Source organism: Lactuca virosa, chromosome 5 (assembly GCF_052849685.1).
Source record: "Lactuca virosa cultivar CGN04683 chromosome 5, Lactuca_virosa_CGN04683_v6, whole genome shotgun sequence".
Taxonomy (NCBI): Eukaryota; Viridiplantae; Streptophyta; class Magnoliopsida; order Asterales; family Asteraceae; genus Lactuca; species Lactuca virosa.
In genome coordinates this window covers 433,688,450-433,760,223 of record NC_136430.1, presented here as the reverse complement: position 1 = coordinate 433,760,223, position 71,774 = coordinate 433,688,450, and the positions used below count along the sequence as shown (strand labels likewise).

Below are 71,774 nucleotides of genomic sequence, written 5' to 3'. Positions count from 1 at the left end.
CATTTATTAAAAGAGATAGCTTTTTTTTTTATAATTTTTTGTTTCCGTGTTTTAGTAGCGATGAATCTGATTTGTTGCAAAATGGGCCTAGTTAAAAGATGTTCGGATTATAATGAGTAATTCTTTTTTCGGGTTAAAACCTTGCAACTTTGCAGACACAATTTGTCCACTTAGGTAATGCATTGAATATTGCTTAGGAATACTACAAATATTAAATAACTAGTTGTGAGTCTGTGTGTTACACGGGTTGATTAAAATAAAACATAGTTTTCAATAGGATTATCTAAACATTAAACATTTTTAAAATAAAAATTTGAAATAAATACAATTGAAATGATAAATATGTAAGTACTTCAATTAAGTAATAAAAGAAAATTGTTGTTATATGCAGGTAATATACTTGTATCATTCAATAGCATTCATCCTTGATTTGCAATTAAATAAAATTAAACATGGTTTTTGATTTAGTATTACAATTTAACGTTGTAATTGATTAATGTAGTAATTACTTATCTATTGATTTTTGTTTTTAATTTCGATCATGATGACGGTCAATTGATATATAACTATTGTTTGTAATAAATGCAATGTAAATTTTTTTATTAACCGACTAAAAACATTTATTTGGAAAAAAAATTGAATTATAATAAAAAAATATTTTCTATAATTTTTATATAATTTAACTTGTTCTTAATTTACAATATTTAATCCTTTTAAACTATTTTGAAAGATAGTATTTGAATATAATTTTTAAGTTATTTAATAATTTGATTTATATTTTGGATTTAACATAATATTTAAAATAACAAATAAGTATATTGTAATAATCAATTTAAAAATCTATCAATAATAAGATAATACTTTTCACTTAATAATTTAATTATATTAAATTGGAAATTGAATATGGAAAATTTAAATTTAGAAAGAAAATAAGTCAATTATAGATTTTTTAAATTAAAATCCATTTATTACATCAAGAAAGATAAGTCTACTTGACCTATAAATACAATGAGAATTAATAAAATGGAAAAAAAAAACCACAAAATGACATGGAAAAATTTAATTGGAAAACTCACAAAATGACATATAGCAAAATCAATGAGAGCATGACATTTGACAAAATAGATTTTCATTTATTAGTATAGAAGGAAATTAAATATTCTCATACATTTTCTTCCTACCTATCTTTCTACCTACTCATGTTAAATGGTGACGTGTGGATTAAAATATTGTTAATTTCACTAAAATATTATACTCCGTATTTTATAAATAGAACAATCGAGAATGTTATGAGCATTTGAAAACATAGAATTTTTTTGACTTGTTCTACTCATTTGACTTGTTTTATTTTTAGCTAATTTATTGTATTTAAGCCAACAAATGTACTATAACAACTGTAACATCCCAAAAATACAACCCAAAATTTTTCGTTGAAAACTTTACTAAACCATAATATCAAATATTAAAAGATAAAACCATGGATCATGCGTCTCAAAATGTCATAATAAGTTTATCAAATCAACTGATGTCAAAACATATCAAACTATCCGAATAAAACTCCCAGGACAAACTGAAGCTGTGGTATGTGCCATGCCATCATCCCGAGCTCTTCCCCTTACTAGCGGAAGTACATGAAACCAAACACTGAAACTGTAAGCACAAAGCTTAGTGAGCTCCCCCAAACTACACATACCATACAATAACATATAAAGCAACTATTGGGCCTTGCCCACTGCATCGGACCGAAGTCCGGGACTAACCAGGGCCTTGCCCTCTGTATCGGACCGAAGGCCGAAAACTGCATCGGACCGAAGTCCGGAACTAACCAGGGCCTTGCCCTCTGCATCGGACCAAAGTCCGGAAACTGCATCGGACCGAAGTCCGGAACTAACCAGGGCCTTGCCCTCTGCATCGGACCGAAGTCCGGAACTGACTGAACATAGCATAGCATAATCATAACTACTGCATCAGACCGATGTCCGGAACTACTGCTAACTAAACGGGCCGGCATTGTGGCCGTAGACCCGTTCCTACTGGAAGGAAACTCACCTCGTAACGCTGGCTGCTGAGGTGCTAAATCTGAGACTGTTTGACTGCTGCTCCGGAACTCCCCGACTACAAATCCCATAAACACTAAATCAAATACTAATAACTAATCTCAGGGTAAAATGACTATTTTACCCCTGGTCAAAGTCAACTTCCTGGTTGACTCTACTCGTCGAGTCCTACTATGAACTCGCCGAGTTCCCGGACTCACACTTCTCTAACTCGCGACTCGACTCGCCGAGTCCTTCTGCTTCCAGATCCTTGTTCTAACTCACTGAGTCCTCTTCCACTCGCTGATTCAACTCACAATTCCAAAATCGGAGAAATCGGGAGGATTTGCGCTCCGACTCGCCGAGTCCAAGAACAACTCGTCGACTCCTATGCATGTCCTCACTAAACAGTTGATTCTAATCGATTTCAGTGCATCCAATTCGTAGATCTGAGCTTCTAGGGCCGATATAACACATAAAGTTGCCAACTTTACGTGCATGCATAGAGGTATGAAGCTAAAACACCAAAATAAGCTAGAAATGGGAACCTAGGGTTTGGAACAAGACCTTGCTTTGCATAAAGGTAGCTACTTTGAGCTCCCGGGGCTCAATGATGTCCAGATCTATAGCTCACTACCCTAAAGGAGCTCCAATCTCGAGTTTGGACCTTGAAATGTCCCAAAAATGGCAAAACAAGCATATATGAAGATCTACTAGGAAAATGAACAAGGTAGAGGCTTTATTACCAGATGAAGTAGCAAATGGAAGCTAGCTTCTGGATCTCCTTCTTCTCCTTTGCACCTTCACTCCTTCCTTCTCTTCTACACTTCCAAGAATACACCAAAACACTCAAAATCAAGAAGGAATCAATCAAACTCACCAATGGAGGCTAGGGTTTTGAGTTCTGGACTATAGGGGCCGCAAATGAACCCTAGGGAAGAGAATGAGATGCTTAAATAGGGTACCAAGTCCCGGAATTAGGGTTTACCGACCCAGATCAGACTCGCCGAGTCCACTAGCCGACTCGTCGAGTCGGTCACTTAATATTCCACACGGAGCCCGCTCCGACTCGCCGAGTTCTTCCTTGGACTCGACGAGTTGACTCTTTCGACTTAGGGCTTTCTTTCCTTTATTGGTCTTTCTGATTCTGGGTGTTACAACAACATCCAAACAACTAGGACCATTGTGAAATGTTATTGTTGAATGAGGCATCTACATGTGTTGTATTGGTCATAATTACCGATTAAAAAAAGATGAAAGTTGCAGAAATAAAAATAGTTTTTATGGACTTGTGTCAGAACTTTTTTTTGGATATAATAGTAAATGTGATAATTCGAAATGAGTCCGAAGTGACTTATGTTAACCTTGTTTGTGTTTTTTACATTTAACTATATTACTAGTGTTAACTTTCACAGGATGAAAAATTGGAACTACAGTTAGGAAAACACGACAGAAAGAGATATGTAAAGCACTGGAATGAAAAGTTGCATTCACTTCACTTGTAAAAACTGGAAAGTACATGACTTTTATTTGAAAATAAACCAGAAAAATAGGAACTAACTTCTACTAATTCTACCAGCTTTATTCAACGTGCATAAGCATAAAACTAGGACACTACTAACAACTTGAAACACGCAAATTCTCTGTAACGGTCACAAGTTGATGATGTGGCATTGCTTAGTCAACAAACTCCCTCTCAATGCCACAATTCTTCATTCCAACCTGTGAGATAAACCTCAATAGCTTGGGTTTTGGCAACCCTTTTGTAAGCATATCTGCCACTTGATTATCCGTATTGACATGTACCAGATCAATTTCGCCCATTAACACTTTCTCTCGAATGTAATGGTAGTGGATTTCAATATGTTTCGAACGAGCATGAAATGCTGGGTTACCTGCTAATTGGATTGCTGGCATATTATCACATCTTAGCACCACCTGATCTCCACAATTCTGTCTCAAATCACTTAAAACACTCTTTAGCCATGTGCACTCTTGTGCAGCCATTGCAGCGGAACGATACTCAGCCTCAGTTGTCGACAATGACACTGTAAGCTGCAATTTACTGCACCATGACACCAGTCCACTTCCAAGCAAGAAAACATACCCGGTTGTTGATCGACGAGTGGTAAGATCTCCATCATAATCTGCATCACAGTATCCAGAAAGCATGAACGGTGACTCCCTCTTGAATCTGACTCCCAACCCAATTGTCCCCTTAACATATCGAAGGACTTGTCGAATAGCATGTAGATGTGGTCGTCTGGGTTGCTGCATGAATCGGCTTAAGACTCCAACACAGTACGCTAGGTTCGGTCGAGTCAACGTGAGGTAGATTAGGCTTCCCACCATTTTTCGATACATTGTGGCATCATCCAATTTGTATCCTTCAAACTGATGCAGCCTAACATTTGGATCCATTGGTGTATGAGCTGGTTTTGCATCAAGCATACCGAACCTTTGCAAAAGATCCTCTGTGTATTTCTTTTGGTGCAATAAGAACCCATTATCTTCATAACTCAATTCCAGCCCTAAGAACCGTTTTAGCTTCCCCAAATCTTTCATCCGAAACCGTGTACATAGATTCTCTTTCAGTTGGTACACTTCTTCTCTGTAGTCACCTGTGATGATTAAATCATCTACATATACTAACACCACCGCTACTTGTGAACCATGCGCTTTAACAAATGTAACGCCCGTAGATCCGGGCTAGTCAATTTAGAGATAATAGGGGTCGAAAACGACTTTTCGACAAAAGATTATTTAGAATAAATAATCTTAACCAAGCTTTAGAATATGTCTCAAGGTTTCCGTACATATAAAGAACGCCGAAATCCGAGTTATAACGAAGAAGTTATGACCCGTCGAAGTTTTACGGCAGAACCGGCACGGCACCGGGAGACGTAAATAGTAAATTTACGATAGAGCGACTTTTATCCTTAGCGATCTAAACGAAAGTCGTAGAATACATTAAACCGAGAGCGTCCATAAAAAGAACGCCCAAATCTGACTTCGTATGAGGAAGTTATGATTTTTCGAAGTTTCGGCTTAGCAGTGTACAACCCGAAATTTGAATATAAGATCGAGCGGTTTTTAGCCAACACAACCTAAACGAGAATCGAAGATCTCGTTAATAGTAGCATAACGATAAAAAGACAGACGAAAACGGACGTTGGATGAAGAAGTTACGAATTTTTTTAACGGACCAATCCTGACCCGGCCTGTTAAAAATATAACTTTTAAAATAAAGTCAAAATTAGCCGACGGAGTCTAAACTAAAGTTGTAGAGTATGTTCCCGCCTTCGCGTGGATATAAAGAATGTCAAAAACGGAGCTCGTTTGCGAAAGATACGAATTTTTAAAGTTTGTAGTCGAAATTGCGAAGTCTGATAAGAACTTCATGACGTGGCAGCATCTGGGCCGTCCGATGTTGGTTCAGGAGTCGCTTCGGATCACGCCACGTAGCCCTCGCTATTACGCCCCGCGTACGAGGTCCGGTACGCCCCGCGTACCTTCGGTCTTATCCGGGTCCTGTCCGAGTGCGAGCCAGCTGGAACACGCCTGGCAACCCTATCCGAGACTACGCCTAGCGTAGCTGCTGGACGCGCAACGTGGTCCGAGGCTGCTGAGGCTATAAATAGCATGCGAGCCATTCCGAGTTTTTCACACCTTTCTTCACTCTCTCTCTCTAAGATCTTTCTCTCTCTAGAGTTCCAAACCCCCCCTAAAGTCTAGGTGAACCCCTAGCACCCGAAGGAAGCCCCGAGGCTCCCGGAGTCCCGAGAAAAAAAGGGTCTTTCGGTTTCGAAACGCTGCTCCGAACAAAGCCCGGTTTTCTTTAAAATTCGCTGTAAGTGAGCTACGCCTATGAAAATTTTAATATAGCTTTTAAATAATTATAGTAATGTTATTAGGTCCTTAAAATATTTATTTTTACCCTTTTGCATATTTCTGGTTCATTAAAGCCCTTACGTTTGGCGGCATAAATGTTCCACTTTACCAGGTAAACCTCCAAAACGGTAAAATTAAAAAAAAAAAGTTGCAAACCTCCGGCTTTAATGAATCTAAAATACGCAAAAGGGTAAATTTGTATATTGCTGCCAAACTTGAGGGCTTTTATGTCATTTGCCCAAAAAGAAATGAAAATTTGAATTCAAAGGTAGACTTCCCCAAAGGCCAAAGCCATGCGCAAAACTTGGTCGTAATATTTGAATGTGAAAAGAACAAGTTGAAGAATGAGTAGCTGTTGAATTTTAGAACAAACTCAACCAACTTGGTTTTTATGTTGAATAGAAGGAAATACTGGGACCCGCAATCAATGGGACGATCAATGTTCTAACAGCAGCAAAGGAAGTGGGAGTGAAACGTGTGGTTGTGACATCATCTGTTTCAGCCATTGTACCCAGTCCTAAATGGCCACCTCATCTCCCAAAGACTGAGGATTGCTGGGCTGATGAGGAATATTGCAAGCAAAACCAGGTCAGTCACACACTCTTTTCTTTTTCCATTTATATTTTATCATAAAACATTCATTGATTCTATTAAACTTTTTGCCATGTCATCATGTCATATCAGTTATGGTACCCGCTTTCTAAAACCCTAGCAGAAAAAGCTGCATGGGATTTTGCTAAGGAGAAAGGATTAGATGTAGTTGTGGTCAACCCTGGAACAGTGATGGGTCCCATTCTTCCTCCAACACTTAATGCAAGCATGCTGATGATTCTTCGCCTTATCCAAGGTAACATAGGACAAACATAAAACATTGTAATGTGTTTGTGTTATATATATAATTTTGAATTAAAGATGAGGTCGTTTTGTTCAGGATGTACAGAAACATATGAGAATTTCTTCATGGGTTCTGTTCATGTAAAAGATGTGGCCTTGGCTCATATATTGGTGTATGAAAACAAATCAGCAACTGGAAGGCATTTATGTGTTGAAGCCATTTCCCATTATGGTGATTTTGCAGCCATGGTTGCACAATTATACCCTCAGTATAATATCCCCAGGTACTGATCATTATAAGAATAATAACTTTAAAATAGGGTTAATGTCATAAAATAACAACATGCTTTCACATTTTTTTGTAAAGGTTTTCAAAAGACACCCAACCGGGGTTATTGAGATCAAAGACTGGATCGAAAAAGCTTATGGAGTTGGGCCTTGAGTTCATTCCTATGGAGCAGATTATCAGGGACAGTGTTGAGAGTTTGAAAACCAAAGGCTTTATAACTTGAATGGGATTTTTAATTATGATAACTTTTGAATAATTGTAGTTGTAAGTCATATAACATAGCTACTTTTATCCCTTTTGTCTTAATGATGTTTTGATGTAATATATGCCAAAATAATTCTACTTCGCTCTTATTATTATTATTTTTTATAATTTTTAGTTTCCGTGTTTTATTAGCGATGAATATGATTTGTTGCAAAATGGGCCTAGTTAAAAGATGTTCGGATTACAATGAGTAATTCTAGGTTCGGATTAAAATTTTGCAACTTTGCAGACACAATTTGTCCAATTAGGTAATGCATTGAATATGGCTTACGAATAATACAAATATTAAATAAAGAGAAATTAAATATTCTCTTACATTTTTTTCCTATCTTTCTATCTATCCATGTTAAATACATGGTGACATGTGGATTAAATGTATTAATTTCATTAAATGTAACACATGTAGGTATTATGTGGATTAAATGTATTAATTTCATTAAATGTAACACATGTAGGTATTTAACATGGGTAGAAGAATGAGTATGAACAATTGAGAATGTTATGTGCATTTGAATACATAGAAATTTTTTGACTTTTTATTTTTAGCTAATTTCTTGTATTTGTTATAAATAGAACAATTGAGAATGTTATAAGCATTTGAATACTATAACAACATCCAAACAACTAGGGACGATTGTGAAAAGTTATTGTTGAATGAGGCATGCACATGTGCCGTATGGGTCATAATTGCTGATTAAAAAGTATGAGTCATAATTGCTGATTAAAAAAAATGGAAGTTGCAGAAATAAAAATAGTTTTTATGGACTTGTGTTAGAACTCTTTTTGGATATAATAGTAAATGTGATAATTAGAAATGAGTCGGAAGTGGAAGTGACTTATGTTAACCTTGTTACATTTATTTGTTTTTTACTTTCAACTATATTACCGGTATCAGCTTTTTTAGTATATTCACTCTCCCATTCACCATTGCAAGCGTGTATTTTATCGGCCATTAGTCGTATATGAAAACAGTATTTCTACCCTTGGATGAAGGTACAACTATCTACATACATATACAAACCTTGTCCGTGAGATTTTGATTATTATTTTTCTTGTTATATTGATGAATGAGCTCATAGATTGCATCTACCGACCTTTATGCACATTGAATAACATCATCTCCTTGGTTTTTCTATTACCATTTCTTCTCTCTAATTATGTATAAGTTTTATTGTCCATTTATATGATTATATGAAGAGAAAATTGTAAATTTAGCCAAAAACGCTAATTACTTTGTAGATAACAGCCAAAAAAAACTGAAGTTGCAAATATAGCCACCAAAATCGCAGATGAGAATGGTCCAACTGCGATTTGCCCATCCCATCTGCGAATGTACAAGTGGCTAAAACACAGACGTGTTTTAGCCACTTGTACATTCGCAGATGGGGTTTTTGTTTTTGTTTTTTTTTTGTGTATATATAAGGAAGAATCAGGCTAAAATCGCAGATGGACAGTGTCCATCTGCGATTTCCTCTCCGTTTGATCTGCGATATTATGGTATTTTTTTCATTTATTATTATTATTATTATTATTATTATTATTATTAAATTTTGACTATGAAATCAATGGGTTTGACTACGAAATAACCTTATTATATATAAACTTTTGTAGAAAATTATCAGTTTACTTGTTATTTCTTTAGGAAATTTCTTAAAAATATATTTATTTTGAGTTTTTAATATAAAATATATGTTTTTTCAAATATTTTATTTTTCTACAAGGTTTCTATTTATTATTGTCTAATTTTTTAGTTTTTATAGTCACTCTATCGATATACTTTTTGTAGGGAATTTTTTTTTCTCTACTTATGCTTATATTTCAATTTTAAACTTATATTAAAAACTATATTTTGTATAAACATATGGATCAAAACTATACGCACACAATCTACAATAAAAAATAAAACAACAAATCATTCAAATACAATTAATCATAGACAATTTTTTTTTACACTAACTTAACAAAACATATAAAAAAAATGAAAAAAAAAGTTTATATATAACAAGTAAACTGATAATTTTCTACAAAAGTTTATATATAATTTTCTACAAGACAAACCATATATTCATCTTTTTTAGAGAGGTTTTTAAGAAATTTCCTAAAGAAATAACAAGTAAACTGATAATTTTCTACAAAAGTTTATATATAATAAGGTTATTTCGTATTCAAACCCATTGATTTAATAGTCAAAATTTAAAAAAAAAATGAAAAAAATACCATAAAATCGCAGATCAAACGGAGAGGAAATCGCAGATGGACACTGTCCATCTGCGATTTTAGCCTGATTCATCCTTATATATACAAAAAAAAAAAAAAAAAAAAAAAACAAAAACCCCATCTGCGAATGTACAAGTGGCTAAAGCACATCTGTGCTTTAGGCACTTGTACATTCGCATATGGAATGGTAAATTCGCAGATGGACCATTCCCATCTGCGAAATCAGTGGCTATTTTTGTAATTGTTATTTTTTTTGGCTAAATTTGCAAGGTAATTAGTTTTTTAGGCTATTTTTGTAATTTTCTCTTATATGAACTCATTTTCGGTGTTGGAAACTGGATCACATATTCATATTAACACAAAAGGTGTTTTAGAGCAATTACTTTCTTTTTCTTGATTCTATAGAGTTTAGACTAAAGCTAAGCTAACTTAATAAGAAAAGGTTGTTGGTTAAGAGATTAATAGTCTAATAAGAAAGAGATTTAGATAATAATTTACGTTGCTAATTGCTATAACCGGTATATATAATGTAGGGGTGAGCATTTGGACCGGTGGACCGGACCGGACCGTTTTTTTGGACCCCCGGGCCGGTTCTCGGTTCTAGGAATCCATCCCGGTCCGGTCCGATTTTTTTCCCGGTCCGGTCCGGTTTTTACCGGGTTTAGAACCGGTTGGACCCGATTTAAAAAAAAATTGTAATCTGTGAAAATTTTTAAACAACCATAACTCATTCGTTTTAAATCAGATTGACACGCGGTTTTTTCCAACGTTTAACTTACAGTTTGTAGATGAATTTAGACTATAGTTTTGTTGATTTTGGTATAGTATTCAATGAGTTACAGACTTTCAAAGTTAAGCTATCAAAGCTGAAAATTTTCAGCTTTTCAGCAACATTTTTAAAATTTTGTAATCTGTGAAAATTTTTAAACAACCATAACTCATTCATTTTAAGTCGGATTGACACGCGGTTTTTTCCAACGTTTAATTTACAGTTTGTAGATGAATTTAGACTATAATTTTGTTGATTTTGGTATTATATTCAATGAGTTATAGTCTTTCAAAGTTGAGCTATCAAAGCTGAAAATTTTCAGCTTTTCAGCAAGTTTTTTAAAATTTTGTAATCTGTGAAATTTTTAAACAACCATAACTCATTCGTTTTAAGTCGGATTGACCTGAGGTTTTTTCAAACATTTAGTTTACAGTTTGTAGATAAATTTAGACTATAATTTTGTTGATTGTGATATTATATTCAGTGAGTTACAATCCTTCAAAGTTGAGCTATCAAAGCTGAAATATTTCTACTTTTTAACTATCATTTTATACTATAATTCTGAATTTTATGTATCTTTAATAGATAAATCATATGAAAGGGATCTTGGTGAACTTGATTTATATGTTAGTTGATTTTATTTGGAAAATTAATTTTACAACTTATAATATTATAACATCAAGGTAGATTAGTTATGCATGAAACAGAAACATAATCATTTTTACAAGTTGTATCGTATCAAACCTAAAAACTTATTTTAACGACTTGTACTCTATGCAATTAAAGTTGTACCGGTCCAAACGGGTCCAAGAACCTCAAAACCCGGACCTGGACCCGGACCCGGACACGGACATGGACACGACTCATCCGGTCCGGTCCCTGGTCCACAATATTCTCCATAACCGGTCCGGTCCAAGCGCCGGTCCGGTCCGGTCCAAATGCTCACCCCTAATATAATGGCCTAATAGAAAATTTGAAAATATAATGTAGGAAAAGAAAAAAAGTAGAAGTATAATATTATAACAATGAAAATAGCAATTCTAATATAAAATAAACAAAAATATAAATTAATACTATTTGCATCTAACACATAAATGTATTGCAATTTAAATATCTTTATTTCTTAAATATTAAACCAAAAAATGATAGGTTGAGTAAGGATATATTTGTTCAAATAAGAACCGCAAGCTCCGCACGTTGACATTTACTGGCGTTCTCAACCGTTGCACTCTAAAGCGAAAGATATAAATCCACCGGAATTGCCCCCTACACTTTATATATTGTCCATTGCTACTACATAATTCGTGAATTTCACTCTCTTTGTTCTCATCTAACGGATAAGGTCGGTTGGGCACCTACACCTTTTGTATTACTCTTACATTTTATAGATAATTTACTATATATTTTATATCAGTGATATAATAATCTATTTTTTTAATAAACTGGTATTTTAAGAATAATTCTACAAAACGAAGGACTAAAGTTGTAAAACGTATAAAGTAGCCAAAATATCGGTATTCCCTGAATCTTTTATAACCACCACTCTCCTGACTATTTCTTGAAGCCATTGAAACCGAAGCTCAACAAAATTTCAACCATGGAAGCTCGCCTTCTGTTCATCTTCATCATCTGTTTGTTCTCAGTCAATACTTGTTCATCATCATCTGATTTTGTAGAGATCTTCCCTATAAAAGAAGCGGAGAAAGTTCAAGTAACAGTCTACTACGAATCGCTCTGTCCATACTGCGAGAATTTCATCGTTAATTATTTGATCGATGTGTTTACTGAAGGAATCGACGCCATAGCCGATGTGAAACTCTTTCCTTATGGTAACGCTAAAGTCAATGCCAACGGCAACATCACTTGCCAGGTTTTCCACTTACTAATTCCAGATCTCGTTTACTTGTATCGTTTTCCTTTCATCATCATCTTCAATTCATCATAGATTTCATAAATCATAATCATCATCGTTATCTAAGTAATTTCGATTTCTGTAGTTTCGGTTAAGAATATGATTACATGTTATTGAATAGCTAAATTCATTTTGGTATGTGTATTTCTTACAGCATGGTGAGCAAGAATGTGTGTTTAACACTATAGAAGCATGTGCAATCAATGCTTGGCCCGATGTGGTAAGTTTTTAGCTCTCTGTTTCCATCTTATTTTTAATTTTCCTTTGTCATGTAGTATAATTTTACAGCATTTCTATGATGATTTGAATCTCCTCCGGTTCAGATTTATACTGGTTTTGTGCCCTAATCCAAACATTAAGATCTATGCTCTCTTACACTACCTCATCTTGTGTTGTTATACATCAGTATTATTTCCAAATTGTAATTGAGGCTTAAGATCATTCATGAAAATAATCACTAACTTATGGATAAAACCGAGAAAATCTGTTCAGTTACTGTTCCATTTTAGCTTGTAGTTGAATTATATTCCAAAACGTTTTTTCTTTTTCTTTCTAATACGTGTAATCAATCTAAATATGCAGCATGATCACTTCCCTTTCGTCTTTTGTGTGGAAAGATACCTATACCATGACAAAGCAGATCAATGGGAATCATGCTTTGAAGAACTAAGTTTGGATCCAAAACCAGTGAAGGACTGCTACAACAGTGGATATGGGAACCAGGTAACAAAAAAAAAAAAAAAAAATTTTTTTTTTTTCTTGATTCACATTAATCCAGATCTTTTTTACCCTAAACATAAATTCGATCACTAAAAGTTACAATCCAACTAATTTTAATCAAATCTACATCTTCCAGCTTGAACTACAATACGCAGTGGATACAAACTCTCTTCAACCACCAAAAAAATACGTCCCATGGGTCGTTGTTGATGGACAACCACTTTACGATGTTAGTTAATTTCTTCAACTCTCTTCTCAAAATTCAATCTCTAATAATGCTTATTAATTATTAATTAACATCTTTTTTAATTTCTTGTTTCAAGGATTACATTTACATTATAAACAACATATGTAGAGCATACAAAGGCCCGAGTTTGCCAAAAGCTTGTCTTAGGTGTCTTGCATCATTTGAAAACCGCATGATCAGTGCCCCTCATGATAAACTCATCCCTCTTCATCCAGTTACATACCCAGAATCTGCAAATCCTTTATTTTCAAAGATCAGATCTTCACTCATGTCCTGGATGTTCAACGAAAACAAAGCAGTGTAATTATTACTAATTAAAGAAAGACTGCAGGGAGAAAATATGTAAATGCATAAGGTATGTTTATAAGTTATAAAACTAAATAGCTTTTGGAAAATGGAATTTGCATTTCAAAACAAATGATATTTGTAGTTTGTTTTCTTTAACGAGTGTATGCCCCCGTTAGAGTAATGAAGTGCAAATATCGCTTTTTGAAGGGGCAAATTTGTACTATGCACTTTATTTGGTAAGTTTAATGTACTTTATGTACTGAATATTGTACTGTATGTAGTGGACAAAAACTCTATTATGTATTTTGGAATTGGTTCAATTACTATTTTTGCATGTATTGAAATTAAAGTAAGTTAACAAAGGCGTTTGATAAAACACTACAAAAAAGTTACATTCACAAAAAAAGATTTGAACTTTCCAAATTTCTAACTTTGAGGAATTAAAACATGCAACAAAATTCATAAAAAGTTAAACCACGTGAAATAAGTTTAGAACTAAAACCATAAATCTAACTATATAACCTAACATGTTATTTGATATGTCAATATCATTTCTCTATTGTAAAGTATAATCATTCCATGTGTCGCATTAACTTAAAAAAGAGCAACCATGAAAAGTACCTAAATATTAATTACATTATTTGTTTCATTAAGAAATAAATCAATTTAGAATGTTTCTTTTTACTAAATAAAACCTTAATAAAAAAGATGAAAGCTAAATATTATTTTATTAATGATTTTATTTAAACTTTTTATTATATAAATAATATTCATGACCTTAGGTACTCAGGATCCGAAAGATCTTACGCTCTTACTAACAATCTTGCGATTTGATGTTACCTTGAATCAATTTTTTTATATGACCCAGATTCTCTTTTTATGAAACATTGAACGTGCTTCGTGAATTATCTTTTTATTGTATTTGTTATGGTTCTTGTGCACATTTTTAATATGTGCATATTGTGTGTCAAAATTTATTTTATTTGTGTTAGGCTTCTAGTTTTTTTCAACAAAGAAAAAACCCGACATTTATAAACATATCGACAGAATTGTCAACAAAATTAGAAGCACGCATCAATTATCAATTATATTGAATATTTTAAAAGTTGCCTAGCCTCGCAAGTAATCTCTTGTCTAGAAACAAAATCAAGAATATACATCACTTGTTTTTAATTTGAAAAAAGCATCTTTTGCCGTCATTGATCGATTATGATGATCTTATTTACCTACGCTAAAAAAAACTTTTTCCATCTTATTTACTTCTGCTAAAAAAGTGATAATTATTGATAATCTTCATTTGTTTAACCACTTGTTGGTTTGTTCTAAATAAAATATTTTTATTAATCATAGCGAGGCCAAATTTGATTTGAAACACTCGATCTATTTGTTTCATTACGTTTTAGAAATCATGTCTCATATTCCAATCGACCAAGAAACATAGGTTTGGGATGGTCCCCACTCCCCAGGTTGAAAAGACTTGTATCGATTAGGAGAAGAGCACGCCAGACTTGTATCGACGGAAAAACTGGTTAAAATACATTGGAATTTACGATTTTAGCCGTACAATTAAGTTATTAAAATATATTGAAATTTATGATTATATTTATGTTTCTTTGCCATTTTCCATATATAAGCACATTGACAGTTCCTAGAATGTTGAAACCTGTCCTGGAATGGGTTACGTCGAGTCTTATTATTTTGAAACTGTTTTCAGAATTGTCGGTACCGGTTTTGGTTTCAGGTATCTGATTTCTAAATTTAAATTATTTTATTATTATAAAATAAATTGATTGACAATTATAAACAGCAAAATAAAGAATGAACCAGAGAAATAATTAATAACACATCTTAAAAATAAAAAATTATAATTTGTAAATGTTGACAATTACAAAAAATAAAAATAAGTCATTAAAATTTTAAATAAAAAATATCCACAGTTAATACCAAAAAGATTTTTGTAATTGATTTTAAAAATCAATAAGATTATAAAACTTAAGATAACTTTAAAACTATTTATTGTATATATAACCTTGCTAATATGATACGTTGTATTTGGTAAAGATATGCTCGATCAAGATATTTTGGAGGCCTTGTACGAAAATCAAAGTGATGCCCTATAATAATTTTTTGTAAAATATTATTAAGTAAATTTGTTACCACTAATTCAGAATTCAAAGTTGCTAACAAATATCTCGTAGATTCACTACCACAACACCATGTCTTTACTCATTAGATGTTCCAATTTCTAGGATCATAGATGTTCACTGAAATATATATGTTTCAACACCATTACCAATGAAGATGGCTATGCCTTCATCTATACAAGGCATATCATCTGGCACTTGTCGTTCAATTTCTTCTTCTATAGGTTCTTCCACAACATCATGAATTTCTTCTCTAGGTTCTTCCACAACATCATGAACTTCTTCTCTAGGCTTTTCCACAGCTTCATGAACGTCATCCATGTTTGTAACGACCCGAATTTTCCCACTTTGCCATTGAGGTTAGTTACATTATATTTTCTTATTAAGTTACTTTTGTCATTGTTAAAGCTAACTTTTAGGGGTTAAAGTGTAATAAAAGGTTACTTGATCATGTACATGGGTCATATAGCCATTTTCTCACACTTTGAGGGCCTAATATGAAAACTACCAAGTAATTAAACACTACTAAACCCTAAATTCGGTAATCATCATCCATTTGCGGCCAAAAACCCTACTCTTAGCCTCTATCTTAATTGAGAGAGTCTCCAAATGTTCTTGCCTTTGGTGGTGGGTTGGAGTGAAGATTTTTGAGAAAAAAGAAGATTGTTGGAGTGTTTTGGTCGAATTTCTTCTAGTAATCTTCTTGGGATCATTTCTGGATTTTCCAGGAGGTAAGAACATCTCTCATTAGTTCATCTTGATGTCCTTCAAACCACACACAAGAGGAAACCTTGGATGATGCAAAATCCTTGGTTTAAGTGTGTTAGTTGGTCCTATTCATGTCCTAGTCGTTCTAGACACTTAGATATGGTCTTGAAAAGTTAAGATCATCCCAAATGAGGCATTGATCGAACTCTAACCGGACTGGAGAGGGCAACTCATTGATTTTCTCTTTTGTAACTGCCAACGACCGCACGACGTGGGCAGCTAGTTGCCACGCCGTGAAGACGAGAGTTGATCGGCTTGGATCGTGACTGATGTTGGGACCACGATAGGGCACCCTCCTTGCCACGACACGGATTCTGTCTAAACATAACTCTTTTCATTTTATGTTTTGTTTTTTATTAGCTCCTTGTTCATTATTTTAGGGGTGTTATTTTGCTTGTTAGAAGGTGTCTTTCCTTAGTTCATAACCTCTCACAACTTGGAGTAGAGGTGAGTCAATTCTTGTGGTTGTTTAGGCACAAGTATAGGAAAATTGTATGCTTATATACTAATTGATTTTGTGTGATGCTATAATATGAAAATATGATATGTATGCAATCTGAAATTGTAATGTCCTATTTTCATAACCAAAAATTTTCATTTTATTTAAATAAATCTTCCCAATTATAAATCCGTTATGGAGAAAACCGTTTATTCCAAATACATTTATAAACATCATAGTAATATTAAAGCGCGAAATCTTCATTGTTGTTGATGAATGTGTACAGTCATGCCTTCACCTTCCCATGACGACCAATGATACCTGAAACAATAAACATCTGGGTAAGCACAATTCTTAGTGAGCTTCCCCCATACGATAAACATACAAGTATGCATAATGGCCGCTCTTCGGGCATTCAGCCTGACGTGACCGCCTAACAGGCCTTCAGTCTATCCAGGTCGGAATACCAGGGTTTGTTGGCCTACCGCCTCAACCCAACCGCTCCTCCCGAGCCTCCGTGCCTTCGACTTACAGTCGGCCCGCACCGGGTATCTTGGACTACAACACAAATTAGGACCGTCTCAACCCACCACTAGCATATGTTGATATATAAACAATCTAGGATCAAGTAGACACATAATATATGCGAACATCAATCATACAACCCACTACCGCCTACTAGTCCTCTCACAACATACATTCCTACTACCGGCTAACTTCCATGAAATACGTAACCATAAGTAACTAGCGGTAAGATAGCCACCCGAATAGATGATCTTACTCTAGAGCCACAACCAAACAAGAAATATACAAGAAAGCCTAGATCAAGAGTTCTCAGTCTATCCTACATGACCACGGACAGTCCCTAGGGCACTCCACCAGATGATAACCAGCAAGTACAGATAACATACAGATATAATAGATCACTACAGCATAGCAACATACCAAATACCAAAATATAGATCTATCAGGTCACTACAACTTAGCAACATACTAAATACCAAAAATCCAAGGGATGGACAACCGTATATACTCAGACGTGAGATAGACACCCGAACAGGTGATCCTACTCTAGAGCCACAACCAAACAAGGAACATGCAAGAAAGCGTAGATCATGTGTCACACCCCCGAACCAGACGGCGGAAACGTCTGAGGGCTCGTGTGACTTAAATTGAAATAGCATCACAATGAATATACATGAAACATAACATAAACATCACCATGCATTAATACATTACAACTGACCTTGATCACATCAAGTACATTGTTTACATTACAACATCACGTAACATAAATTGTTTAACGACTGACATTGCACAAAAGAAATTTTCAGAAACACGCTTGATGATTCTTCATTCTAACGGTTACCTGAGAATACAAGTTATTTTGAAAACGGTCAACATATATAATGTTGGTGAGTTCATAAGCATGTTTGATATAAAAATAGTTTGTATTGTTTGGCCCTAACAAGCTCCTTGAGAGGTCTTTGGCTTAGATGGGTTCTAAGAAGCAAGATCATGAATTTTGCATGAGTTAAGAGGAGATTTTTGAAGTTATCAAGAAGCTAAGCCATTGATTTAAGAAACAACTTACCAAAGATGATGATTTTGATGGAAGAACCTTCTTGAAAATGCCCAAGATCTCGAAATTTTTTTTTGAGAGAAAGGATGAGTTGTTGTTGTGAGTGTCACATCCCCATTTTCACGGCCAGAAAAAAACGATTTTTGTTTATGCTTGTTTGAAAATCAGAGTAACATTTTAAATAAAAGTGTTGCGGAATTTGTCCCAAAACAAAATATGATAAAGATTTATCAAAAGCATTTCCAAAGAAATGTATTTCATTCAAAGACTCGGGATGTCATGTTCGATACAGATCAAAAGCATAAACAGTACAACATAAGCCTTACTACATTATTTCGTATTTACAGGCCTATAATCCCTTATCTCTCATCCAAACATCTATGCTCATACGCCACTACCTGTAATACAAGAAACTGAGTGAGTCAAGCTTGGGAGCCTGGTGAGCACATAGGGTTTTCAACCCACAATAAATAAATTTATTATTTTCATCAACCAAACAACCCGATTACCCCTTCCCGTTATCCTCACTTTACGTCCCTAAAACATCTAACACAAGGGATCTAGTCTAAGGACTTTCATCGGGGTGACAACACATGCTTTGGGGGTTCCTCAGCAATTCATGTCAAATAAGACAACCATGTGGGGGATGGAGTACTGCTGGTGAGCACACATTTCAAATAAACACCTACAGGTTGCGAGCCTGCTAGCGTTCCACTGGACTGTCTAGAATAGTCTGTGGTCGTCATCTATACTCCGCTAGATGACTGGATCATCAATAACATCTATAACGAGGCCTCTCATTTTTTTTTCACACAACAACTATTACATCTACCCATGTTTTACCCAACACATTTTGTAGTTATAAAATACATATACAGTTTATATCATTTAAAACATGTATAAAATCGTTCATCTAGCATAGATAGCAAGTATACAGATAATATGCACAAGTAGCACGTAATTTATATAAAATACTTCATATCTATGTGTAAGATGAAAGTAACTATGCACTCACCTTAACGTTCGATAGACGATTAGTGTTCTGGAATGGATGCGAGAAGGTCGAGTAGTATTTCTGTGAATACGAATCTCCGAGAAAATTTAGTTTCCTAAGGAAATATTAATATAATTAATATTTGGAGGGTAGTTTGGTAATTAACCAAGGTATAGGGTCCGTTATGTTAATTAAATAACTTAGTTGGACTAAATTATAAACATAATTTCCAAATGAGGGACCAATATGGAACATATACATCATAGTTTAGAGTTTAGGATCTGATTTGTAAGAGGTTTCCAAGGAAGGACCATTTGTGAATAAATAAATGAAGGTTTAAATAAATTAGGACCAAAAATGTTAAGAATTTCAAAATAGGGTATGGAGAATTAATTTGGAAACAAAGTTTGGCCAAGATATGTGCATTAAATTTGATGAGGAGGCATCACCCCCCTGATCACGTCAAAATTGGACGCAAAATCACACACATGCACAAATGGATTTGTGGAGCTCAAACCGTTCGTCGAAATGGAAAACACAAAGAATGAAAAATGTTAAGCACTGACTTGGGAGTACCTAGGAACAAACGGGGTGGCTGGAGGTGGTGTATCGCGGCGGCAGCAGCTATTTTTCTGGTGAGGCAGCAAGGTGGCCAACGTTGGCTGCCTTGCTTTTCTTCTTCGTTTCTCTTGCTGATTACGATGAGGGAAAGGTAGAGAGATGAAGTGAGATTTTTTTGGTGTGTCAATTAAGGATGAGAAGCTCCTTATTTATAGTAAGCATGCATACTCACAAGCTTAGAATGGCCATGCTTCACCTCCATACTTGGTACCTTTGGGTAAGAGTGCACACAACTAGGAAGGGTGAGAAGAAAGAAAGAATAAAGAAAAACGTGGGAAAAAGATGGAAATGAGCTGGACATGTTGTTCTATAAGCCTAGTGGGTCCCACAAAGTAGTTTAATTACTTAACTTGTCCAAAACGCTCATAGATTGATGAATCGAGATCCCGACATCGGATTGCGTTTTCAAAAATTTCTTATGAAAGAGGGTAATTCAAGGATTCCAAAAACCCGAACGGATTAATTTTTGGAGTTACGGAACTCCGGGAAATCACACTTAAAGTTTTGCGTCTAAACGACACGCGGTGTCCGTTTTCGCAACTTTTGTAAATATTTTCGTTAAAAATATTTCGAGTATGAAATCAAATACTAGACCATATCCTGAGTCCAAAAACGCTCTCGGAAATCCCGTCGGCAAATCATAAGTACCTCAAAGGATCGATTCGGTTTTACGTGATTAAAAAAAAGCAGTGTTTTACTGTCTGATTTTCTTAAAACTGTCGTATCTTTTGCATACGAACTCCGTTTTCGACGTTCTATATATTCACGCGTAGGTGGGAACGTACTCTACAACTTTATGTAAATATATCAGGCTTATCTCACACTTTAATTTTGACGCTTATTTTTATTCTTTATTAATTATATCTTTATAATTAAATAATAAGCATATAAATTCACATAATTCACAAAATACTCAAATATTTCATCTTTATTACATCAAAAGAGTTACAATAGTTGACCTAGACTATTACATCGTCTAAAGATGCTTAGCCCCGAAACCCGGGCGTTACAATGAGTGTTTGAGGGAGAAATTTTTGAATGAGTGTGTGTGTTTTCTATCTTCTCGGCCGAAGATAAGAAGAGAGGGGGGAAAGAGAGAGGGTGAGGTGATGTGCATGGATACCCTCCATGCAATAGTGAGGTGTCTCATGCACATAATTCACTTCATTTCCTTTTTTTTTTATTTGCATATATATATATATGTATGTATATATGAATGTGTGTATATATATGTATATGGGCCGATTTTGTTGGGATTTAAAAGGGAAGAATGGGTTTTCTTGGGCCATTCATAGCTTTGTTCGAATTTCATAGGCCCATAAATACTTTTCGGCCCATTGGACTTCTTTGGATGGTTCATGGCCCAATTGTACAAAAGAATGGGTTTATGGTCCATGAAAGCTAATTGAATCAATTATGGCCCAATAAGGCCCATTAAGGTAAACCAATTCATTTTGGATCCATTATGGCCCAAAATGTTAAGTTTCATGAAAGTGGGTCCAATTAGAGCCCATTTAAGGGTTCTAAGCCCAAAATAGTCAAATTGGAAACTTATTGGTCCATTAGGCCCAATAAGGAAATCCTAGTCCATAATGGACTTAAACCGGGATTTTCAGGGTTTCCAAACTTTCGTTGACCATTTGAAGTGTTTGTATAGAGTTTTTGATGTAATTTTGTTGTCATTGAATAAACATCATGCATGCTTCCAGATTTTGTTTACGATTTTGTCCTTGTTAATATTTACAAAAGCATAGAATTTCCTGGTTGTGACATCATCCCCCCGTTAGAGGGAATTTCGTCCCCAAATTCTTTTTGAAGCTAGATTTGAGAATGCGAGAATAAGTGAGGGTACTTTTGCTTCATCTGGTCCTCGCGTTCCCATGTGAATTCCGGTCCATGCTTTGCGTTCCATCGAACTTTCACAATCGGAATGCGACTTTGCTTAGTACGCTTCACTTCCCTGTCCATGATTTCAACTGGTTCCTCGATGAACAGGAGATTCTCGTTGATTTCGATTTCTTCCAATGGGATGACAAGAGTTTCATCGGATAAGCACTTTTCCAGATTGGAAACATGGAACACGGGGTGTACGCTGCTGAGCTCGGCAGGTAGCTGCAGCCTATTGGCCACTGGACCGATTCGGGCTAGAATCTCGAATGGGCCAATGTATCGTGGGTTTAATTTCCCCCGTTTCCCAAAACGAATCACCCCTTTCCAGGGAGAGACCTTTAATAACACCTGATCCTCGACTTGAAATTCCAGGGGCTTTCGCTGTTTATCAGCATAGCTCTTCTGTCGGTCTCGTGATGCTTGAATTCGAGCTCTGATTTGAACTATCTTTTCTATTGTTTCACGTATGATTTCTGGCCCTGTTAAAGCGTTGTTTGGTGTCTGTCCTCTTGCTTGCTGAGTGTCACCTACCTCAGCCCAGCACAACGGTGATCTACATTTACGCCCATATAATGCTTCAAAAGGAGCAACTTTGATGCTTGTGTGATAACTATTATTGTACGAAAACTCAATTAAAGGTAAGTGGGTATCCTACGACCTTCCAAAGTCTATCACACATGCTCGAAGCATATCTTCAAGCGTTTGAATGGTTCACTCACTTTGACCATCCGTCTGCGGGTGGTAAGCAGTGCTCATGTCGAGTTGTGTTCCCATAGCCTTTTGAAGTGATTGCCAAAAGCGTGAAGTGAATCTACTATCTCGATCCGAGATGATAGATATTGGCACTCCATGAAGTCTCACTACCTCCTTGATGTATATCCTGGTTAATCTTTCCATTTTATAGGACTCTTTTATTGGTAGAAAATGGGCAGATTTGGTTAACCTATCGTCGATCACCCAGATAGTGCCCAATCCGACTCTTGTAATAATAAGCCTCGTCTTATTGACTTCGAGAGTTTTATCCAATTCATGCAATGCTTCCTTCACGATATTCTCCGGCTTCGATGCCTCCTAAGCCGGTCGTAAGTGTTGACAGTGTTTGTTCTTGTTTCGCGAGCATACGCGTATGTTATCAATGAAAATAATAAAAGTTTGACAAGGGATGGTTGGGAAAACTCGGTTCCTGGGGTCCATGAATGCCGTGGGGGCATTCGTTAGACCGAAAGGCATCATAACGAATTCAAAATAGACGTATCGAGTTCGGAAAACTGTTATTGGAATGTCCTCTTCTCGGATTCGGAGCTAATGATAACCGGATCTTAGATTTATTTGGAGAAGTAATTAGCTCCTTGGAGCTGGTCAAATAGGTCATTAATCCGAGGGAGTAGGTAGCGATTCTTGATAGTGAGCTTATTCAGCTCTCTATAGTCGATGCACATCCTGAAGGATCCGTCTTTCTTCTTAATGAAAAGAATCGGAGCTCCCCATGGCGAGAAGTTGGGTCTGATGAATCCTTTGCTCAAGAGTTTGCTTAATTGGCTTGACAATTCTTGCATCTCCGCAGGAGCCAACCTATAGGGTGAATTGGCAATTGATGTGGTTCCCGGTATGAGGTCGATTCGAAATTCGACCTGTCTCTCTGGGGTATTCCCGGAAGTTCTTCGGGAAATACATCCGGAAAATCGCATGCTACTGGAATACCTTGCATGCTTACTTCTTCCTTGGTCTTGTCCGCAACATGAGCGAGGAAAACGTAGTTCTTCTGATGCAGGCACTTCTGTGCCTTGATGCACGAGATAGGACGAGGATTGGCGCCAGGTTTATCACCATAGATTATTAGAGTTTCGTGATTAGGGAGGTGAAGGAAAACGACCTTCTCGCGACACATAGTATCAGCATGGTGGGGGCTTAACCCAACCATGCCGATTATCACATCAAAACCCCTAATATTTAATAGTATCAAATCTATTTGAAATGAATGGTTGTCTAGTGTTAAGGTGTACCCTACATAAGTATCTTTGGTTGATTCGGTTTTTCCCATTAGCCATCTCCACCATGAAGGCTTCGTTTAGCTTCTGGGATTGTTGTTTTAGTATGTGTTCAAATTTGTTACTAACGAAGCTTCGCTCAGCTCCACTATCGAGTAAGATGCGAGGGGAAAGAGTTGTTAAGTGGGAACGTACCAGTAACAACCGTTGGGTCTTGAATTTTCATGCCTTGACCCATAGCCAGAACCCTTCCCGCTCCTCCATTTCCTTGGTTATAAATGTTGGGGCAGTTCCGGCGGAAATGTCCGGTTCTCCCATACCCATAGCACGTGTGGCTAACCCCAGCATTGCGGTTGATGTTGTTGTTGTTGCTTGGCTGTTGGTTCTGTTGTGGTCGAGATCTGCAGTACCGGGTGGTGTGTCCTTTCTTGTTACATCTTATTACAATACGACTTTAGATAGGCTCTCTGATGATGGAGATTGCACTTGTTGCATTTCGGAAGGCTCCCAGCATATAGTCTTGCTGGTGTCGATGTAGCAGGTGTCATGGCCATAGGGACAACGACAACGCTTCGTTTCTTTGAGGATTCTTGGGTTGGCTGCCCTTTTCTCTTACCCCCAGACTTTCGCTTCCTGCTCTTAGGTTTGGGGTTTGGAGTGCCTTGATAAGCTGTCATTCGTTGATTTTCGGGGTTGTTACTTCGGCTGGAGTGGTCGACACCATTTCCACCCTTGTTGGTGTTGTTAGCATTGAGTTGTGCCATAGCAGCGGTTACGGCAGCTGTTACTGCAGCTTGGAATGTAGCAAAATCGTAGAGTTGGCACGAATATTAAGTTTATCCACATAGTATATAGGTTGTTTTGGTTATGAGATGAATTCGTGTGATAACATAACATATTTCACTAATAATATCCGCTTTAATATATGAAAATTTTCCCGAAAGGGCATACATAATGGTTCAAAGTTTGGCAGCATAACGACTCTATGAGTAGTGTGATCACTTAAACATAGAGTCGGCAGTATATAACGTAGTGCGCATAAAAGAAACATAACACTAGTAGAGGGGTTTACTGATCCGGAGTGCGTCGAGATGTGTCGGTGGTGGGGCTGATGACGAGGGTGCGCCCTGAAGACGCGCCACCTGTCGTTCTGTGGCTCGTAGTCGATCCTCCCAAATTGCTTGACGTACATGAAAGTTATGGATTACTTCCTGAGTTTCTCGTTCCGCTCTTGCCACTGCGGCTCGCATCTGATTTAGTTGCTCGGCTGTGTCCTGGGCTAGGTCGCCAGTGTTCCGTAACCGCCTCACCATGACAGGAAGTGCCCGGTCGGCTGGCCCTCCGTCTCTCAGATCATAGAATTCCCTGGCCATCCCATATGGGGGTCGCTGCCCCTGCTGCCTGCTCCATCTCCAAATATCAACACCCCATGGAGGCGTGGGGCCATTTGGGCCCATCCGGTACGCGGGCACCCTAATCAGGTAAGGTGGGTTGATGACTTCGGACTCCGCGTCCGAATCACCATCGTCATCCTCACTGGGTTCTTCTTCCTCCAACTCTTCCACTGGCTTGGTAGGTCCACCCTCGACTTCCATTTCAAGCTCTTCCGTAGGCTCCTCCTCGGATCTTCTTCGGGTTCTTCAGGTTTGAGCCATCCTGCATTCCCTTGTATGGGGAAGTAGGGGTCCCCGGGAAGATGAAATACTGCCCTAGCGTCTGAAGGAAAGTGCATAAGTAATTTACACATAGACTATTCCTTTAGTATTTTAATTTGTTTGGGTTGGATCTTATATGCTTTCTCTTCTTGGGCATAAAATTTGAGTTTTTGTTTCATCGATCATCTCAATCACACTCGGGCACCTGACAATCACACTTTAGGTGAATGTAGTTGATCAGGCTACATTTACCCCCAATACGACTTCATAATTGTCCGAGCACAATCGAAAATGTTCGAATCCTCCAAAGACTTTTAAATGTTGTTATATTGTTGTTTTTAAGTATGAAATTTTATTTTTGTTCAGAGTTATTTATTCCCTTTATGTTTATAGTTGCATATCATGTATGGTTAGATATGCTAGTTCACTATAAACAAAGCTCTGATACCAACCTGTCACACCCCCGAACCAGACGGCGAAAACGTCCGAGGGCTCGTGTGACTTAAATTGAAATATCATCACAATGAATATACATGAAACATAACATAAACATCACCATGCATTAATACATTACAACTGACCTTGTTCACATCAAGTACATTGTTTACATTACAACATCACGAAACATAAATTGTTTATCGACTGACATTGCACAAAAGAAATTTTCAGAAACACGCTTGATGATTCTTCATTCTAACGGTTACCTGAGAATACAAGTTATTTTGAAAACAGTCAACATATATAATGTTGGTGAGTTCATAAGCATGTTTGATATAAAAATAGTTTGTATTGTTTGTAAAACCCAGAAAATCCGATATTTTCTGTAACAAAACTGTTTACGAAAAAAAATGTGATGATCCCATAAGTGCATATGTATGTGATTTCAAAACATGTAAAAGTGAATGCCTTTCATAATTGTTCCTTGAATTGTAGTTGTTGTATGTAGAAGTGAATAATGTCGTTCCCCGGAAAACCCGATGTTTTCCAATTTAAATAGTATGATAGTTTTGTATTATTGTATAAATCACTTTGCATCGTCACAGTGTATGAATATGATTTCCCATGAATACTTAGATGGTAATGGATCTCTATGTGAGTCGTTATAACCATGCATAATAGTGACTAATTCGCCTGTCTTGGCATTTTTCCAGACGCCGGTTTTGATCAAGATTTTGTCACCCTAGACTAGTCGAGTCTAACTGTAGCGAACAGCTCAGGTGTGCGGGAGTCACCCCCGTATAGATCTATACACAAACTCTCGCTCTCCCTCCAGGAGACTCTGATTATAACTACAGGCTACGGCCGACACTTATTGGTGCCACCCGTTATTTCTCACTAAATCCCAATGAAATTGAATAACATTGTTTTACAACCCGATTGATGTTTACGTGAATATGAAGTAAGCCTAATAGACACGAAAGAGGACAACGGTGGTCCACTAATCATGTATGTTATTATAGGCTGTCGAGTATGCTACGGACACGTTATAGCCCATTGAGCATATGACAAAAGTTTAGGGCCATATTAGCAATGCAAATGGGCCACTAAGGCCCAATAGCATGTTTAAGCTGATGAAGGCCCATTGGACATGTAATTGGGTCACCAAGGCCCAATAAACATGTTTTGATTATATTGGGCCCAATAATCGTATAATTGGGTCACGAACGCCCAATAAGCACGAATAGGAAATATTGGGCCCAACCATTGAATCGTTTATCTGTTTGTCGTTATAAGTTGTAGTATGGGATTTGGTTTACACTTAGTGTTTACTTTCGATGTTAAAATACACAATGCTGGTTTATAACGATATTCTTAGTTTTTATAAAAATACCATTTTAAAACCTTCATGTTTGTAAAAATTTATATCTTTGATCAAATTGTTTAGAAATTTTACATATTTGGCCCAAAATGTTTATTTGACTATTTCAGTCCCTTTTTCATACAAAATTTACATTTTCAGCCCTTAATGGTGCAAAATGACACTTTTAGTCATTTTTGATAAAAAATGACATTTTAGTCCATTAGATTATTTAACTTGACATTTTCGGCCCAAATAAAATCTTAAATTATAATTTCAGCCCAAAATACTACTTTTGACATTTTCTGCCCTTATTTGCTAAAAATTTACATTTTTGGCCCATTTGCCGTAAGATTTACACTTTTGGCCCAAAATCTAAAAACTTTGCATTATTAGTCAAATTTAGCAAAAAATGTCATTTTCAACCCCTGAATTTAATTTATTCATGTTTATGATTTATACTTTGATAAATTTACAATTTCAGCCCCAAGTTTCATCCTTTTCGCAAATTTGGGCCCAAAAACCGTTGGGGCCCAACTATAAGCCCAATAAGCAAAAATTTATGTTTTTGGTCCCTTGAGAAACATTATTTCCATAAAAATCATATTTTATATAGATATATACCATATTATCCTTGTAAAAAAACCGAAAATGTCATCTTTTAACCAAATCTTTGTTTTTTTGCAAAAATGACACTTATGAAAATCTTTGGCCTTGTTTTTCACTTCTTGAACATAAAGACTCCTAGAATCTTTGAAGTATGTTGTTTATTATGTTTTTGTTTATGTATCCTTCACACTTTAGCCATAGATCTCGAGATATAACATATAATATCACATTTTCACAACACAAACCAAAGAAATCACATATAACATGCAAACACACATAGATCAACACGCAACACTTGTATTCTCCCCCGAAAAACAAGTAAAACCGAAAACAAGGGGGTATGAACTCACCTTTGCTTGTTGTTCTCGGTTTTGAAGAATAATGGAAGAAGATGGTGTTGTTTTTGGCCCTAACAAGCTCCTTGAGAGGTCTTTGGCTTAGATGGGTTCTAAGAAGCAAGATCACGAATTTTGCATGAGTTAAGAGGAGATTTTTGAAGTTATCAAGAAGCTAAGCCATTGATTTAAGAAACAACTTACCAAAGATGATGATTTTGATGGAAGAACCTTCTTGAAAATGCCCAAGATCTCGAAATTTTTTTTTGAGAGAAAGGATGAGTTGTTGTTGTGAGTGTCACATCCCCATTTTCACGGCCAGAAAAAAACGATTTTTGTTTATGCTTGTTTGAAAATCAGAGTAACATTTTAAATAAAAGTGTTGCGGAATTTGTCCCAAAACAAAATATGATAAAGATTTATCAAAAGCATTTCCAAAGAAATGTATTTCATTCAAAGACTCGGGATGTCATGTTCGATACAGATCAAAAGCATAAACAGTACAACATAAGCCTTACTACATTATTTCGTATTTACAGGCCTATAATCCCTTATCTCTCATCCAAACATCTATGCTCATACGCCACTACCTGTAATACAAGAAACTGAGTGGGTCAAGCTTGGGAGCCTGGTGAGCACATAGGGTTTTCAACCCACAATAAATAAATTTATTATTTTCATCAACCAAACAACCCGATTACCCCTTCCCGTTATCCTCACTTTACGTCCCTAAAACATCTAACACAAGGGATCTAGTCTAAGGACTTTCATCGGGGTGACAACACATGCTTTGGGGGTTCCTCAGCAATTCATGTCAAATAAGGCAACCATGTGGGGGATGGAGTACTGCTGGTGAGCACACATTTCAAATAAACACCTACAGGTTGCGAGCCTGCTAGCGTTCCACTGGACTGTCTAGAATAGTCTGTGGTCGTCATCTATACTCCGCTAGATGACTGGATCATCAATAACATCTATAACGAGGCCTCTCATTTTTTTTTTCACACAACAACTATTACATCTACCCATGTTTTACCCAACACATTTTGTAGTTATAAAATACATATACAGTTTATATCATTTAAAACATGTATAAAATCGTTCATCTAGCATAGATAGCAAGTATACAGATAATATGCACACGTAGCACGTAATTTATATAAAATACTTCATATCTATGTGTAAGATGAAAGTAACTATGCACTCACCTTAACGTTCGATAGACGATTAGTGTTCTGGAATGGATGCGAGAAGGTCGAGTAGTATTTCTGTGAATACGAATCTCCGAGAAAATTTAGTTTCCTAAGGAAATATTAATATAATTAATATTTGGAGGGTAGTTTGGTAATTAACCAAGGTATAGGGTCCGTTATGTTAATTAAATAACTTAGTTGGACTAAATTATAAATATAATTTCCAAATGAGGGACCAATATGGAACATATACATCATAGTTTAGAGTTTAGGATCTGATTTGTAAGAGGTTTCCAAGGAAGGACCATTTGTGAATAAATAAATGAAGGTTTAAATAAATTAGGACCAAAAATGTTAAGAATTTCAAAATAGGGTATGGAGAATTAATTTGGAAACAAAGTTTGGCCAAGATATGTGCATTAAATTTGATCAGGAGGCATCACCCCCTGATCACGTCAAAATTGGACGCAAAAACACACACATGCAAAAATGTCATCTTTTAACCAAATCTTTGTTTTTTTGCAAAAATGACACTTATGAAAATCTTTGGCCTTGTTTTTCACTTCTTGAACATAAAGACTCCTAGAATCTTTGAAGTATGTTGTTTATTATGTTTTTGTTTATGTATCCTTCACACTTTAGCTATAGATCTCGAGATATAACATATAATATCACATTTTCACAACACCAACCAAAGAAATCACATATAACATGCAAACACACATAGATCAACACGCAACACTTGTATTCTCCCCCGAAAAACAAGTAAAACCGAAAACAAGGGGGTATGAACTCACCTTTGCTTGTTGTTCTCGGTTTTGAAGAATAATGGAAGAAGATGGTGTTGTTTTTGGCCCTAACAAGCTCCTTGAGAGGTCTTTGGCTTAGATGGGTTCTAAGAAGCAAGATCACGAATTTTGCATGAGTTAAGAGGAGATTTTTGAAGTTATCAAGAAGCTAAGTGTAACAACGTAAAATTTCAAAACAATTTTTCATTTTTCAAACATAACATTTCTCATTTAAATCATCTCAAATCACAAGTGTATCAATTGTTATCACGGTAAAACATGTCCTAGAATCTCAAATACATAATCCTCTATCAGTGTGTACAGATCATGCCGGTGCCTTCCCGCGATCCTCGCTAGTACCTGAAACACATATTACATAACACGGTAAGCATAAATGCTTAGTGAGTTCCCCAAAATACTACATACAACACATAAGCCACTCGAGGCTGTAGCTCTACGAGACCTTCCGGTCAATGTGTCTCAGGGGCCTTCCGGTCCCACAATCTGCGTAGACCTTCCGGTCCTACTCTGTCAACCTTCCCGTCCATACCATATTGACCTTCCGGTCCATACACTGCTGACCTTCCGGTCCATACCATACTGACCTTCCGGTCCATACCATTCTTACTCAATACATACATAACACATACACATCACATAGAACATATATCACATACTCGTCATAGCACATAAGACCTTCCGGTCACACATAATTACCACTCTAGGTAAGGTATAGTGAGAAAACTCACCTCGTATGATGTCTAGTAAACTCTCGTGCTCGATATCCCCGATCTAGCCTCCGCCTAATCACACAAAGTAATTTATCTCTAATTAACAACGATTCTCACATGCTAGACTAATCCCTTCCTATAATTTCCCAGAAGGGAAAAAGACCATTTTACCCTTCCAATGGTCCAATGTCCAAATGTTGACCAAACCCTAAAAGTCAACCTCAGTCAACGGTCCAACTTTGACCAGACTCGTCGAGTGCACTCAGGTGACTCGGCGAGTCCATGCGTGTCCTCAGAATCCTCCTAAGGCCTCACTCGACTCGTCGAGTTAACCTTTCTCTGAACGGGCTACCAATGATCACGAATCGTGGTGCAACACGATCCGACTCGTCGAGTCCGCTCATGGACTCGGCGAGTTTCTTCCATGGCAATACTCATTTGACCTTCTGAGGTCAGATCTGTTTCTCTAACTTATAGATCTGGCTTTCTAACACCCAAAAATCACGTAAAGGTCTGAACTTGGTGTCCATGCATGGTATATCTTGCATAATATACCATAAAAACCCCATAAATGCTTCCTAGCTTCAAACCCTAAGGTTTTACTCTACTAAAGCTTCATATTCACGGCTCTCTGGACCTAGAAGAGTCCAGATCTAAAACTCAAACTAGCAAGAGGGGTTTGAGGCATTCAAAACCCCAAAGATGAAGCAATTCAAGCCCTAACCCCCAAAAAGGAATCTGCATGATAGGGAAGGAAAGGGTTCGATTTTGTACCTCAGAAAGAAGCTCCTTGCTTGGATGACTCAGAACAATGACCTTCCTTGGCCCCTCTTGCTGGAACTCTTCTCCTTATTGCAAAATCACACCAAAAAAGCTCAAGATAGCTCTTTCTCTCACTCTACACACTCAAGCTTGCTAGGGTTCTCTCTTCTGGGAAGGTAGCCGCAACTGAAGGCTATAAATGCCTTTAAATAGGGCTCAGGCCCAAAGATTTAGGGTTTCTGCCAACAGCGCGGACTCGTCGAGTCGCCTCACCGACTCGTCGAGTCCATTCATTAATCCGAGTCATCAATCGCGATCCTACTCGACGAGTCTAGGCGTCAACTCGTCGAGTCCCTCTTCTCAACTCAAAATAAATACTTAAATTATGATACCTGGAAATCCGGATGTTACAATTCTCCCCCACTAGAATCAGACTTCGCCCTCAAAGTCTTACTCTGCAAACAACTCTGGGTGCTGCTCCCGCATCTCTGTCTCCGGCTCCCAAGTCAGCTCGGACCCTCTCCGATGTTGCCACTGGACCTGAACCAGAGGCACCTCCTTGTTCCTCAGAACCTTGATCTTCCGATCCAAGATCGCGATCGGCCTCTCAATGTAATTTAGGCTCGCATCCACCTGAATATCCTCTAGCGGCACTACTGCCGTCTCATCGGCTATACACTTCCTCAACTGGGATACGTGGAAGGTATCATGAATCTGGATCAACTCTGCAGGCAGCTCTAAACGGTATGCTACCTTACCCACCGAAGTCCATAACACATGCTCGAAGCATGTCCTCAAGTGTCTGAATCGTCCGCTCACTCTGTCCATCCGTCTGGGGGTGGTAAGCAGTGCTGAAGTGCTATCTCATACCCAACTCCTCATGGAACTTCTTCCAGAACCTGGAAGTGAAACATACATCTCGATCTGACACAATCGAGATCGACACTCCATGCCGCGACACCACCTCCCTCACATATATCTCTGCCAGCCTCTCTGCAGAAGAGCTCTCACTGATAGCAAGGAAGTGAGCGCTCTTCGTTAGCCGATCCACAATCACCCAAATTGCATCAACACCTCTCGCGGTCCTCGACAATTTGGTGATAAAATCCATAGAAATATGTTCCCACTTCCACTGGGGAATCTCTAATGGCTGCAACTTGCCATGCGGACGCTGGTGCTCGGCCTTAACCCGGCGACAGGTCAAGCACCTCTCTACGACCCATGCAACATCCGTCTTCATAAAGGGCCACCAGTAGTCTCTCTTCAGGTCCAAATACATCTTAGTGGCCCCGGGATGGATCGAAAATCTCAATCTATACGCCTCCTCCAACAGAGTGCTACGTGCCCCGCCCATAAACGGCACCCAAATCCGACCACGAAAGGTCATGAGCCCTCGGCTATCCGTCACAAACTCGGACACCTGTCCAATCACCCGCTCCCTTTTGTGGTTCTCCAGTCTCACAGCCTCTGCTTAGGCCTCTCGAATAGTGTCCACCACCGGAGTCATCACCGTCATCCTCATACATATGTCTCGAATCGGGGCACTCTCCGCCCTGCGACTCAGGGCATCGACTACCACGTTAGCCTTGCCCGGGTGGTACAGGATCTCACAGTCATAATCCTTTACCACATCCAACCATCTCCTCTGGCGTATATTCAGGTTGGGCTGATCCATCAGATACTTCAAACTATTGTGGTCCGTGTATATGGTACACCGAACCCCATACAAATAATGGCGCCATATCTTGAGGGCGAATACCACTGCCCCCAACTCTGAATCGTGGGTAGGATACCTCATCTCATGAGGCTTCAGCTTCCTCGATGCGTATGCTATCACGTGCCCTCTCTGCATAAGTACCGTACCCAACCCCGATATAGACACATCACAATACACCACGAAATCCTCCATTCCCTCCGGAAGGGATAACACCGGGGCTTCGCATAATCTCTGGCGAAGAGTCTCAAACGAGGTCTGCTGCTCGGGACCCCAAATAAAAGCAACACCCTTCCGGGTCAATCTGGTGAGGGGAACGACAATCTTGGAGAAATCTCTGATAAATCTCTGATAGTAGCCGGCCAACCCCAGAAAACTTCTGATCTCGGTGGGGGATCTCGGCACCTCCCAACTCATAACAACCTCAATCTTGGCCGGATCGACCAATATCCCATTCTAATTAACGAGATGTCCCAAGAACTGGACCTCTCGTAACCAGAAATCACACTTGGAGAATTTGGCATAAAGCCTCTCCGATCTCAATACTCCAAGGATCTCCTCAGGTGCTCCTCATGCTGCTCTTTGGATCTCGAATACACTAGAATATCGTCGATGAATACAATCACCGATCGATCCAACATCGGCCTGCATACTCGGTTCATGAGATCCATGAACGCCGCTGGTGCATTGGTGAGCCCAAAAGGCATCACCACGAACTCGTAATGCCCATAACAAGTCCTAAACGCCGTCTTCTGGATATCCTCGTCACGCACCCTCATCTGGTGATATCCAGACCTCAAATCTATCTTGGAAAACCAAGACGCACCCTGCAACTGATCGAACAGATCGTCGATCCTCGGCAATGGATAACAATTCTTGACCGTTAACTTGTTCAAATCCCGGTAATCAATGCACATCCGGTGTGAACCATCCTTTTTCTTGACAAAAAGGATCGGCGCTCCCCACGGCGAGCTACTCGGTCGGATGAATCCCTTCCCCAACAGCTCCTGAAGCTGTGAGGATAACTCCTGCATCTCCGGTGGCGCAAGGCGATAGGGTGCCTTGGCAATAGGTGCTGCCCCCGGAACCAAATCGATGCGGAACTCCACCTGTCTCTCGGGAGGCACACCCGGCAACTCCTCGGGGAAAACATCCGGAAACTCTCGCACTATCGGTACCTCACCGACAGAACTCGGCCTCTCTGCGGCAACTCGTGTATCCATCACATACGCTACAAACCCTCTACAGCCCTGCTGTAGACTCTGTCTCGCTCTGGCAGCCGAACAAAATGTTGACCCAGACCGGGTACCCTCGCCATACACCGTAAGTACTCCCCCACTAGGGTCTCGTATGGTCACCAACTGCCGCTCACAGTCTATAACAGCTCCAAATCGGCTCAACCAGTCCATGCCCACGATGACACAGACATCACCCATCACAATCGGTACCAGATCTATCGGGAACTCAACACCGAAAATCTCGAGTACACATCCTCGAATCACATCAGTAGCATAAACCGCTCGCTCTTCAGCTATAGAAACTCGTAGAGGTCGACTCAACGCCTCTCGTCGGGTACTGATGTGCTGGCTAAACGCTAATGACACGAAAGATCGATTCGCACCCGAGTCAAATAACACCAAAGTAGGTACAGAACTCACAAGAAAAGTACCTATGCATACCACATAATAAGCACAATATCTCAAACTCAGTATAAGTAAATAAACGAATACATACCAGCCACGACATCGGGTGCTGCGCGGACCTCCTCCGCTGTCAACTGAAAGGCTCTCCCGCGAGCCTTCGGCGCGTCGGCCTTCGCGGGCCAGCCTCGGTAGCTCTAGCAACAGGTGCAGATCCCTGTGCTGATCCCTGAAGTAGCTGTGGGCACTCGGCCTTCCGATGGCCAGTCTGGTTGCAATGAAAGCAAACCATAAATCCCTTGGGGCAATCCTTGGCTATATGCCCCTCCTTGCCACATTTGTAGCAAGCACCTGTTCGACAAACTCCATCATGTCCCTTACCGCACTTCCCACAAGTGCGGCCCTTCTGGCCTCCAGATCTCGTATCGGCGGGCTTCGCCCGCTTGGCTGCCGGCTGAGACTGTACCGGCCGCCTGTCCCTCCTCTGAGACTCGGCCTCCTCCCTGGCCTGAGTCTCTAGCTCAATCTCCCCCTTCCGAGCATTTTCCTGGAGCTCGGCAAATGTTCGATACGTCGAGTTCGCCACGAACTCCCGAATGTCTCTCCTCAGTATGCTCAAATATCGACTCATGCGTGCCTGATCAGTAGACACGTGCTCAGGGCAGAACAACGCCCTCTCATGAAACATCCGCATGAACACCGTCACAGACTCCGTCCCCTGCTTGAGGGACAAGAACTCCTGGGCCAAACGTTCCCTCTCCACTGGGGGAACATACTCGTCTCTGAACATAGTGGTGAACCTCTCCCAGGTCACTGCGGTAAGCTCTGCGGGAGTAAAATCTGTCGTCACAAACTTCCACCAGTCCTTCGCTCCCAAGCGAAGATGGTTCAGTGCGAACGGTACTCTCAAATGTTTCGGACAGGAACAAGTGTAGAAACATCCCTCAATGTCAGAGATCCACCTCATCACGGCTATCGGATCTTGAGTCCTATCAAACATCCCTCAATGTCAGAGATCCACCTCATCACGGCTATCGGATCTTGAGTCCTACCACTGCTCTCTGCTACTCTCATCCTAGGCTTGCCCTAGGGTAATCACCAACCCACTCTCCACTATCAGCTGCACAAGAAGTCCCGGCTACCTCCCTCTAACTAGCTCGTGAATACTATTACATATCACTAAGACTAGATAATTCTTCGAATGAGAGATCCTACCCTACAACGGTTGGACTCAGACAAGAGCTGCACAATAGAGCTAGACCTAACCTTCTGAAATTATTTAATCCTCACAATATGTAACATAACATATTTATTTACTAGTTAGTGAAAGATAACTAAGACTCCTAAAAGCACAAAGCAAGCAACATTCGAGCATCGAGTACACATAATCAAGCATATACTACTCTGTCTATCATACTGACAATTCTGTACTAGCATGCAGTTTTCATAGAGCTTAAACACATATAACAGGCACATAAGGCATCCTTCCTAGATCCTTAGTCCTAATCTAGCATGTTGTTCTAATAAAGCTGATAATCATAACATAGCATAAACTTGTATGGATAATTTGGGAGTACTTACTTAAGCTCGGTTGATTGCATGCACCACACCCTTTTTCTCTTTTCAAAGTTCTTTTCTTTCTAAAAATTCTTTTTTGCTTTTCTAAAACTCTTTTCTTTTTAAGTTTCTTTTTGCTTTTCTAAAACTCTTTTCTTTTGAAAACTTTATACCCCTTCCTTAGTTTGAGTTCAGACACACTCGGGAGTGCGCCCGAATCCCTCAAACCAAGGCTCTGATACCAACTTGTAACATCCCAAAAATACAACCCAAAATTTTTTGTTTGAAAACTTTACTAAACCATAATATCAAATTTTAAAAGATAAAAACCATGAATCGTGTATCTCAAAATGTCATAATAAATTTATCAAATCGAAACTAGTGTCAAGATCATATCAAAATATCAGAGTCTAACTCCCAGGCTAAACTGTGGTGTGTGCCATGCCATCATCCCAAGCCTTTCCCTTTTGCTAGCTGAAGTACCTGAAACCAAAACTGAAACTGTAAGCACGAAGCTTAGTGAGCTCCCTCAAACTACCACATACCATACAATAACATATAAAGCACATACTGGGCCTTGCCCACTGCATCGGACCGAAGTCCGGAACTAACTAGGGCCTTGCCCACTGCATCAGACCGAAGTCCAGAACTGCATCGGACCGAAGTCCGGAACTGACTAGGGCCTTGCCCACTGCATCGGACCGAAGTCTGGAACTGCATTGGACCGAAGTCCGGAACTGACTAGGGCCTTGCCCACTGCATCGGACCGAAGTCCGGAACTGCATCGGACCGAAGTCCGGAACTGACTGAACATAGCATAACATAATCATAGCATATAATATGAACACATATACTGCATACTGCATCGGACCATAGTCCGGAACACATAACACATAACATGCATGTATCACAAAGACACCAAGCATACTGAACTACTGCATCAGACTGTAGTCCGGAACTACTGCTAACTAAATGGGCCGGCATTGTGGTCGTAGACCCGTTTCTACTGGAAGGAAAACTCACCTCGTAAGGCTCGCTGCTGAAATGCTGCTCGGGAACTGTCTGACTGCTGCTCCGGTAACTCCCCGGCTACAATTCCCAAAAGACACTTAATCAGACACTGATAACTAATCTTAGGGTAAAATGACTATTTTACCCCCTGGTCAAAGTCAACAATCCGTTGACCTGACTTGCTGAGTTGGGCCGCCAACTCGTCGAGTCCCTATCTTTCCTTCTACTCCCCTTCCCAACTCTACTCGTCGAGTTTAATAAAAACTCGACGAGTTCTCCTTCTTTACTGATATCCTGCCAACCTTCATCCGACTCGCCGAGTTGTATCATCAACTCGTCGAGTTCACCTTCAACATAAGAACACGTCCAGTCTGTGACTCGCCGAGTTGTATGAACAACTCGTCGAGTCTGTTCTTACGGGTAAGGAGATTGCCTTGGACTCGCCGAGTCAGGGTGTAGACTCGCCGAGTCCCTCTACACTCAGATCCATGTCTTAACTCACTGAGTCTTTACTCCACTCACTAAACAAACTCGCTACTACTGAACAGGGCATCTAAGACTCGCGACCTGACTCGCCGAGTCATAAGAACGACTCGCCGAGTCCTTTGCATGCAATTTCTATTCAGTCGATTCTAATCAGTTTTAGTGCATCCAATTCATAGATCTGGGTTTCTGGGACTATCTGAACACGTAAAGTTGCTAACTTTACGTGTATCTATGATGCAATGAAGCAATAACACTCAAACTTGGCTATTATGGGGGTTACTTGTCTAGAACAAAGCCATGGCTGCCACAAGGTGGCCTTCTTGAGCTCCTGGAACTCAAGAGAGGCTAGATTCGAGATATGGCTTGATTACAAAGCTTCATCACTAGGGATTTGGGGTTTTTGAGCTCAAAACCATCAATTTGGGGACAAACTAGATCTAGCAATACAATAACCAAGATGAAAGCTTTATTACCAGAAAGGATGGCCAAAGAGGAGTATAATCTGGATCTACTTCTTCTTCCTTGAGTTCTTCTACCTTCTCCTTCTTCTTCTTGCTCAACAATGCACCAAGATTCCTTCACAAGGGCAAAGATCACTCACACACACTTCAAGGAGGCTAGGATTTCGGGAATAAGTCTCTGAGAGGTGAAGGAGGTTGGTGTGGGGCTATAATGGTGTTTAAATAGGGTACACTCCCTGAAAATTAGGGCTTCATCCAGACTGGCGGACTCGCCGAGTCCGGAATATGGACTCGTCGAGTCGCCACGCCAACTCCACGTGCTGACCCGCTGCTACTCGACGAGTTAGGGCCACTGACTCGTCGAGTAGCTTCTAAAATAAGAAGAAAAATAATGTTTTAAATGCATACCAGGAACGGGGCGTTACAATTGTACACACATCAGCAGATTTATGATTTGAATTTTTGCATTGTTTTCTTTAACTCTGAATTCTGAATGATGGTTGATGAACAAACGGTTTCCCCTGAATGTAATTTCATTGAAGTGGATGTTTTTATTATTTTGGAAATGAAAATTTTAGCCTGGGATTAAACTTATTTTTGTGTTTGATATATACCATTGAACTTTTTAAAATTGTTCAAAAAACAAATATACCAATATGAGCGGGTATAATGTGTTTTGCCGGTTTATGGCGTCTTTCTGGCTAAGCATGGATTTTGAGGTGAGTTCTTGAAGGCCACATATTTTTCAGATTTCTCATTTTCCCAAAAGCACTACAAAAGAAGCACTACAGGATGAAAGGGGTCTATGTTTGTGAAATTTGAAATCATGTTCTTGAAATCCCCTATTCGAATATGGAACAAAGACATGAACCCTAGATCGGTGAGTTCTTGAAGGCCATATATTTGCAGATTTCTCATTTTCCTAGAAGCACTACAAGATGAAGGGGTCTATGTTCCTGAAATCTGAAATCATGTTTTGAAATCCTATATTCAAATCTGGAACAAGAACATAAACCCTACATTGATTCTAGAAATGTATATGTGTATGCCTAAATCGATTTTGCACACCTAAATCGAAAACCGCATATTCAATTTTGCTTATTCAAACAAGAACACAAACCCTTGTTATGAACTTATGATGATCAATTTTCTTCGAAAATACATGTTTCAAGAGGTCAATTTTACATAAAGACTTTGAAGATGTTGTACACGCAACCAATTCTAGAAAGATGATTTTTTACATGATTTTTGCAGTCAATTCTAGAAAAACCTAAATCTAAAAACCCTCTGAACCTAAAAACCCTAAATTTGAAAATTTGATTATTGGATTTGGATGAACTTATGTGTTGGATCTAAATGAACACAATTTCAACACCGTTAAATCTGAAGAATCGATTGTTTGATCCGAATGAACTCATGTGCTGGAAAAATCATGTCGGAAAATTTAGGGTTCTTATTTTAGATAGCATATTTAGAGTTTTCTTGCCGGAAAATTCATGTTTGGCCGCAGAATATTACCGAAAAATTCATATTGCTTGAAAACTCATATTTGGCTGGAAAAGACGTTGGAAACCTACAAAAACATATTATATCCGATTATATTCATATTTTGTTTAATCAATACCAATAAATCCAATAGCAGAACTTGCATGAAATTAAATTTAATAACTAAACAAGTTAAAAAAATAATAAAAATAAAAGTTGGTTCCCTCTGCAAGCGGTAACGTTTAGATCCTTTTATAAAATTTGATAATATGTATCAGGGATGAGAATTTGACCCGAAAACCCGACCCGAACCGAAAACCGAACTGAATTAGACCCGAATAAGCAATTCGATTCGGTTTTCGGGTATCTATATAAGGCTTATTCGGTTTTCGGGTTATTCGGTCCGGGTTACCCGAATAAGGGCTTATTCGGTCCAAAAGGACCGAACCGAATATGAAAAGTCGCATTTTTTTTCCTAACACGATTGCTTATTCGGTCTTCTTTTCTATCGATCGTTACCCAACAAAACTCACATAATACACCAAAAAAAATCAACGAAATCGAATTTGATCATCCGTATTACACCAAATCGACAGTAGCGTATTACACCAAATCGACGAGTCAACGACATTACTCTTTGATCGATTGAGGTTTTTCTCATCCTTGCAACATTACTCTTTTGGTGTTTAATTTGTTTCTTTAAAAGATTTGTTATGAAATCATAAGCTACAAAAGTCATACAAAATATAATATTTATAATCACATTGTAAATGTTATTTGGGTTATTCGGATTATTCGGCTCCTTAATCATCTTGTACATGTTATTTGGGTTATTCGGGCCGGAACCGAACCGAACCGAATAATATCCGAACCAAACCGAACCCGTATTGCTTATTTGGTTTGGTTTTCGGTTCATACAATTACCCTTATTCGGTTTTCGGTTTATTCGGGTTCGGGTCGGGTCGGTTCCGACCCGAATAACATCCCTATATATTATTCTCTGCAAAAATAGTAAAGATAAGGTTGGCCATTGTTTTGTTTTTGGTCAATCCACGGGACTATCTAATTGGACGATTTTACCCTTTTTTTTGTTTTAGGCTTCATCTATCCACTCAAATGCCAAAAACATTAAAACGAGTGACATACATAATGGCAATAATATAATAAATGCTAAAATTAAGGGTAATATTGACTGCTCAACTACTATAAGTTATCATCCCGGAGTGTGCTTGGATAGTCGGATCACTGCGAGTAGCTAAGAATGGAGGCTCATCATTGCAATAATCGCCGATCAAATCTTCTGTTACTTCTTTTACTTGTCTCCGTAGTGGCGAATCTCATTACGGCATCTGCAGCGTCGTCCCCGATCGCCATCGCTAGCGAAGAAAAACTGGAGTTGACTTTATACTACGAAGCTCTGTGTCCATTCTGTGAAAATTTCATAGTCAACTATCTATACAAACTATTTGATAACGGACTGATTTCGATCGTGGATCTCAAGCTTAGTCCCTATGGAAACGCTAAGATTCGTTCCAATGATACCATCGTTTGCCAGGTTTGTTTACCCCCCTTCAAATTGATTTTTTCCTCTTAAGTCTTATCTAAATTTTCTTCGTTTGATAGTTACTGTTTGATGGGATTTGATTTATTTTTCTTATAATCAGCGAAATTTGATGTGTATTTTGTTCGATGGTAAGTGTTTAAGGTATATTTGGTATTATTACTTTGAATATACTAACTTAGTGTAATTTATTTCTATTCAGTTAAAATCACATGAGTTTGTATTACTTGCAAATGATAATTAGATTTTGACAAAGTAAATGTTAGTTTTCTAAGTTAATAATCAAGTAAGCCTATATATTATGACAATTGAATGTATAGAGTAAGGCTATTTGGTAAAAATAAGTTAACTTGTTAGGTGAAACCAAAAAAATAGCTTTATTGCAACTTATAAACTAGCTTTTGATAAGCTGCTATTTCGCTTTTGATAAGCTGCATTGAAATAGCTTTTGAGAAGCTTATGGAACTTTCTCAAATATATTCCAAATATGTCCTTAGCTAGTTTTTAGTTATATATCTAAATGTCCTCTCATTTTATATTTACAGTCTAGCTTATCATCAATTTTTTACCAAACACTATTAATTCATAAGCTAGCTTTTACTTTAAAAGCTAGCTTTTCAGCAAAAGCTAGTGTAAATTTCTCTTTTATTACTCATAACTTAAAGCATCACATCATATGTAAGACCCTGAAGTAAACTAAAAATAATTCATAGACAAAGCATACAAATGATACATGTCAAGTGTTGGTATCCATGAATGGGATGTATATATTTACAGAGTGGTATAATAAACTTTTTCAGAATCTTTGTGATTTTAAGGAGCTTGGATACTTGCTAAAGATAATAAATTTAATAATCCATTTTTTTCACTATCAGGTTGATTCTCTTTAAAAAGAGTCGTAGATATAACATGTTTGAATTGATACTTTTCAAACTATAGGGACCAAATAAAATAACATCCCCACACAAACTCAAATTCTTTATTGGCTACTGTTGAACATAACCACTAATCATTTATCATTATATCTCATCAGATAAACAATTAATGAAATTCCATAACTTTCTAACTCCCTTTTTTTATAACTAAGATGATATTTTTTTTTTCCTATGTTTATATTGCAGCATGGTGCATGGGAATGTGTGCTTAACACTGTAGAAGCATGTGCAATTCATGCTTGGCCTGCTGTTGTAAGATTCAAACTCTTTATCTGTCTTATAAACCCTTGACAAAACATGAGAAATCTTATAATTTATAAACCACCATTCATATATTTTATAAATTTTATAATGTTGATGCAGAGTGACCACTTTCCTTTTGTGTATTGTGTGGAAAATTTAACTTATAAAGGGGAGTATGCCAATTGGGAAACATGCTTTCAGAAAGTAAATGTGGATCCAAAACCTGTTCTCGATTGTTACACTAGTGGTTTTGGACATGAGGTAAATTTTATTGCCTTATTGTTTATATAATATTAAATTTATTTATTGAATTCATGAGACATAATTTATTATTTTATTATTTATGATGCAGCTTGAGCTACAATATGCAGATGAAATAAAGGCGCTTGAACCTCCTCATACTTATGTCCCATGGGTCGTGCTAGATGGACAACCGCTTTATGATGTGAGTATTTTTGGATTAAAATTCTTTTCATTTTTATGATTAATTTTAAATGGCAATATATATATATATATATATATATATATATATATATATATATATATATATATATTTGATTATTTTCACTTACAGGATTATGTGGATATCATAAGCTTAATTTGTAAAGCTTATAAAGGTTCTAAAACACCCGAAGCTTGCCTTGGTTTATCCCTTCCTGTTACCAAACATAAGGACACAGATAACACTTTGGATAATGTATGCTACAAAGAAGAGAAGTCAAAGTCAAAGTCAAAGTCAAGGGTATCTGAAATTATCTCGGCTACAGAAGCTTCTTGGATGCATGCTGTTGGCATGGTTGAGTCTATGTAGGATTAATGGTATGTTTACAAAGTATTTTCCTAGTAATTCCTTGTTGTAATGAGGTTAGTTTTATACATGTATTAGGATTATGATTTAATGATATATGGTTATGCAGGAATAAAGTAAAAGTCTAAGTTTGGTCAAGAAAAAAGGCAAATTACTTAAGTGGTTAAAATTATCAAAGTGACCGTTTCTTTTGGATATTTTAGTTTTACTATATAAGTGGACATTTTAGCTTATAAATGGGGCTAATATGAGGTTGGAAGCATGTTTGTACAAAAATTGATGAATACTTATAAGTTATGTAACACTTTCCATTTTTGGAAACTTTATCGGACCAAATGGCGAAAAGTGATAAAAAAAAAAAAGAAGATGAGAATTAAAGATGTTTTAAATTCTAACCATTGATACAAGAAAGTGACCCTAAGTAGAGTAAATATAGTCTCTAGAGATATGGTATCTATAGAGTTAAGCTCCACCTTGATGATGATAAGTTGAATTATAAAGACTAAAGAGTCTCAATATTTATAGGACACGATCGAGCGTATCATATGTCAGTGTACCAGTCTGGTAGTGTTATATTTCGCATATTATATTGATCACTATCATATCAAATATAAAAATTTCTTCTCTATCCTTAAGGTTTACATAGACAATATCCTAAAATTTAAGAAAACATGCATGGTTCGGGAAAGTAGGATACATAAATGAGAATTAGTTTTTTAAAAAGATTAGTTTTGTCATTCAAAAAGGGGTTGCGACACAGCTTATTGCTCGTTTACCCGCTACGTCTATGTAAAACTTTTAGATTGATTATGGAATTTTCTATATACCTGGTTATAAATGAGAGGAGTGTCAAAAAGTTCCAAAACAAATTTTGGTTTAAAAGGTCCAATGAACCTTTGGACTCACCTTTCACTCACTTTTTGAGTATCACTTCATCTTTCTATTTACTTACATTTCAGGCTTTCACTCCCAAAAGACAAGAAATTGTCATCTTTCACTACCTTTCACTTTTATTTTTTTTAAATAAAAATAATTTGAATTTAAGCTTTATACAATCAAAAAATAAATATAATTCCATAAAAATATTAATAAACTTAATAATTATTTAAAGTAAAAATATTTCATTACTTAAAAAAGGTACATAAAAAACAATCAAGATTAAAAAAAAAAAACCTAGAAAACAATGAAGATTAAAAAAACACAACTTAGATTTAAAAAAAACGACCTAGAAAACATAATTAAAAATTACATAATTTCTGAATTTGAAAAACAATACGTCACTCCGAATCTTCGCCCGAGTCCTCGGCATCGTGCTCGACACCGTCATCCGAATCCTCACCCGAGTCATTGACGAACATATCCGAATCTTCATCGGATTCATCAAACAAATCATCATGTCACTACTCTGCCTGTGGCTATATGCCAACCCTCTATATGTGTTCCACCAAATCCACATGAAGGGTGTGATGAATGTCACGATCATGTACTTCTCTTTTATTTTCCCTATATTATTGCGTACCAACAACTACTTCTTCGACGTTTGGTAAAACTTCGTTTCGTCATAACGGCATGTCGCTCTTCCTTTATCTTCTAGAATTATATTATGTAATATGACGCACGTGTACATTATGTGTTGCAACCTTTTCACTTCATATGAACGTGTCCCGACTTGTAGTACTTGCCAACGCCTCTTGAGTACACAAAACATTCTCTCCACGTCCTTCATAGCTGACTCTTGTGCCTCCTTAAACTTTTTTCTTTTTTCGTCGTTCGGAAATGTGAACGATTTCACAAAAACATATAAGGTAGGATATATTTCGTCAGTAAGATAGTATCCGCGCTTATATGCTACCCCATTTGCTTCAAACGGTACATCGTGCGACTTTCCAAGGTAGATGTCAATAAATACATGCGATTGGTCTAGAACATTGATGTCATTGTTTGCACCAGCTGGACCAAAGAATGCATGTCATATCCAAAGAGCATGTGATGTGATTGCTTCTAGAACAATAATCGGCTCTCTATGATCGCCTCACATATATTGACCACGCCATGTGTTGGGGCACAATACCCAAGACCCGTGCATGCAATCGACACTACTTATCATTCCTGGAAACTCATGCTTACTTTCATGCACCTTGTACAATTGGTGGACATCGTTGATGGTTGGTTTGTGCAATAATCATTGCTCGTAAACCAAAGTAATAACTTTCGCGAACTTGTACGCAATATCTCGTGTGATACGCTCAGACATCCTCAAATACTCGTCCTATTTGTCTGCTCTCATGTCGTATGCTAACTGACGAATTGTGACTGTGTATTTTTGAATTGGAGAAAAAAAAATTCTTCTCGCATCCCACTTCTATTGGAAATATGGAAAATGGTCTTCCAAATCCCTAACAATACATAAAAATAACTATTTCCTCATCCCAAACCACCGTTGAAATTTTTCAGTGTACACGACGTCATCTGCAAAATAGTCTTATGTAAGACGATTGTGCCCAACTTCATGATTTCTCCACAACGGAGGGTTTCTCGTTTGAGGTCGTGAACGTAAACTTTGACCTTGTCGGTTTCAGAAATACACCACTGTTTTTGTCATGACGGAACCAACAAATAATGTCTCTTTTTGAACCATCGAATCGAAGGACGAAGATGACGACATTGTGTTTGAGTGAGTTTTTTAAAGAATATATAGAAATAAGTGTGAAAATTATGTTAGGTTTGTTTGGTATTTAAATAATGATAAATTCATTAGAAAAATGAAAAATTAATTGTTATATCTGTGAGAAATCAAAAAAATATATATGTTAAAGTTAACCATTGGAATAAGAAAATGAAAAAAGAAAAAAGAAAAAAATCTAACCAATAAAATGAAGAGAGAGGAGGCAGAGAAGCCTCCCCTCACCCGGAAACCGCGGTGGCGGTGTTGTGTATCCGGCAACGGTTCCGAAACCACACCCCCTAAACCGTTACACACCCTCCGGCCTTATACATGTTTAATATATCATGGAGTTAAATACAAATATACGGACATAATGGTTAACTTGCCAATAGAAAAAAAATGCCTAAAATAGGTATTAGATTTTTATGAAGTATGTTTAACAATTTGTATGGATTTGAAATGATGGTAGAATAAATATTTATGAGATTGAAATAATTTTGTTAGAATAATGAAAAACAATCGGTTATTAAAAGAATGGGAAAAAAAGGCATTTAAAGGTTTATGAGACATATTTGGTTATTGGAATAAGTTTGAGATAATGCTAGAATTATTATTATTTTTTTTAACCGGCAAATACAAATATATAAATCTATTCATAATCTAACACTTAATACCACTTATGTCCACCACAGGACTTCAATTATCAGCCTCAAAGAGCCAGGGTACCACCTGGTACCGCTGGGCTAGAAGCCCTCTAATACTAGAATTACCAGTGAGATATTTGGTGGTAAGATAGAATTGTAGAAGGAATTAAATGGTTAATTCCGTTGAAAAAAGTAAAATAAAATAAAAAAAATAACTTGTTTTGTCGTATAGTATGAAATGGACTTTTGTAGGAATTTGATTCCTTCCGTTTTTATTGATTTTTATTCTTTCGGATTGGGGTTTTTTTTTTTTTTTTTTTTCATTATGGAATAGATATAATGAAAAAATATATTATAACCCGTTTTTATTACAAAGATTTTAATGACAATTATTTATGAGTTTTGTGATTTTAGTTAAAATAGAAAACTAACTAAAATTTCCTTATTATAATCTTATATGACTTTTAATGAGCTTTCATTGTGTATTTTTTTTTTCTAATTTTTTAGTTTTCAAAAGATAAATTCTATAAATATAGTTGAGTAGTATATGAAATAACGTTAGAACCCTACCTTGCATTTAAATAGAAAAAAGTGTTTTTATATTCCTACAAGCCATCAAACATGATCATGAGAGAACAACTCATTCCATTACCTTATTTATTTCATTATTTTGATTATTCCTTTAATTTTCATTTCATTTCATCCAAAGAGACCCTAATATATATATATATATATATATATATATATATATATATATATATATATATATATATATATATAGATTAAATGTGAATGATATATATTGTGTGAATGTATGACAAGTGCTGGACCATTATATTAGATTTGTATATGGCTAAGATTTGATGGTGTACAATAGTTACAATTAAATATGATACATATAATCATTTCCTTTTAATAAAAGAAAATCATAAATACTAATTATAAGGGCATAATTTATATTTTGATTGATTGTCAGTAAGTACGAAAGTTGAAAAAATTAAGGAGGACATATTTATCTTAATTCAAAAACAATATTTAATTTTCAAAGTCAACTCTAATTCTTTGGATATCTTAGAAATGATGGTATACAAATCATATTGAAAAATTTAAGAATTCTTCCAATAAATAGAAATGAAAAATACGAGTTCATTCTTAAAGAATGCGAGTTCATTCTTAAACAATACGAGTTCATTTAACAGATTTTCCTTGAAGAGTGTACATACATAGTGTTGGATTAATGTGTCTAAGGTCATAACTAAATTGATATAATGTTGATGAATAAAAGTAAAATCATTTTTGGGTTGCTTTCATAACTAAAAAATTGTTTAGATTGATTTTAGAGAGAGATAAATGATTTATTAATATAGTATATGACTAATATATTAATTATAAATAGTTATAATTAATTTAGAATTAATCATAATTAATTAGGTATTAATTCTGGGTTAATTAGAATTAATTAAAAGTTGAAGGACTATAGCTGTAATTGTTCAAAAGTTGAACAGATGACATGTTCTTGAACCCTCCTGCTGTTGACGGTTTTGGAAGCTCTCTTGGAGCCTTCTGGGGAAGTCTTCATGAGGATAAACTAGAAACCAGATAATTACCTTATTTGAAATAATTTTATTTTATGTTCACATCAGGGTTTTTAGGTGTTTCCTAATCAGCTATAAATAGACCCTTGGACTTTCAATTATCGACGATGACATTCTAAGATGCAAAGGTCGAAAATTTGATACCTTTCCCCTCTCTCCTAAATCTTATAGGGTTCTTGTGTTGTGGGTGTGAACCATTAGAGGCTTGCACACAATTGAAGCTAGTTTTCAAGAAGCTATTGGATTGTTCAAAGGATTTGTTTACAATACAAATCAGAGGTATGCAATTAACCTTATGAATTTTGATTTCAACTAGGGTTAAGTTTTGTTGTTCAATTGTATGTTGCTTCAATAGAGTTATGACATTGATCCAAAACTAGGTTGCATGTACCCTTAAGAGATTAAGATATTTTCCGCATTATTACATGTAAAACTCATCAGTGGTATCAGCGTATAGGTTGTCTAACAATTGAATGTGCATAAATTGAACTTGAATAATTGGAGAAGAACAGAATCGTCATTTTGTTTCGTCGCCACGACGTGGTGTTCTTCTGCCACGTCATGGCCAACTGTCTAATCTGCGATATTGTCTTCTGCCATGACATGGAGTTTATCTGCCACATCGTGGTGGGCCTTCTGTTCAGCGAAATTTTATTGAAGATAATTAAGATCTAGATTAGGATAATTGCCTTTAAAAATATTTTTTAATCAAATAAATTTTGAATATTTAAATTGGTAATCTGGTATCCTAATATCTAGAATTTTTGATTTATCCACATGATTTAATTAATTTTGATTATTTGATTAATTAAAAAGATTAATTTTGAAATTGGTAATATAAATTTGTAAACTTTATTTTAAATATTTAAAATACACCCTTATACTTATATATATATATATATATATATATATATATATATATATATATATATATGTATATATATTAAAAGTTTAATATTATATGTATAACATGAGTAAGTTGAATTGCTAGTATGCTTCATTCACGAAGTCATGCTATAAAGAGGGTATAAGGAAGCAGCCTATAAATTGGCCGTTGAATGGGTGTCTATTCTCACCCACCGCTCTACTGTGTGGTGAAGGTTCGTTAGAAGAACGGGTTTAATAGGACATAATCACATTAAAAGTAAAATGTTATAAAGTAATAGAACATTTTCCAAAATTTCCCACTCTAGTTACTTTAAGAAAAAAAAATGTGAAAGTGTATATTAATCCATGAAAACACACATCAATCTATATGAGTCGTTAGCGGAGCATGTGTGGTTAACCAACACACTAATTGGGGACTATAAAGTTGAAATGATGGCACAACTCAAAAATTATTATTAATTAATGGAGCGTAAGTGGTTTACCGGCACGTTAATTTGAGTTGATAAGAGACATTGAGGTTGTCAAGCGGGTTTTCATGGTTATTCACATCTTATTTGTGATCCTCGGCATCCCAATCACAAATTAAAGAACATAATTTAGATTAGACATGTCATTGATAAGATTCAATGAATCTCAAATGATCTAGGATTTTCATATGTGACAACCCGAAAACTTCAATCTTGTACACTTAGTCAATTCAATCAATATTCAACTTGTTTTGTTGATTTCTGATGCTATTTAAGGGTTCATTTAAGTGTTCTAAGCTTGTATATAACCAAGGTTGAGTTTAGGAATGAGTCGGAGTGTTGAATAGTGAGAAAATCGGGCCATACACACCTCTTGGAGGAGTGTACGGCCGTACACATGGGTGTGCGGCCGCACACCCACTCCCTTGGCAGCACACTCACTTTTGGGCAGCACCCTTACCCCTATATAAAGGGTAGCCCCCTTCCTTTCATTCATTTAGCACCTTGGCAGCACACAACATCATTTCCTCTCAAGTTTCTCCAACTTTGAACCTTCCCAAAGCTTCAAGAACGTGAGTACTTCTTCCTCTAGCTTACAATCCATGAAAGACCACTCTAGTGCAAAAACGACATGTTCTTCGTATTTGGAAGTGAGTGCGGCCGCACACCCTCTTAGGGTGGTCGCACACCCCTAAAACACCCTCCAAAGTGAGAGTTTAACTTCCATATTCGATGTAGATGTGCCCCTAGCCTTGCTACACCTTGGAATGGACTTTTGGGCATCATTTTGAGGAGTGTACGACCGCACACACCTGTGTACGGCCACACACACACTTGTACGGCAGCACACCCAAGTGTGCGGCAGCACACCCAAGTGTGCGACCACACACTCTTGTGTGCGACCATACACTCATTCTAGGACCATAAACCCACCTCTAGGACCCTTATCTTGCACTACAATTGAGTATAGACCTTGAACACTTCGTGGATGTGAGTATGGACCTTGAGAACACTTCGAAGACACTTCACTTCATGAGTGTACGACCGCACACCCATTGGACCGCACACTCATGGCCGCACACACACTCTAGGTGGCCATACACCCCCTACACTCAATCCTACAAGGTCCTATCACTTGGTGCAAATAGTTTCAAGTCCCTAGAGTGGTTTTCCATCACTTATAGTGGTGAAATACCTTCATTTGACTCGTTTATGTGTCATTACATGTTATTAGGATCGAATCGTGTTCAAGGCTTCACTTGAACACCCAGCTCTCCGTATCGATCCTTCAATCAAACCACTTACCCGAGGTGAGTTCATACCCCTATATTTTACTGGTTTTCAAACGTTTTCAGGGGGGAATACAAGCTAAACCTTAAATGCTTTTGTTAATACAAAGAGCTTTTAACAAGTATAAAACTCATGCAATCCTCATACATTAACCCTTTTGTACTGTGTTGAGCATAAGGGTCGTTTTTCACTAAAATTGCATAGTTCTCCGGATTCGCTATTCACTATGTTATACATGCAAACTATAATCGGTATAGTTTGGAATTTTCTAAATATAACAAGTGCAGGAATTTTCACTACTAAACATATGCACTAAGACAGAAATAGTTTACAGTTTACATCACTACGTTATCACTATAAATATCACTATACACGGTGTACATACGGATTTTCACTATGGTAGAACGCTACTACACTACATGTAAACTAGATTGTACGATACTGTGAGGCACTACTTCAATACTGTACCCTTAGGTGTACAGGGATAAATCCTATCATAGTATAACCAGAGTCTCCTGGAGGGAGAGCGTGAGATTTGTGAATAGATCTATTCGGGACTGACAATCCCACACCCGAACTGCTAGCTACAGTTAGGCAGACATGCCTAGGGTGACAAATGTCATTTAACTCGACGCCTGAAGAGCGTTGGAAAGGTCTCTAGTCATATCAAGTATGGTTATACGACTCACATTATGTATAAATCATCTTTAGTTTACAATCTGGCATTCTTCAACGGTTTTATTTATACTAAATAGAACTAAAACACACTACTTATACTGGCTAAAGTCAGGGTTTTTAAACAGAACCGATTATGCAATGGTTTCACATACAAGATACTTATACTTCATGATTAGCTTTAGCTAGTCACATGAGGTAGTATTTTCACATATTACTACAGTTTTCAGTAACGAACATTCATGGTTTTATACGGAATCGATAACACTACATTTTCGCTAAAGAAAATATCGGATTTTCTTGAAACTATACAAACATTTCTGCTAGCTCATCAACAAGTTTTCATTATAAACTACTGCTTATGAACTCACCAGCTTTATGCTGATATTTTCAAACTGCTTGTATTCTCAGGAAATCAGTAGACAGGTACCTGCTGGGTTTTTGAGGAGTTGGAGCAATAAGAGTTTAATGTTTATATTCATACAAACTATATGATGTAATTCAAACAAGTTTCAGACGATTTCCAAATTGATGTAAACATTTTTATTTAAGTATTCATTGTAATGGTTGCGTTGCTATGATTGCTATTATACATTGGTTGTGATGCTATACATGACGTCCTCCACCCCAGAACGTTTCCGCCATTCTGGTTTTGGGGTGTGACATCATATAAATTGAAATTGGTAAAAAGCATTACCTACCTTAAGTAAATTTGTAATTAGATTACGACATCTCTTTTCTTAATTTCGAATTGCATTATTGGATCCTTGCTTTGAATATTAATTTGGGTTAAAATATCATGGATTAAATCAACTAACTAAAATTTTGTCTTTACTTTCAAAGAAATGTATTCAAGTGGTGAACTACCTCCTACTCCTCTTCCTCCTCCATCAAGCCACAACTTCACCTTACTATTGGTCCTTGCTAAGGACAAGCTTGTTGGTTCAAACTACGCGGACTGGATGAGAAATTTGAAGATGATGCTTCGCTATGAGAACAATGAGTATGTTCTTACTACTCTAATTCCAGAAATCAACAAAGAAATTGCCACTCTTGAAGAGATTGATGACTATGATCAGCACGTGGATGATGCCACAAAGGTCTCTTGTATTATGATTGCAACTATGGAACCTGAGCTCCAAAATACTTATGAGGATTATTGGCCATATGAACTTAACACGACCTTGTCTAAAATGTTCCACGAGAAAGAAATATAAGAGCGTTATGAAGTGGTCAAGTTCCTAATGGCGTGCAAATTGAAAGAAGTGGAATCTGTGTGCGCTCATGTGCAGAAAATGCATAGGAATGTGGAAAGATTGGAAAAGGCTCAATGTGAACTTTGATAAGGACCTTGCCATTGACATGGTCCTCAACTCTCTGCCCAGTAGTTATGATCAGTTCATCTTCACCTATCATTTGAACAATACAGAGACCACATTGATTGAGCTTCACAATCTGTTGCAAACGGCTGAAGCAGGAATGAAGAAGTCTCATTCCAATAGTTTTGCAAGTGCCCTAGTCATGGTTGTACAACAAAGAAAAGGGAAGAAGAGAAAGGCCCATACCCCATCCAAATGGAAAAAGAAGGTCCATCGTGGTGAGCCCAGTGACACAAAAGCAAAGCCCAACTTTGATACTCCTCCTGTTGATGATCTAAAGGAAGTTGTGTGATTTTATTGTGGCCAAAAGGGCCATTTGGAGAAGAAACTGCCCCAAGTACTTGCAGGAATTTAAAGATGCCAAGGCCAAAGCATGTGTTTCTTCTTCTGGTTTGTATTCTATTCAAATCAATAATACTAATATTTCAAATTCTTGGGTTCTTGATACAGGATGTGGTTTCCACATTTGTTATGATATGCAGTGAATAAAGAAAAGTGAAGAGGTCGAGCATGGCAATCTAAACCTAATCATGGGGAACAAACGAAGATCGGCTGTTACCAGGATTGAGACTTATGAGCTTATGTTGGATAGTACTAGGGTTGTTTTGGATAATTGTTGCTACTCGCTAGAAATGGCTCAAAACATAATTTCTTTTCATACTTTGTTTAGACAAGGATATCGTTATGGTTTTGATAATAATGATGGTACTATTTCAGTTTATTTTAATGGTGCATTTATTTTCAAATCTTTTCCTTATAATGGTGTGTATGAAACTATTATTTGTGTGAATGAATTAGACAACAATATGTATAATATTGGTTCTTCTAATAGTTTAGACAAGTCATGCCCATAGCATTGTCGTCTTGGACACATCAACAAGAAACGCATGGCCCAACTCCAAAAGGATGGAGTATTGGAATCGTTTGAAGTAAAACCAGGCGATGAATGCAAATCTTGTTTGTTAGGAAAGATGACTGAATCACCTTTCACTGGCACATGTGAATGAGGTGAAGATTAGTTGGCCCTAATCCATACGGATGTGTGTGGACCATTCAGATCTACCACAAAGGATGCAAACCGCTACTACATTACATTTACCGATGATTATAGTAGGTATGGCTATATTTACTTGATCAAACATAAATCGAAATTTTTTGAAAGGTTCAAAGAGTTTAAGAACGAATTAGAAAACCAATTGGGCAAAAAGATAAAGATGATACATTCTGATAAAGGTGGTTAGTATCTTAGTATTGAGTTTAACGACTATCTGAAGGAATGTGGAATTGTTTCACAATTAACACCTCCTAGGACACCAAAACTGAATGGTGTAGCTGAGAGGCATATCAGACCTTACTTGATATGGTTCGTTCCATGATGAATCGAGCATCGCTTCCAATATCATTTTAGGGGTTCGCCTTAGAAATAGCTGCCCATATGCTCAATCTTGTTCCAACTAAGAAAGTTGTTAAGACACCTCATGAAATATGGACGGGGTAACCTCCCTCACTCGCACATATCAAGGTCTGGGGTTGTGAGGTTCTTGTTAGGAAAGAAACCTCTGAAAAACTTGAACCTAGAGCCAAGAAGTGTTTATTCATTGGTTATCCATAAAAATCCTTTGGATACTTGTTTTACAGACCCAGTGACAACGTGGTGTTTGTAGCTCGAAGAAGAGTCTTTCGCGCGAGAGAGCTAATTTCCAAAGAGGGAAGTGGGAGCACAATTGATCTTGAAGAGATTCAAGAGTCATCAGATGAAGCAAATTTTGAAGATACTAGCTCTTAACCTGAGAATGAAGTTGTTGAGCCCATTGACAACTCGTTGCCTCTTCGCCGGTCAAGTAGGGTTAGCATGCCACCTTCATTCTATGGTTTTCATATAACTGCATAAGGTGATGTAACACTGGTAAATTTGGATGAGCATGCTAACTACAAGGAAGCAATGGTAAGCCCTGAGGCTGCTAAATGGAAAGAGGCAATGGATAGTGAGATCCAATACGTATATGATAACCAAGTGTGGACCTTGGTTGATCAAGCACCTAGTCGAAAGACAGTGGGGTGTAAATGGATATTCAAAAATAAGACTGACATGGATGGTCATGTACAGACTTACAAAGCTAGGTTGGTTGCAAAAGGCTTTACTCAAACCCAAGGGATTGACTATGATGACACTTTTTCACCAGTTGCTAAGATTAATTCAATTAGGGTAATGCTTGACATAGCTGCTCACTATGACTATGAAGTATGACAAATGGATGTCAAAACTGCTTTCTTTAATGGGAAATTGGCTGAGGATGTTTACATGGATCAACCAGATGGTTTTGTGCATGCTAAATTCCCTAATAAGGTGTGCAAGCTTGAGAAGTCTATCTATGGACTGAAACAAGCATCTCGTAGCTGAAATCTTTTCTTCCATGAGAAGGTCAAAGAGTTTGGATTTTCTAGAAGTGAAGATGAATCATGTGTGTATGTAAAAGCTAGTGGGAGCATTGTAACTTTTCTAGTTATGTATGTGGATGACATACTCCTAATAGGAAACGATGTTCCAACATTGCAAGAGGTCAAATCTTGGCTTGGGAAATGTTTCTCTATAAAGGATCTAGGAGAAGCTACATATATTCTTGTTATAAGAATATATAGGAACGTTTTCTAGGATTAAGTCAGAGTATATACTTGGATAAGATATTGAAAAGATTCAATATGGAAAATTACAAGAATGAAGACTTACCCATGCATCATATTGTTAAATTGAGCAATGCTCAATGTCCTAATAGCGATAAGGAGATAGATATTATAAGTCGTAGTCTATATGCTTCGGCTATAGTATCGATCATGTATGTTATGATGTGTACTCGACCTGATCTGGCTTACGCATTGAGCATGGTTAGTAGATATCAAGGAAATCCTAGTTTAGCTCATTGGACGACAGTGAAGAATATTCTTAAGTAGTTGCGAAAAAACAAAAGATATGATCTTAGTTTTTTTAGGAGGAAAAGATGAACTTAATGTACATGGATATAGTGACGCCAATTTTCAAACAGATCGAGATAACAGTTATTCTCAATCTGGCTGGATTTTCTTGTTAAATGGTGGAGCGGTAACATGACAAAGTTCCAAGCAACAAACAATAGCTGACTCTACTTGTGAATCAGAGTATATCATAGCAAGCGAGGCAGCTAAGGAGGCTATGTGGTTAAAGAATTTTATAGGGGATCCTGGAGTCGTTCCATGAATCCAATAACCAATGGAGATTTTATGCAACGACGAGGGTGCGGTAGCTTTGACAAAAGAACCTAAAGATTATGGAAGATCTAGGCACATCGAGAGAAAATATCACTATGTTAGACATAAAGATGAAGAGGGTGTACTTGTGGCGAGTCATGTATCATCAGAAGAGAATCCTGTTGATCCTCTTAGAAAGGGTCTGAGCAAGGTCAAGCACTTTGAGCATGCTAGAAGCATTGGACTAAGAGACGATATTAGATTTTAGATGTTAGTGTTGATTTTATTTTGAAACTATATAGCAATTAAAATTGTAATTGAATAGTGATTAATTAATAGAGATTTTTGTATATTATTTATATTCAAGGTCTTTGATGTTATTTGTTAATTAATTTATTATTGCGTTTTGTTTTGCATGTTCTACTTCCTGAATATTAAGTTATTCGAAGCACCACAGTCGATCATACTTTAAAAGTAAGTGTTGATTTAAGACTGTCATGAATCGTTTGTAGATTGGCCATAGAGAATGGACATTGCATTGGGATTGCTGCAAAATTCATGAGTACTTAGAAGTAGAAATTTTAAGAACCCAAGATTAGAGATTGATTCATGTATTTAATCACGAGCAATTCTAAGACGATAATATCCTCTATTCTTAACATATATACATGTAAGTCATATTTTACGAATTGGTTGTATCCAACACATCTTGTAACTGGGTGCTATAAAGGGTATTTCCATGTATGACTTAATAAGTGAAATTGAATGATTATATAATTGAAGTTTATTCGTTCATTTTTCCTTAATAGGAAAAGTGATATATTTGGGCCCCTCATTGTTTTGATGTTGACATTATACTGTTGGGCCCAACCAGGACTAAATTGATGTGTTCGATTGGTAGTCTTATGACGTCAGCACAAAACGAGATTATCGGGAAACAGAATCTTGGACAGGAGATTGATTCTAATCCATGTCTCATGTTCATGTGATATTAGGAAGAACGAAGGAATATGTGATCACTTATCTTAGGACCAATAAAGTCTGGTAGTGTCTTGAAAAACAATCTTTACTGGTTATTTGGAGTTGTACGAGCAATTGTAATTAGAGACTTATCCAAGTGGGAGACTGTTGGATTAAGGTGTCTATGGTCCTAACTAAATTGGTATAATGTTGATGAATAAGAGTAAAAGTCCTTTTTGGTTTGCCCTCATAACCAAGAAATTGCTTAGATTGATTTTATAGAGAGACAAATGATTTATCAATATATTATATGACTAATATATTAATTAGAAATAGTTATAATTAATCCTAATTAATTTGGTATTAATTCTGGGTTAATTAGAATTAATTAAAAGTTGAAGGACTGTAGATGTAATTGTTCAAAAGTTGAGCAGATGACAGGTTCTAGAACCCTCCTGTTGTTGACGGTTTTGGAGGCTCTCTTGGAGCCTTCTGGAAGTCTTCATGATGATAAACTAGGAACCAAATAATTATCTATTTTGAAATAATATTATTTTATGTTCAAATAAGGGTTTCTAGGTGTTTCATAATCAACTATAAATAGAGCCGTGGACTTGCAATTTTCAGCGATGATATTCTAAGAGGCAAAGGCTGAAAATTTGATACCTCTCCCCTCTCTCCTAAATCTTCTAGGGTTCTTGTGTTGTGGGTGTGAACCATTAGAGACTTGCACACAATTCAAACTAGTTTTTCAAGAAGCTATTGGATTGTTTAAAAGGTTTGTTTACAATAACAAAACATAGGTATGCAATTAACCTTATGAATTTTGATTTCAACTAGGGTTAAGTTTTACTGTTCAATTGTATGTTGCTTCAATAGAGTTATAACATAGATCCAAAATTTGGTTGCATGTACCCTTAAGAGATTAATATATTTTCCGCATTATTACATGTACAGCCCATCACATAGAATGTAAATACATAAAATGTAAATCAATTTACTTTCAGAATATAAGTTATTTAAAAGTGTACATACATAGAATGTAAATCAGTTTACTATGTGTTTTCATTCCTTCAGAATATACGTTATTTGTTGTTCCTTCAGAATATACGTTCCTTCAGAATATACGTTATTTGTTGTTCAATAAGTAAATATTTTTTTTGAAAGAAACAACATTCTATGAGAATGGAAGAGTAAAAAATAAATTATAAATTCATAGATGACATTCTTGAAGAATAAGACATGAAGTACAACTGCAAAACATTCTTGAAAATAATGTAACATTCTTGAAAGAATAAAATATATTCTTTAAGAATAGTACATGAAAATAAAAGAACAATGTAAATTAGAAGTACAACATCTGACATTTTTATAAGAATAAACATAATTTACAATTGAAAATAAGACATTATCATGAGAAATACAAGTTTTAAACATGAAGCATTTGACATTAATGACACTTAATGGCAAACCTAGACTAACAAAACATGAATCAAAAGCAGAAATTTCTGATATTGCTTTTGCAAAGAGTCTTCTTCCACAAAACTCATGTGAATCACATGTAGCACCACAATGTTGCATTAGATACACCATAAGAGAATGAAACTTTAATTTCTTAAAAACCAACTAATTAACTTCACAACACATTGTAAATATTTCAAGATGTATGGAATTATAACTGAGCTCGTAACAAAATTCTGGAGGTAGAATTGCGCGAGCAAACCGTTGAGTAGTTGGTATATTCACGAATTGTTAAGAATCATATCTTACTCAAGGCGAAAGCACATTCCAACTTTACCAATTGGTTGAGATTTAGTAATAGAAGTTGGAAAATTCCCCTCCCAGTCAAACCTTTAAAATAGACCTTTCCATCGGTTATATCTTTTGGCTGTGTTTTGGGTATAAGGTCAATCGTTTGTCCAGTTGACAACTTAACCTGCAAGAAGACAATTATTACTCATGTAAATCACTACATATTTAATCATTGTAAAAAAGAAAAATAAAAAAGCCTTCATCTTATTCTAAACATTTAAAAACATCTTACATGGACGTTTCTTTTTTTACTTAACAATATTAATAGGTTAAATAGTATCTACACCAAATAATGAAAGTTACTAAAAGCATATTTTATTGGTCAAACAATTAGAGTGCAAAAAACAATAATAATACCTAAATACAAGAATTATGTGTGAACCATTAAACAAATATACCAATATATCATAAGCATAAGAACAAATTAACAACGATTTGGTATGTTTAATATAATATAAAATCAATAAACCTAAAAAAGTAGTTTGTATAGACACAAATCGCTAAAGATTCTACCCCTTCAACATTGTTTAAGCAGAAGAGTGATTCAAATAGCAAAATTCATCAACTACTTAATTCAACAAAAGAAAAAGCAAAGAGAAAGTATAATCATCCATGAATCCTTACCAGAAATGACCAAAGAAGATTTTGCACACAAATGCAACTTAATTAGTTGATCAATATGCAAACCGTAATCCTCAATGAGAAATTAAGTTAGTAAATTACCTAATATGTTGTTCAAACTCCAAAAAATTCAAATAGTCTTCAATCGTCCTCCTCTCCAAAGAGCCCAATTAACATTAATTGAAGAATTATAAATTTGATACATGGAAAAGAAACTCAAAGTCACACCAAGACAAATGCCAATTGGATTCCTTGAATAAAAACATTCTCACGAACATTGAAAATTGTTCCAGAAAATCAATGAATGTGAATGGGAATTCCGAATTCAGAAAAAAGTGGAATCAAATTAGAAACAAAATATCATGAACTGATTATTTAAATCGGAGTACCTGATTCTTCACATCAGGACCATGGTCTCTCCGATCAAAATCATTTGGAAGCTCATTTGACGGAAGGATCAGAGCCTTGCAGACGTTGGTGGGGAACCTGAGACAAGATCTCAGTCCGAGATGCTTTCGAAATTCCGATGTAGTCATGCCTCCATGGGAAGTTGACATTAAAGGCTGGTGTCATTGCAGGGGAGCCGTCGATCGAGGACATATGTCGCCGGAAAAGAGGGTGAATGAAGGGGGGATATTGGGTGAAAAAGAATTAGGGATGAATAACGGAAGGGAAATGTCGTATGAGATATATTGAAAATTTTAAGGAATTAATTATTTTACTATAATTAAACATAGCAAAAGTTACTAATATATCCCTCTCAAATGATTGGTCTACAATTAGTCATAATTATAGTTTATATATGAACATATATATATATATATATATATATATATATATATATATATATATATATATATATAGGGTTCGGTTCCAATAAGGACTCAAAAAATGGTGCAGACTGCGAGGACAATTCTCCACCAACCATTTAGTCCCTGTAATTTACTCCATGTAACAAAGGTTCTATATTTTGGCAGAGTTAGTCGCAGCAATTATTTAGTTTACAGAAAAGTCCATTTATCATGGCTCTTAAGAATAATAACTTTTTGATGATTAGAATTGTAACGTCCGGGTCTTGGACGTACTTATTTATTGATTTATAGCTTTTGGATGAGGGCCACGACGTGAGTGACCATTGACTCTTGTTTTTAAGTCTCACGATGTGAGACTTTGAGTGCTCACGACGTGAGAACGATATGACGACCGAAACCCTAATATTCGGGTATTTAATGGAATGTGAGGGCTAGGGTTGCCCATCCTTAGCCTCCCCCATTCTCTTGCATCCTGAAAACCCTAATCTTGACCTACTTGAAGTCCTTAGCCATTTTTGTGACATTGAAGCACTCTTTGGTGGTTTTTGACTCATTGAAGTAGAAGAATACCTTGGTGGAGCAACCTCTTGGCAATCCAACTTCTACCTCACCTTCTTGTAGAGCTTTTGGACCATTGTAAGTCATAAAGCTCTGGCCTTTTTACCTCTTTCATGCTAGATCTGTTATGTATATGTCGACATTGTATGGTTGGGTTGAGGTAATACTGCTTCGTGTGGTAGCCAACAAACCCGGGAGCAAGCCGGACATAAGTCGTGGGCCTGAAGGGCAAGCCAAACTCATACTGTGGGCTTAGGGGTAATCCAGTCTGTTAGCTGTGGACCCAGTATATGTTGTTATATGTTTTGTGTGTTGGTACTTTGGGGGAACTGTAAGCTTTGGCTTACAGTTTCAGTTTATTGTTTCAGGTACTTTAGATGAATGTAGCAAGGCGAAGGCGTGACCATGCACATCCTTCAGTTTTACTTTTATGTTATTTGGATTTTGGGATACTCTGATTACTGAAATACACTTTTGAAACAATGGTTTTGTACACATTTATGGTTTTTTTTTTAAGTTAAAATTTGTTGTGATTTTTGGGATGTTTCAAGAATTTAGCCACAAATTCTTCAATCATTACACACACTAAATTTTTCATGATTCATAATTTAGCCACAAACTTTCAAGAGTTTGCCACTTTTGGTCCCTATCATTTACCAAAGGTGACCCCTAAAGTTTGTGCCACATTAGTTTGTACAGTTGACACTTTTGATCCCCTACTCTCCTTGAAATATTATACACACACAAAATAGAGCCAGCAAACGAGAAAAAAACCAAAGAAACCCTTAAACATGTAACCATAAAATTCACTATTAAATCACATAGCCCTTAAGAACAGTATAGTTTTCCTTTTTCAGAGTTTTGCCATAAAACTTTTACATTTTGGCATATTTAGTCCCTACAAAAAGGTTTTATATTTTTGGAAAATTTAGTCCCTACAACAAAGGTTATCCATTTTGACAGATTTAGTCCTTGCAACAGAGATTTTACATTTTAATAGATTTAGTCCCTAAAATTTTTTAATTTATAGAAAAAGGCCCATGTAATTTTTTTCAAAAACAGTCAATATGTGTAAGATTTTTTTTATTTTGGCAGGTTTGACCCCTATACAAAACTAATTCTGTCATTTTTGTTTTGTTTAGTTGGTGTGTTGATAAATTCTTTCTTCCAGTTTCAGTTTTTACTGGTAAATGGTCATTTTATAGATTTTTGGATTTAACATAGTAAAAATCAGAAAGCCCGGGTCCGTTTTTGTAATTTTCCCATTTCTTAATGTTTTTTTTGGTAAATTCTTTCTTCAAGTTTCGGTTATGTAGGAAAGTTATGAATATTACACTTTCAACATGGATGTACTATATCTCTTAAGAATGTTATAAAAGTTTATGTTTTCATTATTATCATTTTAGAAACACCATGACATTTACAAATTTCAATCATGCCTCCACAGATTTCGCTAAACTTATTCGAACCCGCGCCAATGACGTGACGAGGGGGGGGGGGTTACTAGTTAGAATTAAACTTGATTGCCAAAATATAGATTTTGTAAAAATAAAGTGAGTTGTTATTTATGAAATATAAATAGAACCTTAATGATAACAAAGGTAATGTTGGTACTTATAATGCAAGGGTGGATAACATGGAAGGTATGCTTTTATTTATTTAAAAAAAAAAAACCTGCATGTATGATTTATAAAACAAACAATAATAGTTTACATTGTTGGTATGGTTATTATGTGTTGTCGTTTATACCCTTGGACCTACGGTGTGATGTTTGGTTGCTAGATCGATTTTTTTTTGTAAGTTTGATGCATTCTGTAATTGTAAAAATTAGACTATGCAGTATGGGTGCGTTATGCACCGCTATTGTCGATGTGGCACGCCTTCAACGGCGTGGTAACACCCATGTTTTGAAACATAGACCGAACCGGACGGTTCGACCGGTTCAACTGGGAATCGGTCTCGGGTCCGGTTCTTAAAGACCAAAAAACCGATATTCATGTGAACTGGCAAAAACCGGTTCAGTCTCCGGTCTGATTTTCAAAACATTGGGTAACACGTAAAACACCGCCCCACCAAACCGTAATGTGGTCTTTCATGGTCACGATAACGAGCCTTAACGTCTGCAATTTCAAACGAAATGGTAAAAAATGAAAAAAAAATACTTTTTTACCTATTTACATTTATATACACAACAAAATTTTACTACCATTCTCTCATTCTATTTACATAAAATTCAATCATAAATTTTCTCAACCAACTATGGAGGAAAACCCGAACACCCATCCACCAAACACAAACACATCTGCTCCGATGAGGTTCGCACAATACAAAGTCTATATGAACCTCCTCAACTCTCAAAACTCACCACAAATATCATTTCAAGGAAACTTTATAATCCCGCCTTACCCCCAATGCAATATCCTACTTCGTCCTATATGCAACAAAACATTTTCAATACTTTCACTTCCATGCCACAAACAACCACACAACCAACGCAAGAAACTGTTCCTAAAGCGCAAGTGGGAGACCGTTAGAAAGGTAGAGGGAAAAGGAAAGCGATGGCGGAAATTAAAGTAGAACCTCCATTATGGTGGACACCAGAGGAAGAGTACACGTTGGCGGTGGCGTGGTGCGGGACTTCAAAAAATCCAACTGTAGGAAGTGATATGCAGAGAGTTGGGTTTTGGAAAGCCGTGCTCGGAAAATTTCATGTGAGTTTAAAGAAACAGTCATATCACAATATCAATATGCTAGTAGCAAATGGAGTCCAATCAATCGTCGATGCACCAAATTTAATGGGATTTTCATGAAACTTTCTTCACAAAAGCAAAGTGGTGCGAATGAATTCGATGTGTTCAAATACGCAAAGGAACAATATCATGTCGAAATGGGGTATGCTTTTGAGTATGAAAAAATATGGTAAATTTTCAGAATAGATCCAAAATGGATTAAAGTTCAAACATCGCTGGAGGCACAATCAAAGAGGTCTCGCAATTCTAGTTCGTTTGACGTTTCCAACGCATGAACTAACATTGATCTCAACGCCGACACGGATGACATCTCCGACGACATCAAAGATATATCCCCCACCTACGTCGACTGGCCGGGCGCGACATTGCAAAGCGCGCTCAATGACACGCGGATGAAGCCGAGAGAAGGGCACAAGAGTTGGCGGAAATCAAAGAAAAGTTCGACCAACACAATCTAATCGCACATCAAAAGGTTGAAGTGCAACATCAACACTTGGAGTTCCTTCGTAGGCAAGCGGACGAAGATCAAATGATGAACGATTTTGCAATTCTTCAAATGACGAAGGAAAGGGTCGAAGAGAAATATTTGGATTAGGACTATTATATCGTTTTTCTATTTTTTTCGTTCAATGTTTTTTTTTGTATAGTTATTTTTAGTTTTAAATGTTATGTGTAATTTATGGTTTAATTAAATTGCATGTTTTATTTTTTTTATACATATTAAAACGTAAATAAAAGAACAAAAAAAAAACAAATCGGAAAAATACAAATTAAATAAATCGAAAATAAATAAATTGAACAAAAAAAATGATGACATGGAAAATTGACTAATTGAGGGTATTATAACATCTTGTTCATTTCTCACTTGATGTTATAACAACGTGTGATGATATGGAATTTGAGATTATGAGGTGACAACTTTCGGATGTAATAACACTCATTAACTGGTTGCACATGCACTAATCTTATTAGGTTAGTTTCCAGTTTATTTACTTTTTTTTTTTAATTTTACTGCAATATAAAACGACCAAATTGATTTAACTGAAGATAATAAACTTTTTTTTAAAAAATTTTACTGCAATATAAAAAGACCAAATTGATTTAACTGAAGATCTAAAAAGGCGGCCCTCTCGAGTGTATCGACCCAACTCGAAATGGCAGCCCACAAACGACCACTTGAAGACTTTATAGAATTTGGTTTTGTCCCTACTTTTTGACTATTGATTTTTATGTTGGGTCATAAAATCAAACATAGGATTGGACTTGTAAAAACTACACTGATGTAATTAGTATGGATATCGATCATAGAAAATATCATACAAGTTATAATATTTATGAAAAAAACTGTATAATATACAAAAAAATATTTTATAATGGTATAAAGAGAAAACCACACTTCAATGATTTAAAGTAAAATGGATATTGAGATCGATGATCTGTCATGTGTGATATATGTCGGATTGAGAATTCAGTTGTATAAATCAATAGATAAATATAAGATAATCTCGATGCTATTTGGATTTATATCGAACATTAAGTAATAAGAAAACAATATTATTTATAACAATACAAAAGAAGAAAATATATTTATTACGATATAAAGAAAAAATATATTTTCAGAGCGAACATATGTCGTGTCTTTTATGATATGATTTCAGATTGAAACAAATTTATATTATTATGTATATAAATATAAGATGTTCTCAATGATGTAATTCCGATTTATACCGAATACTATGTAATAAAAATTATGATGGAAAATTAGATTAAACAGTTCGAATTAATTTAAAAGGTATAAAAATACATAAAAACCCGTACTTTATAAAGATATAAAAAGTGGATTTTGAGACCGAAAATAAGTCATATGATATATTTTTGAGCGAGCCATATTTTTATAATAGTGTCAGACAAATTATATATATATATATATATATATATATATATATATATATATATATATATATATATATATATATATATATATATATAATGTAATATGTAAACATAATTTATAACGATATAAATAATATAACATATTTACAACAATATAAATGAACTGACTTTAATATCGAAAATATATTGTATTTGATATATTTGGATATATACCAAGTATCTGATAATAGAAGTTATGATATAGAAAAACTACAATTTAATTTAAAAAGAATAATAAAAAATAATACTATTACCCTTGATCAAGGTTCTAAAAGGTGTGACGTGGTGTGAAGATGTGGTCATGTGGTTCCGAAACCTTCATAGTGGTGATGTTAGGTGTGACATGTGCCATCATGGATCAAATTACGTCAAGACGCTTTATGGTATGATTTTTTTTTCAAAGCACGTTTTTTTGTGGGATGACATGAAACCACTGGGTTTTTGTATCTTCTTGTTAGGGGTGAATATTTGGACCCGTGGATCGGACCGAACCTGGACCTTGGACCTTTTTTTGGACCCCCGGGTCGGTTTTGGTTCTAGGATTTGATCAAAAACGGTCCGGTCCGACTGGTTCTAGGTAAAAATTGTTTTTGTACCTGATTTGACAAAAAAAAAACTTTTCAAATATATTTTCTAATTATTCCTATCATATTGACGGTTTGACCGAATATGGAATACCTATTGCGTCCTTTCCCAGTTTCCCCAATAACATGTAGGTACGACGATGACGAATTAGAAAGATATACATACATTCTATGAAATTCTTTAAACAATCATATCTCATCCACTTTAAGTTGGATTGATATGCGGTTTCTTCCAACGTGTAACTTAGAGCTTATAGATGATTTTAGACTATAATTTTGTTGTTTTTGATGTTATATTCAATGAGTTCAATCCTTCAAAGTTGTGATATCAAAGCTGAAATATTTCAGCTTTTCTGCAAGAAATTTAAATTTTGTATTCTGTGAAAATTTTTAAACAAACATATCTCATTCGTTTTAAGTTGGATTGTCATGCGATTTTTCCAACATGTAATTTATATTTTGTAGATGATTTTAGACTATAATTTTGCTGTTTTTGACGTTATATTCAATGGGTTACAATCTTTCAAAGTTGAGATATTAAAGCTGAAATATTTCAGTTTCTGAACTATTATTTTAGACTATAATTTTGAATTTTATGTATCTTTGACAGATAAATCATATAGAAGGATCTCGGTAGAGTACCGACAAATTCTGACTTCGAAATTATAACGGATATGGTGAAGTTCTTTGAAAAATTCACTATAAAACAGAGTTTGTTTCGGTTACATCAACCGAACCAATGTTTCTTGAAATGGTAACGGACATGAAGATTAAATACGACAAGTATTTGGGTGCCTATAACAAGATGAACGTTTTTATGCACTTTGCGGTTTTGCTTGATCCTACCACCAAATCACCTTGCTTGATCCTACTTGGAACGATTTGACAATGATGAATCTTCTCAACAAGAAGCGAGTCAAATAGTCGTTGATTGTGATGATGATAACGATTTTCTCGATGATTTTCTTAGTACGAGAAGTAGCAAATCGGACTAATGGATAACGAGTTACAAAACTATTTGTTAGTTGGATTGATTTTAAAGTTTAAACTATGATTTTTGGTGTTACGGTAATTACTTTTGTATGTTTGTGTTAATATTGTTAATTTTTATCGGTGGACTTGATTTATATGCTAGGTGCTTTTATTTGAAAAATTAATTTTGCAAGTTATAATATTATAGATAAAGTTAGTTTAGGTATGCATGAAATATGATAAAGTCATTAACTTATTTGATTCAAAGTTCAAACAAAATGGTATAAACAATCAAAGTTTGACCGGTCCAATGGGTACAAGAAACGGAAACGTATTCATTTTTACAAGTTGTATAATATCAAACTCAAAAACGTATTCATTTTAACGAGTTGTAACGTATCAAACCCAGCAACATATTCGTTTTAACGGGTTGTATCAAACCCAAAAACTCTTTTTAATGACTTGTATAATATGCATGTAATGTTGTACCGGTCCAACTGTGTCCAAGAACCGGAAAAACCAGACCTGGACCTGGTAAGTCTCATCCGGTCCGATCCACGGTCCACAATATTCTCCAAAACCGGTCCGGTCCAAATGCTCACCCTTACTTCTTGTTATCAGGTGTTGTCCTAACGACTTTATATATTTTACATATATCAATAATCATATGATTTCTCTTTTTTATATATACAAAATTACTACTTTAAGTAGATATCACAATGGTTCTTAGATGATTTATAACGCTTGACCTTGCTGTGCTTTGCTTTTTATGCATCTGAAACTTTGTTGAAGATATGATTGTATTCATATGAGTGAAACGTAGTTTTCCCTGTTAATACAAACAAGCAAATCGTTAATGGGGTCGTGTAAAAACATAAAGAGAAAAAATGTGGGGTACTTTGAAAAGTGAGGGGACCTAATCGTTAATATCTGAAAGTGAAAGGTCAGACCACATTTTGTCTGTTTGAATTTATTACCCTCCCCCTATTTTCATTTCCATGTCGGGGTCTTCTACTACATTTTGTCAAATTTAGCCCCTTATCTTTTTACCCATCACGTTCTATTATTTTTTCTTTACGAATTATTTTTGATTTCTAGATTTCATTCGTAATGGATGTTTTGATAATAGCAAATCGTAAATCACTTATAAATATAAATTTCGATAATTTCTCTTTTTGAATGATTTTTATTTTAGATTGAATGACAACTAAGAAACTCCTTCAGTAAAAAAAAGTTTCATCTAAGATAACTTGATCTCATTGATTTCAAAATTAGTCATTATTGAGGGATCGAATAACATTTATGTTCGCACCTCTCAAGCTTTCCGTAGGTAATAGACGTAGTTGAATTTTTTTTTTTATATAAATCTTGACCCCTCCCTACAACTTGTCGATTCCAGCATCCATGATTTTTTTGGTTCTATTGTCGACTGAATGGATTGGAGGATGGTAATTAAACAATGGTTCGATGGTGATAGGTTGTAATGTTTAATACGCCTATATTTTGATTTTAATATGAGCTATTATTGACTAGGCACGGTCCATTCGGTGAGCGATATGAGCAATTATCTAAGGCCCATCGTTCCAAAGGGCCATAAATTTCATGGTTTATTCATTAGTCTATTTTTACAGAAAAAAAAAACTACATGAAGTGGGAATGAGCCAAATTCAGATACCTAAATTTGATATATTATTGGAATAAGCAAGAAGCAATATGATATGTATAATTATCATTGTTCATAAAGAAGATGGTTAGATTCATCGAAAAAATGGGGATATCAAATCGACAAATTATAAACCAACAAACTATGAAACATTCAAGCAAGCAATGATAGAATGTATTAGTCGATTAGGTCGTATCAACTCATTAGTCTTAATTGTTAAAATCTCATTACATATAAAATCTTATTAACCATTCTTGTCACTGTAGCATTCGTAAAGAAAAGTTTTTCAAAGTTGAAATTGCTAAAAAAATACTTAAAATCATTGATGTTACAAGAATATTGAATGGTTTGACTATTTTTTATAGGGTTAATAGTATAAAAGACCTTATATTTTGTGTTTTTTTTATTAAACCTCAAATTTACTTTTTGCCCGAAAAAGATCTTGCATTTTTTTCATTTTTTCTGATCTGACCGTTTTAGTCATTTTTTTCCTTTTTTTTTTGTAAAATGTGTGTTTTTTTCGAGAAAAACTAAAAAAAAATAAGAGTATTGAGAAATTGTCAGAAAAGTCTCAATATTTTCAGAAAAGTTTCACTTTAGTCCCATTTTTTTAACATAAAAGTCCTGATTATTTCATTTAGGCTCAAAGTAACAAATTTTTTTTTTCTTTTAACGGGAAATGACATATTATCGTATAAAATCAAATAATTGGGACTTCTCTGTTCAAAAAATAAAATTTGGGACTAAAGTGAAACTTTTTCGAAAATATTGTGATTTTTCTGACAATTCCCCTTATTTGGAAATAGTTAAAAGGTTGAGAGTTTTTTTTGGGAAAAAAAAGTTTGGGGTTTTATTAGAAAAAATATAAATTACAAGGTCTTTTTCAAGCAACAAATAAAGTTGAGTTTAATCCGGAAAAAAACATAAAATATAATGTCTTTTATGAAATTAATCATTTTTTATATATAAAGATATGTTAGACGAAATTGATTTTGATACTATTTGATTTTGTATCTAAAAAGGTACAAGAAGTATTTTCTTTAAATTAATAGATTTTCATAAATTGTTTGAATATATCTGTGTATTTGATACTATTATTAATAATTTTTGCATCGAAAAGGCTAGAATAACTATTTTTCTACAAATTACTAGATTTTTATAAATTGTTTGGCTATACTTATATCTTTGAGGAGCCTTTTTATTTCCCTCTCGCTTCTGACTAAAAATATGTTTGGACCGACCTTATTATTGTCTAAACGGGTTAATAAATAGTGGTATTATTCTCCCACAAGTATAGTGGTATCCATGCACATAATAGCATTAGCTTTTTTATAGCATTCCAACCAAACAACTTTTATTGTATTATTCTTATTATAACTTACTCGGATCTAACATCATTTCTTACACCAAATTAGGTGTTACGATTAGTATGATATAAAATATGGTGTTATACTATTTATTATATTATATTTGATGTTAATAGTTAATGTATAGATTTTAGTAGATAATAATTATATTGGTAGATTTGTTTAGAGAGTAATGAATTATGTTCTATGTTTATATTTAGTCATTAAATTGTTTTTTGCGAATAGTTTACTAGTAAACTCTCTCTAGGTGTTTAAAAAATATCGTTATGATCAAATATTTTAGGTTATGTTAGTTACCTTCAAGGTTTCAAAATGCATGAGGCCTGGCATGGCGGCAAGACCAATGCTCAAACTTAACAAGTCATGGCGAGCCATGATCTTTTTCAAGGCATGATGTAAGACGACGATTTTGTATTAATTTATAATTATATTACCACATAAATATAGATTTATATCTAATATAACTAGTTTTTAGAAGTGTTATATCAAGAATTAATAACAAAAAGTTAACAAAAAACACAATACTTGTATGTCCGATTAGAAAAGGCATAAAAAAGAGTAAAAAAAACGTGTCTCAAACGAAAAAACACGTGTCATAACACGTCATGGCACGCCATATCACACCTTGCCACCCGTCACTCCTAACAGCAACATTATAAGGCTTTTCGTAACACGACGAAGTCGCACCTCACGTCATGGCACGCCTTGGCACGCACCATGGCACGCATTTTAGAACATTGGGTACCTTAATTAAATAAAAATTGATTAAATGAATTGAAAGGGTAATGTATGTATTCTAGGTACATAGTCAATAAACTTTTTTTTTACACAAATCACTATTAAACTCTTTTCGAGTGTTCAAAAACTACCATTATGATAGTATTGCAGATAAATGATAATTTGGCATCTGTGTGGATGAGATGGATCTAATATGTAGTTATAGACTTATATTCAGTGTGTAAGCTATCTAACATGCATCTTTTGTTCAACTGAGATACCACTCATTTATAGGTTCTTGGTTAATTCATATGTAGATAAATTGTTTTATATTTGATTTTACATTTATACATAAGTAGTTTACAAATGAGATAATACTCATTTGTAGACTATGGATCATTTGTAGGAAAATGGTTTTATATTTTTAGGTAAGTGGTTTGAAAAATGAGATACAACTCATTCCACACTTAATATTAGTCTGTGATGTTCTTATTCAAGATGGTAAGCCACAATTATATGAAATTTTGGTTTGTCCC

At 36.0% G+C, this 71,774-nt stretch overlaps 3 protein-coding genes and 2 long non-coding RNA genes across 6 annotated transcripts; 3 read left to right on the top strand and 2 right to left on the bottom strand.

Moving 5' to 3' along the window:
* Positions 1–6,246: 6,246 nt before the first annotated feature.
* LOC145113449 (cinnamoyl-CoA reductase 2-like) lies at positions 6,247–7,285 on the top strand. The gene is made up of 4 exons (XM_079049540.1): positions 6,247–6,515; positions 6,612–6,774; positions 6,859–7,045; positions 7,129–7,285. Exons 2-4 carry the CDS (start codon positions 6,711–6,713, stop codon positions 7,271–7,273), a joined length of 396 nt encoding a protein of 131 aa, XP_078905666.1. The 5' UTR covers positions 6,247–6,515; positions 6,612–6,710; the 3' UTR covers positions 7,274–7,285.
* A 4,558-nt stretch (positions 7,286–11,843) lies between these two features.
* On the top strand, positions 11,844–13,787 carry LOC145113445 (gamma-interferon-responsive lysosomal thiol protein-like). Its single transcript, XM_079049537.1, has 5 exons — positions 11,844–12,170; positions 12,367–12,432; positions 12,795–12,935; positions 13,069–13,161; positions 13,256–13,787. Exons 1-5 carry the CDS (start codon positions 11,898–11,900, stop codon positions 13,481–13,483), a joined length of 801 nt encoding a protein of 266 aa, XP_078905663.1. The 5' UTR covers positions 11,844–11,897; the 3' UTR covers positions 13,484–13,787.
* A 4,897-nt stretch (positions 13,788–18,684) lies between these two features.
* Positions 18,685–20,119, bottom strand: LOC145114793 (uncharacterized). The gene is made up of 3 exons (XR_013711232.1): positions 19,971–20,119; positions 19,416–19,509; positions 18,685–18,798 (listed from the first exon to the last, which is right to left on the bottom strand). It is a non-coding gene; the product is annotated as an uncharacterized LOC145114793 (long non-coding RNA).
* Positions 20,120–41,326: 21,207 nt separating this feature from the next.
* Positions 41,327–43,862, top strand: LOC145113434 (gamma-interferon-responsive lysosomal thiol protein-like). 2 transcript variants are annotated; one of them, XM_079049526.1, is made up of 6 exons: positions 41,327–41,673; positions 42,801–42,866; positions 42,978–43,118; positions 43,210–43,302; positions 43,432–43,676; positions 43,775–43,862. In XM_079049526.1, the coding sequence occupies exons 1-5, from the start codon at positions 41,380–41,382 to the stop codon at positions 43,666–43,668; spliced, it is 831 nt and encodes a 276-aa protein (XP_078905652.1). In that variant the 5' UTR covers positions 41,327–41,379; the 3' UTR covers positions 43,669–43,676; positions 43,775–43,862. The 2 variants fall into 2 exon arrangements, with proteins under 2 accessions (XP_078905652.1, XP_078905651.1); XM_079049525.1 differs by having other exon boundaries at positions 43,432–43,862.
* Positions 43,863–58,940: 15,078 nt separating this feature from the next.
* Positions 58,941–60,565, bottom strand: LOC145116317 (uncharacterized). The gene is made up of 2 exons (XR_013711994.1): positions 60,273–60,565; positions 58,941–59,386 (listed from the first exon to the last, which is right to left on the bottom strand). It is a non-coding gene; the product is annotated as an uncharacterized LOC145116317 (long non-coding RNA).
* Positions 60,566–71,774: the final 11,209 nt, after the last annotated feature.

Excerpts from the sequence above, each read along its gene's own strand:
- LOC145113449 (XM_079049540.1), top strand. The coding sequence starts at position 6,711 with ATGGGTCCCATTCTTCCTCCAACACTTAATGCAAGCATGCTGATGATT. Across the intron at positions 6,775-6,858 it reads GATTCTTCGCCTTATCCAAG|GATGTACAGAAACATATGAG; the intron begins GTAACATAGGAC and ends CGTTTTGTTCAG. Across the intron at positions 7,046-7,128 it reads CCTCAGTATAATATCCCCAG|GTTTTCAAAAGACACCCAAC; the intron begins GTACTGATCATT and ends TTTTTTGTAAAG.
- LOC145113445 (XM_079049537.1), top strand. The coding sequence starts at position 11,898 with ATGGAAGCTCGCCTTCTGTTCATCTTCATCATCTGTTTGTTCTCAGTC. Across the intron at positions 12,171-12,366 it reads ACGGCAACATCACTTGCCAG|CATGGTGAGCAAGAATGTGT; the intron begins GTTTTCCACTTA and ends TATTTCTTACAG. Across the intron at positions 13,162-13,255 it reads ATGGACAACCACTTTACGAT|GATTACATTTACATTATAAA; the intron begins GTTAGTTAATTT and ends TCTTGTTTCAAG.
- LOC145113434 (XM_079049526.1), top strand. The coding sequence starts at position 41,380 with ATGGAGGCTCATCATTGCAATAATCGCCGATCAAATCTTCTGTTACTT. Across the intron at positions 41,674-42,800 it reads ATGATACCATCGTTTGCCAG|CATGGTGCATGGGAATGTGT; the intron begins GTTTGTTTACCC and ends TTTATATTGCAG. Across the intron at positions 42,867-42,977 it reads TTCATGCTTGGCCTGCTGTT|AGTGACCACTTTCCTTTTGT; the intron begins GTAAGATTCAAA and ends ATGTTGATGCAG.